General features: G+C 46.3%; 1 protein-coding gene and 1 long non-coding RNA gene across 4 annotated transcripts; both read right to left on the bottom strand.

The window, feature by feature from the left end:
* Window positions 1–17,268: 17,268 nt before the first annotated feature.
* LOC118726883 lies at window positions 17,269–20,016 on the bottom strand. 2 transcript variants are annotated; one of them, XR_006742511.1, is made up of 3 exons: window positions 18,962–20,016; window positions 17,599–17,825; window positions 17,269–17,426 (listed from the first exon to the last, which is right to left on the bottom strand). It is a non-coding gene; the product is annotated as an uncharacterized LOC118726883 (long non-coding RNA). The 2 variants fall into 2 exon arrangements; XR_004990428.2 differs by lacking the exon at window positions 18,962–20,016 and having other exon boundaries at window positions 17,599–18,314.
* A 19,135-nt stretch (window positions 20,017–39,151) lies between these two features.
* Window positions 39,152–64,849, bottom strand: PMP22 (peripheral myelin protein 22). 2 transcript variants are annotated; one of them, XM_036452175.2, is made up of 5 exons: window positions 64,682–64,849; window positions 62,948–63,059; window positions 61,635–61,734; window positions 48,183–48,323; window positions 39,152–40,456 (listed from the first exon to the last, which is right to left on the bottom strand). In XM_036452175.2, the coding sequence occupies exons 2-5, from the start codon at window positions 63,023–63,025 to the stop codon at window positions 40,290–40,292; spliced, it is 486 nt and encodes a 161-aa protein (XP_036308068.1). In that variant the 5' UTR covers window positions 63,026–63,059; window positions 64,682–64,849; the 3' UTR covers window positions 39,152–40,289. The 2 variants fall into 2 exon arrangements, with proteins under 2 accessions (XP_036308068.1, XP_045442474.1); XM_045586518.1 differs by having other exon boundaries at window positions 62,948–63,063; window positions 64,682–64,828.
* Between the last annotated feature and the right edge of the window lie 6,873 nt (window positions 64,850–71,722).

Here is a 71,722-nt window from a genome sequence, read left to right as displayed (position 1 = left end):
TCCCCCTCTTGAGATGACGCCTCATTTTTTGATGAATAAATTCTACCTTGTGTGCATAAATACAATACACATTAATATAGAGGGCTCCCATAGTTTTTAATGAATTCATTATGTAATATAATACAGTTCCATGTTATTTCATACTATATAGTTATGTGATATATACATTTAACACTTAACTATGTCTTCCCACAAGAATAAGAGCTACTTGAGGACAAAGGGTGTTTTCTCCAAATCTCTATGTATAACAGAGACTAAATAAATGCTAACTAAATGGATGGATCTATTATAAACTTGCTGTGGGTATAGAAACCTCTTATTATAATTTTTAACAATTAAATATATTCTAAAGTAATAAAGCCGTCAGCTTTCTATAATAAAGCAGCCGTAGGGACTTGGGCATTTTCCTCTAACCCCTCTAGTTCTTCTGGCTGGTTGAATAAGCCAAATGGCACACAGCAGAGTAGCAGGAGAAAATCAGCTTCAGTACATGCACATGAGGAGTACATGTAGGTGTGAAAACCCCAAAGGTAATGAAGCAACACATGTCAATGGGGACTAAGAAGGAGGATGTAAACAATTCACAGGGAAATGAAAGAGAGCCAACACTTGATAAGCTGAGTCTTGCAGAGCCGCCAGGAGCCATGGCTAGGGAACAGGTTTTTGCTTGGGTCCTTGCCTGCTACACTCAATTCATTGGTGCTAATCCTATGCTAAGGTTCCCTCCCTTTCTATCTGAGTATGCTTAGACAGTAAGAGGGAGGGGAAAACCCTCTTCCTGAGTTTATTGGGCTGTAGTTGTTCTCAGCTGGAAACAACCGGCATGCCAGGGTGGCTGGCATATTCCAAGAAGACTGGCTCCCAACCCCTACAAAGGAAGGAACTGATGGAAGTTCTTTCTAAATAGATCACAAATCCCAGACCCACAAAGAGCAAAACTGAGTAATTCAATCGCAAAAAGGTGTTCTTAATCTCTGTGTTATTAATGAAAAACAAGATCATAAACTCTAAGACCAACAAAAACATGACCAGAAAGATGAGCAATACAGGAGAGCCAGATAATTAATTCCCATTGATTTTGCAAAGTATTTACACAAATCAATAAAAAAGGTGAGCAAACTAATGGAATAACCATTCTAAAATATAGGGGGGGGTTGCTTGTTTTTTTTGGGTGGGGTTGTGTGTGTTTTTGTTTTTGCCTGGCTGGTGTAGCTTGAATCCCAACTCATGAACCAAGAGGTCACCAGTTTGACTCTTAGTCAGGGTACATGCCCAGGTGGCAGATTCAATCTCCAGTAGGCAGCATGCTGGAGGCAGCCAATAGATGTTTCTCTCTCATCAGTGTTTCTATCTCACTATCCCTCTCCCTTCCTCTTGCTCTAAAAATTAACAAAAATATATTTAAAAATAAAATAAAATACAGGCTTTTGAGCATATTAGTAAATGTTCAGATAACACCTTTTAAACTGGATGAAATTTTATAGAACTCTAAGGAATAACAAGATTCATAGAAATACTGGCAAATGATTAAGATAAATAAAAACTGATTATATGGAACTGAATAAACTGAGGATAATTAATATTTTATAACTTTTGTTTAGAATATTATTGCTCATATTAAAATCATTTGTTTTCCAGTGATTTCTAGTCAAGATGGTGACATAGGTAAATGCAGTACTCACCTCCTCCCACAACCACATCAAAATGACAACTAAACTACAGAACAACCATCATTCAGTACTGCCTGAAATCTGGCTGAATGGAAATCCTACAACTAGGGAATTAAAGAAGAAGCCACATTGAGATTAGAAGAAGGGGCAGCGGTATGGAATGGGATGGCCTCACACCCATGTGTGGCAAATAAAAATTGGGAGATATCTCAGCTGCAGACTCCCCTGAGGAGTAAGGGGTCCAAGCCCCATTACCAGCCCCCTCCCTCCCATCCCCCCAGGCCAAAGTTCTAATGCCAGGACAAGAAATCCCCATAACTTCTGTTTATCAAAAACAGCAGGAATTGAGGCTGAGGGAAACTAAGGGCTGCTGGAGGCCCAGAAAGTTCCTCTTTAAAGGCTGGCACATGGACTTAGACTCATTCCCTTTGAGCTGCAGCATGAGGACCGCAGCTTAAAAGGCACCATAAACATATGGGAAGAAACTAAATTGTCCTGCATCAGGACAAGAGCTGGGAACAGGGGTGGTGGTGGCAGCTTGCTTCCAGGCAAAAGGATTGGCAGGAGCCATCTTTTCTTTTCTCTCCACAGAGCCAGCAGCTGGGAACCATACCTGAGACTCCATCAACCTAACTCACACTGTTTGCCCTGCCATGGTGCTTCAGTGAGGTCCCACCAAAATCAACTTTTAGGCCCACCTAAAGCTATTCCCAGTGGCTTAGCTCATGTTTCACATTTTCCGAAAATCTCTCAAACACGCAGCATCTGGCCTCAGAGAGTCCTGTACCTCTCACTAATTGGCCCCAGGCCCAGCACTAGCAATAACTGGCCTTGGTTCACAGCTTGGCCTCACCTGGGTACCTTCCAGCCCAACACAAATGGCAGCCATCTGCTGATCGCTTTGTAGCTTATGCCAGGTGTCCTCAGGCAAAACACAGGCAGCACATGTTCTTGGCCTGCACCTTCTGGGAAGTGCTTGTATGAGTGCATGCAGGAGAAAGCTTCAGAGCATTTCAAAGCACCACCACTCAACCACCTCCACAAGTGACACACTCAAAGGAAAGACTCAGTGGGCACCAGAACCCTGTTGAAGTAATTTCTGTTCTGTGGGGTGGGCTCCTGCACAGCTGATCCTCCACTGTGGCCAGAGGTAGGTTGTTCGTGGTTACAGCCAGTCCTTGCAGTTGATTGCCCTGAGGGATAAGTCCCTCCCACTGATGTACCAATAGAAATCAAAGCTCAACTATAAGAGGAAGGTGCAAACACCCATTTGAGCAGCCTTGAGTGCTCAAGTTAGTTGATAGGGGAGGCTGTGCCACTGGACCCCATAGGACACTTACTATATTAGGCCACTCTACTAAGCATGGGAGACATAGAAGCTTTACCTAATATAGGGGTGTCGAACTCAATCAGAGAAGGGGCCAAAAATCTAAAATCCAGCCTAAATCGCGGGCCGAATGGTTTACTGAACAGTCATAAACTGTCATTGTGATGGAAACACAGCGGAGTGCAGTGATGACAGCGCGGTGCGGGCCACATTGCAAGGCCTGGCGGGACGGATTTGGCCCGCGGGCCTTGTGTTTGACACATGTGACCTAATACATAGGAACAAATAAAAGGCTGCCAAAATGAGACTAAGATACATGTTCCAAATGAAAGAAAAGAACAAAACTCCTGAAAAAGAACTAAGTAAAATGGAGATAAGAAGTCTACCAAACGCAGAGTTCAAAACACTGGTTATAAGAATGATCAAGGAACTTAGGGGAAGAGTAGATGAACTTAGTGAGGACTTCAACAAAGAGATAGGAAACATAAAAATGGAAATGGAAAACATAAAAAAAGAAACTGTCAGAAATAAAAAAAAATACATTAACTGAAATGAAGACTACATTTTAGGGAATCAAGAGTGGAATAGATGAAGCCAGTATCAAATCAGAGATTTGGAATATAAGGAAGCAAAAAACACCCAATCAGAACAGCAAAACAAAACAAAACAAAAATAATCTAAAAAGATGAGGATAGTATAAGGAGCCTTTGGGACAACTTCAAACATACCAACATGTACATCATGGGAGTGCTAGAAGAAGAAGAGAGCAAACAAGAAATTGTAAACCTATTTGAAAAAAATGACAGAAAACTTGCCCAACTTGGTGAAGAAGATAGATGTACAAATTCAGGAAGCACAGATTAACCTGAAGGGGCCCACACCAAGGCACATCATAATTAAAATGTAAAAGGTTAAAAACAAAGAGAACCTTAAAAGCAGTAAGATAAATTCAGTTAGTTACCTACAAGTGAGCTCCATTAAGACTGTCAGCAGAAACTGCAGGCCAGAATGGATTGGCAATAAATATTCGAAATGATGGAAAGCAAAAACCTACAACCAAGATTCTGATATTAATTTTAAGGTGTTTATTGAAAAACAAGACTCAGAAAGAACCAAGACATTCAGAGAAACTTGCTTCAGGAAGGAGAGAGTAGGATGTCATCTTGGCCTAATTTGAATTCAGTTTGGTAGTTGAAGGCTTTAGACAGTGGCCTACACGCTCTTGTTCCACTGCCTCTTTCTGAACTGCCTATAACTTGTGCATTCTCACTTCTGAAATTAAATACCCCTTCCCCAGTTTCTCCTTTGTTAAAAAGTGTATTATATACCCAAATATTGCCTCACCATCTTTGAAATTTTTATGGGGTTTTCATGCTTAAATGAATTCCTCATGTTTATGTATTACAACTTGATATTCTCCTGTTAATCTGTCTCTCTTAATTTGATGATTAGCTAAGCCATGTGAATTTAGCAGGTGGAAGAAAAAGCATTAGATTTTTTTTTTTAGCACCCCCTCCCCGTTAGCATACTCTCATACAGAGCTAAGAGGGTGCAAAAGTGTGCAACTTCTTGGAGGAAGATGGGGTCATATCAACCAGAGTTTAAAATGCATATGCCATAAAAGCCAGCATCCTGCTGCTAGAGCTGCTTCTATAACTGAACAGAAACTTCACTTCTTTAGTATGACCTTTTCTGTTTTCTTTTTCTTCGAACTGGCGTCATCCTGCTCCATGACTCCTCTGCCTCTCTCCTTCCTTGCATGACCACTCCCACTCAGAACAATCGGGTTCTGGTCAGATTTCAAGCAGTCCTAGGAGCAAAGCCTCAGGTCTGTTGACCACAGAGACAGTTTCAAATTAAAGATAACATCTAGAACTCCGTTGTGTTTCAGCCCCAGAACCAGAAAAGCAGAACAACCCCACTGACCACCTCCTTACAAAACAAGAGAACAATGCCGTGGCTGACATTAGTGTCACCTGAAAGGAACTAGGCCTGGAGCAGGTCTGCCTTGGGCTGCGGTAGTGTAGGTTCTTGACTTCATGTAGGAAAGAGTCACAGCACAACTCCAGGTGATTTTGAGAGTACCGTTATTAAAGCTTGGAACAGTGAAACAAAGAAAGCGATTAGGACAGAAGAAGCAACAGGAGAGAGCATGGGCAGTGCTACTTTAGCTCTAGACAAACATTACATGAAAGAAGTGAGCCATGTGGGGCTGTGTGGACTCCCTGGGACATACAAGTCATGGTGACAGAAGTGAGCCAAGGTGGGGCTGCTGTCAGCTCACTGGAAAGTCAGAGACAGGTCCAGCAGGTTCTCCTGGGATGAGCTGCTGTTGTCTGCTGCTCCCTTGATTTCCAGTCTCACGAGGACCCTTAGAGTTTAAAAGAAAGAGCAAAATTGCACACCCAAGCAAAGGAGGGCCCCCCAAGAAGCAGATGTAAAAGGGTTCCATGAAATTCATTGGTGATAGATTAAGGAGAAAGTAAAGTGGGGAAATTCATGGAAATGGATGAAAAGTAAAACAAAGAGGACTACATGTGCATGAAATTTGTGCACGGGTAGGGTCTCTAGGCCTGGCTAGTGATTAGGGCCAATGAGAGTCTTCCTTCATTTCACGTTGTCCCCTGGTGGTCACCACACATCATAGGGAGCAGTCTAACTCCAGTCAGTGAAGGGGCAATTTGCATATTAGCTTTTTATTATATAGGATAGGTGGGTATAAGATAGTTAACAAATAACACTATTAACAATAGCAATAAGAGAATTTGTGGTTTCTGTTCTAATGTATTGGTTGTGCCCTGAGGGGTTCAGAAAAAAAAAGAAAAAGTTACCCTGACATTCCAAAGGTATGTTATGGTAGAAGTAAAAAGACAGCAGGCTCAGTTAAGGTAATGGCTGACCCTTAGATGCCAGCCTAGGACATGACTACCTGACTTTACCTGGTTTTAGGTAGAAAGTTTTAATTTCAGATCATCCTATGTGATTAGTTTAGGTCTCTGAATTTGCAAGGCTCCTCATAGAGGCCTCCCTTGAGCTTGTCAGTTGAGTATGTGGCCCCTTTCACATTTACAGGAGAAGAGAGCAAATGTACATGCTCAAGGAAAGGAGGGGTGCAGGCGTGCTCCAAGAGCATGCCCTGGCTTCCTTGACCTTAGGGTTTCTATCTGTTTTCTAAAGTGGAGATTTCAGGGAAGGTCTCAGGGAGGATCTCAATAGAATGTTTATCAGCTTTCCAGGTGTGCCCTTTAATATGCTGAGTCATCAAAAAATGAGCGCATAGGGTCATTCTCTGGTCAATTTCACCTTCAAAGAATGTCACCAAAGAGGTGCTGGAACCAAGATGGTCTTCCTGCAAATGTGTAGCCCATTGGCTGCTAAGCGTCCTTGGTTAGGGAAGAAAACACCTTGCGATTTATTATCTGGTTCTACATTGCTTGACCAGTTTCTTCAGCTATCTGCCTCAGTTTCCCCATTCTGCTTGCCAAGGAATTTTTCTAGATTTTTACTCTCCTACCTTGTTAGGGCCAGATGCAATGACCAACTACATACTACATTGGCTCCAAGCAATCGGTAGAGGCAATGACCTTCACTCCCTTAGTGACCGTGATTCATGATTTTCCCCAATTAGCCCATTCCCTAGAGCCTAGAAGTCTGATCTTAGTCCACAGCTCCCCTGTGACTCCCAGCTTAGAGCCATTTTTTTTAAAAACATTTACCTTCTTTGCTGCAAATCCTCTTCCGGTTTGATTGGACTTTAATGCTCCCAGGCAAATGAACCCTTTAGTTCAGTAGCACTTCTTATACATATACTTTTTAAAAATACCATGAAATACAGAAAATTCAAGACTCTTCTTTCAAGGACTGTTTCTAAGAACAAGGAAAGACTAAATTTGTTCCTATCGAAAGGAAAAAAAATGTTTGGCCACTCAAAAGCTGCCTTTTGGGGTATTGATATGAAGCTGTTTATTAAGAAATAAGACTCAGAATGAACCTTTGACCCTCCTCTCTTTCCTGCTGTAAAAATTCAGACAAAAACCTGCTTCAGGAAAGCGGTCTTAGGGTGTTATCTTAGCCGACTTTGAATTAAGTGTGCCAAATAGAGAGCTTCAGAGTGGGCCTGTTAGCCAAATACCCCTGTGTTCCACTGTTTCTGGATGGTCTAAGAAGGCTTTTACTGTCACGTATATCCTGCTTTTCCTCAACTACCTATAGATGCCCATTCTCCATTCTAAAATCTAAGAAACATTTTTCCACTTTTCTCCTTTGTTTAAAAATATCTTATATATCAACTAGAGGCCCAGTGCATGAAATTCATGCACTTGAGGGGAGGGTGTCCCTCTGCCCAGCCTGCATCCTCTCTAATCTGGGACCCCTCAATGGATGTCCAACTGCCGGTTTAGTGCATCCTCTCACAATCCAGGACTGCTAGCTCCTAACAGCTCCCCTGCCTGCCTGTCTGAGTACCCCTAACTGCTTCTGACTGCTAGCCTGATTGCCCCCTAACCACTCCCCTGCTGGCATGATTGACACCTAACTGCTCCCCTGTGGGCCCAATTGCCGCCAACTGCACCCCTCACCACCCTGGTCACCCTTCACTGCCTGTCCCCACCAGCCTGATTGCCCCCAACTGCCCCCACTATGGGCCTGGTTGCCCAAAGCAGCCTGTTTGGTCATCTGTTCAGTTGTGATGATCACTTAGGCTTTTATATACATAGATGTTACTTCACTGACTTTGGAATTATCATGCTTATGTGAATTTCTTATGCAAATATATTAAAACTTTTATTTTTTTTTCTGTTAATCTGTCTCTGTTAATTGGACTATTAGCTCAGCCAGAAGAATTTAAAAGGTGGAGGAAAAGCCGAAACCGGTTTGGCTCAGTGGATAGAGCATCAGCCTGCAGACTGAAAGGTCCCAGGTTCGAATCCGGTCAAGGGCATGTACCTTGGTTGCGGGCACATCCCCAGTGGAGGGTGTGCAAGAGGCAGCTGATCAATGATTCTCTCTCATCAATGTTTCTAACTCTCTATCCCTCTCTCTTCCTCTCTGTAAAAAATCAATAAAATATATATATTTAAAAATAATAAAAAAATAAAAGGTGGAGGAACAGTATCATTATTTTTTAGCTCTAATTTCCTGGTGTGTTCCATTCTGCCTTAGACTGCCCAGCCATGGCTGGTACCCTCCACTGCACCCAGCACAGCTTTTCACCTGGTGGATGCGGAGTGAAGGAAAGGCACTCTATGCTGTTCTGCACTGAGGAAAGTGGGAAAAGCAAGAACAGGGCTTTTGGTGCAGGCAGTTTGGTGGCAGAAGCAGGGTCTGGCACAGCAGGAAGAGTGAGCTGAGCTCCTGATTTGCAGCACAGGCCAGTTTTCTCATTGTAAATACCCCTATCGTGGCTGATTTCACATTGCAAACATGAAGTCACAGAACTCGGAGCTGGGACGAGATGACACAGGCTCTTTTAAGCCAAGCAGACCCTGTGCTTCGGGGTTTGGGTGCCAAACCTTATTCATTTGTGTAGTGAAACACCCACCTACCAGTGAATTTTAACCTTTCAGAGCAAATCATAAAGTAACTTTATTTATATACACTTAACATCTTCCTACATAACTTAAACAATTCTATTTTTGTCAAATCTGTAACATAACCCATACATATATCCTAGCAGGTAGCCTATCATATATTAATCCTTATTTAGAGTTTATAAAACTGCCTTGATTGTTCTGGCTGATTTGGCTCAGTGGTTAGAATGTTGACCCAAGAACTGATGGAAGGGTTGAGGGTTTGATTCTGGTCAAGGGCACATACCTTAATTGTAGGTTCAATCCCCAAGGAGTGTGCAGGAGGCAACCAAGTGATGTTTCTCTATGTCTGTCTCTCCCCCTCCCTCCCACTCTCTTTTAAAAAATCAACGGAGCCCTAACAGGTTTGGCTTGGTGGATAGAGTGTCGGCCTGCGGACTGAAAGGTCCCAGGTTCAATTCCGGTCAAGGGCATGTACCTTGGTTGCGGGCACATCCCCAGTAAGCTGATCAATGTTTATCTCCCATAGATATTTCTAAATCCCTATCCCTCTACCTTCCTCTCTGTAAAAAATAAATATATATATATATTTAAAAAGACTGTCTTTTAAAAAAATTCAATGGAAAAAATATCCTCAGGTAAGGATTAACAAACAGCAACAACAACAAAAAACTTGATTAACCTGTAACCCACTTAAGTCACTCTAGAATTTATAAAGCTCGTGTAATGCATATCTCATCATTTGCTAAAAGTTTCATTGAAAGACCAAAACATAAATGTTCAGCCATCCCTAGGCTGTTCCTGATGTTGATGAATATCAAAGCTCTTTTCAGGACCAGGGGTGAGACTTGGGGACCCACTAGCAACTTCGTTGTGAACATTCTCATGCCCTCATTATAATTCCATGTTTGAAGATGTGATGTATGTATAGGTATGTTGTCTAACTGCACGTAAGATGGAATGTCTGCACCTATACATGCGATGACAAAGTCTACCTTGAAGCTTATGCATGCTTTCTCTCACTAAAGCTAGATGTGCTTTCTTTGTTCAGGACAACTGCTCTGGCAGCAATCCCCAGTGCATCCCTTGCTTACTGGCTTGCAATAAAATCCCTTCTCATAAAATTATCTTGGAGTTGTTCTTTGTCAGCTACTGAGCATTTGGATGTGGTTTGGCTGGTAACAGACCCTTTCCTGTACTCACCACACAATGTTCTTCTGTGCCCAGAATCGCTCTGCACCTATCCCGTTCACAGTGATGTGGCCAGGAAAACCAAGGCTCAGAAAGGAGGGGCAGAAACAAAAAAACTCAGTGTTTATTCACTTATGCATGTGTAGCTGTTGGTGTGAGTAGCTAGTTATTAACCAAGGGAATCAGACATTAAGAAGCCCAATCAACTAGGGAGTTGAGTGGGATAATAAGCCTGCTTTGCTGGAGGTTGTGGCATTTCCCACCAAGGGGATTAACAGTCAACCGCCACTCCTCACCCCTTGGAGGAAGAGAGGACCAGATTTCTAATCTCCCCACAGATTGCTGAGGGAGGAGCAAAATAATAAAGGGAAATTCCTCTGCTGGGTACATGCCCAGTAGAAGTCAAGATGGCACAGAGGGAGGCACTTCCACTCTGAGGCATGCACAAAAACTTAGGAAGCTGATTAATTAGTCTGAAAGAATTGCTGGTTCTTCCCAAGTCCAGATCATATAACCCAAACTTAACAAAGAGTGCTTTCCATGTCTCTCTCTCTCTCTCTCTCTCTCTCTCTCTCTCTCTCTCTCTCTCTCTCTCTCTCTCTCCCCCCCCTCTATTGTGGGAGCACACTTAGTAACACATATGCATCCCATTTGTTTCCATATTTTTTTTACAGAGCAGTCATGTGTCCCTGGCAGCCACCGGGCCCATGGCAGAGTGCAGGGCAGAGCCAGGAACATACCATGTTTCCCCGAAAATAAGACATCCTCCGAAAATAAGACCTAGTGCATGGAAAGATAAGACATCCCCTGAAAATAAAATCTAGCGCAACTTTGGGAGAAAAAATTAATATAAGACACTGTCTTATTTTCAAGGAAACAGGGTAGACTGGAAGGTGGACATGGTGGATGGTGCACAGGCAGGCTAAGTAGCTGTCTCAGACAGTGGGTTGGGTGAAGAAAAATTGAGGGATACACAAAGGGAAGGGTTGCACAGCACCAAGTCAAGGGGACATGGGGTGGAAGATGACAGCCCCCATGAGCTGCAGTTTCATCCTTATATGCATCACTGGTGGGAAACTCTTGTCCTCAGTGTGTCTGGGGACTGAGATGGTGGGCTTGGAATCGGTTGGAATCCATGTGTGTAATCAGGTGTCTTCACGACAGTTCCAGTTCCTTGTATCCAGCAAGCTTTTCCTGGTCTTTTGTCCTGCTGTGGCAGAAAGCTTACAAGTGGTCTTTAAGAATTGTATTGCCCTGCAGTCCCAACATAGACTAAGCTAGCTGGATGCAGGCAAAGACATGGACTGAACCAATGGCATAAAACATCTGGACCCTGGCCCTATTTCTGGGCCTGATAATGACAAGGATGAACTTTTCACTGTGGGATGGATGGAGCTAAGACACCTGAGCTAAACCTGGGACTGTTGTTTGTGTTTGTTCCAGCTCCAATAAACCTCCCCACTGCACCACAGCCTCTCATACGTAGGTACTGTGAAAGGACCTCATTTCCACCGGCAGCATAGCTATATGCTAACCCTACTCTACCATTTCTTTCCTCTGCTGTGTTTGGGTGGCTGGGAACAAAGTGGAGAAGAGGGTAGTGGAAGATACATGTAGAACAGTTGTTCCCAATTTTTTCTGGCCCACCTAAGCAGCTCTAAAATCTCATACCCCTCCCCCCCAAGTGACACATATTTTTTATTATTAAAAAAGTGAACTCCTATACCCTAGCTGGTTTGGCTCAGTGTAAACGGTGTTAGCCTGCGGACTGAAGGGTCCCAGGTTCAATTCTGGCCAAGGTCACATGCCTAGGCTTGATCCCCAGTAGGGGATGTTCTCATCATTGATGTTTCTCTCTCTCTTTCCCTCTCCCTTTCTGAAATCAATAAAGAAATATATATTTTTTTATTTTTTTATTTTTTAAATCAATCTTTATTGTTCATATTATTACAAAGGTTCCTCATTTCTTCCCCCCTCCACCAAGTTCCCACCCCACCCTCCGCCCCCTCCCCATCCCCCATTGTCCTCGTCCATAGGTGCACAGTTTATGTTCAGTCTCTTCCTCCCTCCCTTTCCCCGATAGTAAATCCCTTTTCAGATAGTAAATCAGTTACTTAGCATTTTCTCATATCAATAATACCTCCACATGCCCAATGATACACTTCACACAAAAGACATTTCCAAATAGGTCAACCAGCCTCATCCAGGCCCCACCCAAGGCACTCACAGATCAACACCCCAGCCCTATACTAACTCAACACATCCAGATCTAAGCCTTCATCACTTGAGTCAGCCCTCAAGTTCCCACAAAAGTTTCCAGCCATGTCTGAGAGGCAGCCGTGGGGCAGGGGCAGGCGAGGAGTGAGCTGTTCCGGGCCTGGCTGCTTCGAGCCTGGCCTCTGTCGCTCTGGTTCGTTCCACAACCAGCTGCCCCGGGTCTGGTCACTGCTGCTCCTGATCTAGTTGCTTTGGACTTGGCTGCTGCTCCGGGCCTGGCCGCACCCAACCCGGCTGCTCTGGGCCCGGCTGCTCCCAGCCTGGCAGCTGCTGCTCTGGGCCTGGCCGCACCAGACCCGGTTGCTCTGGGCCCCGCTGTCCCAGGCCCGGCCGCTCCGAGCCTGGCCGCTCCCGGCCTGGATGCTCCGGGCTTGGCTACTGCTGTTCTGGGCCTGGCTGCTCCCAACCCAGCTACTCTGGGCCCGGCTTCTCCAGGCCCGGCCACTCCGGGTCTGGGTGTTCCTGGACTGGCCACCCTGGGCTTGGCTGCCCCCACCTCAGGTCTGGCTGCCACTGCCCCAGGTCTGGCTGCTCCAGTGCTGGCTGTTGATGCTCTGGTTCTGGCTTCTGCTGCTCTGGGGCCTGGCTGTTGCTGCTCCAGGCCCTGCTGCCACTGCCTTGTGCCTAGCCACTCTAGGCCTGGCCGCTGCTGTTCCAACATTCTGTCCTTTTTTTTTTTAAACGCATTTATGTTGCAATGTTGGCTGGTGAGTTGAGTTCTGACTTAGTCTTTGATTTAAGAAATATATTTTTTAAAAATGAACTCTTATTCACATGGAGGAAGCCTAAAAGGCCATTAACAATTTTCCAAAGAACATGGCATTCATGAAAGAGAAAAATAAAAGAACAGAAGTATAAGGTTCTCCCTCCTCCCAACTGGTGGGCAGAGTTATGACATTACTGGCATCTGTCACAGAGACATCTCCAAGACATTGAGCCATCAATCAGTGCCTGCCAAAGTGTCCTGGAGCCCATCCCTTCCTGTTCTGCCCTGGGTCCAACCCTCTCCTGCTCCTCCCCTTAAAAAGACCCCCAGACCAGCCACATACTGCTGATCCTCCATGTCCAGGTGGCAGCCCAGCTGGGTCCATCCCCCGTCCCAACTCCTTCAATTCTGATTTCTCTACCTCCGTAATGAGTCCCGTTCATTACTGGGGAATAAACTTTACTTTAAAACTCCTTGGTGGTCAGTTTCCTGTGCCTCAAACCTTACAAAAAGGACAGTTGAAGTACTGAGGAAGAAATTGTTAAAAAATAATAATAATAATAATAATATGAAATGAGATGAAAAATAGCAAGTAAAGTTTTGGAACATATAACAAAGAACTGAAATGCATTAATATGTCACAATATATATTTATATACTGTATATGAGGCCCCTAGAATGATAAGAAATGCAAAAAAATTCAGTCAGGAACTCATGCTCTAATTGCCCCCCTTAAACATCTAATTGTTCCTCTGAGGGGCATGTGCCCCCCGTTGGGAACCACTGATCTAGAGGAAACAGACCAAGCGTGATCTCGGAAGGTGATTATTTCTCTGTCATTTTCTGGCTGATGCTGAATTGAGCACCTAATGTTAATAGAAATGAAGCAGGAAGGAGAATGCACTGGAACCATCTTCTTATTTTTAAAAAAATATATATTTTATTGATTTTTCACAGAGAGGAAGAGAGAGGGATAGAGAGTTAGAAATGTCCATGAAAGAGAATCATTTATCAGCTGCTTCTTGCACACCCCCTACTGGGGATGTGCCAGCAACCAAGGTACATGCCCTTGACCGGAATCAAACCCGGGACCTTTCAGTCCGCAGGCCGATTCTCTATCCACTGAGCCAAACTGGTGCCGGCTATTTTTTTTTAATTACAAAAATGCTTTATACTACCCTCCCAATAAAGAGGTGTTCTTAATCCCCCTCAGACTCCCTCCAATGGCCTTTCTCTTAAAAATGTTTTCATGTTTCTAGCATATTACTGCTCACAAATTCTCCAGAGAGTGAAATAGGAGGCTGTCTAGCTCATTCTAGTTGAGCATTATGTACTCAGAATCAGCACTTGAATTTTTAAAATCTGCTGTCTTGGGGCTCCATGTTCAAAGTAGCAGATACTGTTAACATAAGAAAATTTCAAACCTATAAAGAATTTTTGGGAGTTTATTTGAGTCAAACTGTCGACAATTGCCAGGAAGCAGACTCTCAATGTATTGAGACAATGCTCTGGAGTATGGTAGTTTTTTTTTGTTTTTTGGTGTGTTTTTTTTTTTTTTACCTATTTTTATAAAATTACCATCAAAGGAGGAGATGTGAGTTACAAGAAATCCATTGGTGACAGATTAGGGAGGAGGAAGAAAGCAAAGTGAGGAAACCTCTGAGATTGGATAAAAATTAAAATGATAGAACACATGCTTCTCTTACATTGGCGAATATAGGACAGTTAACAGTCAGCAATTACCAGATAACAATAACAATGAGGGAATCTGTGGTCTGAGATCTGGTGCCTTTAGTTGTATCCTGAGGGGTCTGGAAAAAATGAAGTTACTAGTTACCTGGACATTCCACAGGTATGTTATCTTAGATGCAAAAAGTCAATAGGCTCAGTAAAGATTGAAGTTGATCTTCGTTAGGGAAGATACTGGCCTAGGACCTGACTATCCATTATTAGCTGCTTTTTTAATTAAAATGTTTAAATTTCTGACCAACCATCCTTTGTAGTTCCTTTAGGTCTCTGAGTTTGCAAGACCACCACACAGGCCTTCCCTGAGTTAGTCAGGTTAGGATATGTCTCCTTTTCGTCCACAATACAAATGAGTGTAAAATACACCATTTTACTCAAGTCTGATCTTGGTATCCAGACATAATGCTTGTGACAGATCAATGCCATTTGGGAAACAGATTGAAACCAGGAGCTTACTGGGAACACTCATTAATCTAGCAGCAGCTCCATCAATTGTGAGGATATCCACCTCTGGGTCTTTCCGGGGAAATGTACAGAAAGAAATGAGGTCAAGCTGGGATTTTCAAACTCCGTTAGCAGCTCTAAATAAAGGCATATGGATTTTGCCTTTCAGTTGTGTAAAATATTTGCCAGGGGCTGAACTTCCTTATTAGATTAGCATCAAGGAGGATGACTAGTCTAGCTGGGGTAAGAAAGGGGTAAGGGGAGAGAAAAGGAAGAAAAGTGTGGCTTCCTGTGGTTTTATGAGGGTCACATCAGTCTTAGGAAGTAGGGACACTGGGAGCAACTAAATGTATGCAAATGCAATGCGACTTTTCAGAGAGGATTTGTTAAGTTACTTCATTAGCACCAAGGCCAAGGGCAGTCCAGAGCTCATGCAAGGCAGATCTGAGGGTTCCCTTTTGTTTGCGCCCAGGTCTTGGGGCAGTGGGAGCAAAGGGGTGAAAAAGCTGACAGTGTTGTCCTTGAAAGATCAGAACCTGTGAGCTCTCTCAAGCCCTCTTGACGTGAAAGCCAGCTTTTGTCTCCTGAAGGCTCCCTGAGAGTCCAAGTAATGAAGCCCTTGATTAGACCTCATTAAAAGTTCATTGACATTCACCAGGGCTGGAGCCCTGCCTGCAGCCCAGAGAGGTGGAGGGAGGATGCACCCAGCAGGGAAGCATAACATCTGTGTGTGAATGAATGCCCTTTCTGCCTCTTCACAGCATTGTTTGCCTGGGTGAATTTTGTAATCTCTTGTGACACCACTTTTCTCACCTCCAAAAAACTCCAATTTAATGCTGCAATGAGTGAGTATTTTGAAAGATTTAGTAAGTTAGTGTGTCCTCATTCTTACCACTCTCCCCTTTCCTTTCTTCTTCTGGTACAGCAGGCCCTTTAGGACTGCCAGGGACACTTCTGTCTTGCTTTGCAACACTGTGGAGCTTCCCGGTCAGGAAAGACCTGAGAAATAGAGTCAGGCTATTGGAGAACACAAGACCTTCTGGCCTCTGGCAAATATGATTGCAATTCACCTGGCCCCCAGCTTACAGCATCTGTGGGCTGTAGATCAGATACTATCCAAATGGTATTTACTTGTATAGATGACTAGAAGTCCAGTGCATGAAATTCGTGCAAGAGGCTTGGCCCTCACAGCCCCAGCTTCGTCCAGAAGGTCATCCGGATGGTCATTCTGAAATTCAATCTAATTAGCATATTAGCTCTTTATTATATAAGATAATGGTAATCAAGTCCCCCTTTTGCACCCCCTTTTGCCTCAGATCCAGGAACTAAGAACAGCAGCAAACCCCAGGGTGTGTTCCATAGAATACTCACTCTTCAGGATATTTGGTATTCTTGTAAGGGGGTGGAGGCAGGGAATTCTGGGCTCCTTTCCCTCAAGGAAGCTGCAAGGCCACCCTCATATCCATCAACCTCAGCCAATGTTTTGTTTTCTTTTGTTGTCTGGACTTAGGCCTGTTAAAAAGAGCAAAATTTAACTGAACAAGTTTTAAAGACCTTACTGATTTTATTCAATACTTTATGAATCAGATAGCATCCCATCTATAATAATAAAAAGGTAATATGGTAATTTCACCAGGTGTCATTCCAGATGTCCTTCCTCACAAAGCTGGGACCAGAGAGAAGCCAGCCCTGGTCCCAGGTCCAGGTGCCTGCAGGCAGCCTGAGGGAAGTCAGGCTAGTCCCAAGTACCATCCAGTGGTTGGAGGAGGGAAGCCCAGGTTTCAGGTGCCAGAGGAAAGCCAGTGCCAGCAGCCGGGGGGAAGGAAGGCCTACTCTTGCATGAATTTTCATGCATCGGGTCTCTAGTCTAAAGATAAGAGCTCTGAGGAGCTGTCCTATGTGAAAGACAGTTATGGGCAGAAGGGAACAGGACATGAAGTTATACTGGCAAAAAAATGTGGGTCTCTCAGGCAAGTGACCTCACTAGTCCTGGCCATGCTATTTCTGATCGACTTTCGGTTCCATTTCTGAGAGACCCCAAACTGTAATTTGGTCTTCATTTGTTGATAAGGGACTTAATACAAGTGACTCCATTTAGGGCTTGAAAGTGCCTCTTCTGCCCTGGCATCCCCCTTCAGCTCCGAGAATCTCCTCCTCTAAGATTCATCAAGAATTACCATTTTTCAATATCACCTCCAACCTCAAATAGCTTCTCATTCTTCCTTTCCTACGTATGTTTGATGGCTTTTCTATTGTAAGCAGAGAAAAGACTCATATTTCATTGCCAATCCTTCCACACTCCAGTATATAGTATACATTTCATGTCTGATTCCTCTACTCAGCCACGGTTCTAAGAAGTCAAAGCTTTGTTCTTTTTTACTGAAGAGCCATGGCTTTTAAATCTGCATTTGAGATATCTTTATAAAGGTTTTTCAGAGCTCAAAACCCAGTGCATTCTTTGTTCTCCCAGAATCCATATTTATAGAGTCCCATGGCTGTATGGCTGTTGGATGGTGATAGCAGTGGCAGTGTCTGCACTAAGAGGGATTGCAAAGTAAGTGGTATTGGCATTCTTAAAGGCCAATAAATTAACATGTTTATTTTTTTCTTTCCAAGTACAGAATAAATAAAAGACATAGGAATCAGATGAACATATGTATTAGCTTCATTACTGATTAAAAACAAACAAACAAAAAAAACACCAAAAACCTGAATTGGATGATGTGGACTAGATAACCAAATGAGCTTAATCACCTGAATTTAACAATTTTGCCCCCTGGTCATTGGCCTGGATGAAGCCTGGAGGTGGTCTCTGTGATATTATTCTGTGGAGAAGCTGAGGAGGCTTATATCTGAGCACAGCCTGGTTCCCAAGAGATCCGGCAGGCCCAGCATCCTCTTCAGCACTCACCATTCAAGTAAGTCATTTCTCCTTCCTCAATAAGAAGAGACTGAGAAGGGGATGAAGTTGTGGAAATGTTCCTTAAAACATAAAAAAATTGAAAAAACAGCCCATTAAATACCCAAGTATTATTTGTTATTTACCAAAACATTATTTAGTATCCTAATAAACTTCTGAATTTAATTTGCTAATATTCTATTTCAATATTTTTGCATCTGTATTCAGAGGTTAGATTGCTGTCTGCTTATATTCTTTGTGCAATCCTTTTCACGTTGTACCCAGACATTGTGGCACCATGGTGTACCTTATGCCCTCCATTTGCCCCTCCAGAGACACCTCCATCTTTCACCTTTTCTCTGCCCTCGAAGGCTGGCTACACAGACCGTACGACTTCTAGTTGGGTTTGGCCAACGAGGGACCCAGGAAGAAAATTGAAGGGTGGAAGGAAAATGAGGTGAGGGCATCCTTTCTCCCAGCTCTTTCCTGAACAGTTGAGGGAAGCTGTCTGGGACCCTCTAGAAAATATACCACTAGGTTCTGACAACTAGGCTTTCCCCTGCCCCTTCAAACCATGAGTTGGTAACAGGAGTGCAGCAACACCCTTCTCACACCTGTATTAAACACTTCAAGTTGCCTTACGTGAGAGTGACATCACTTATCTGCTGAGGAACTGGCTGATGTCTGTGGTTAATTTAATGTTGTAAAATGAACTGGAGAGTCTTCTGTTTTGATCTGTGCTCTGAAACACATTAGATGTAGCAAGAATTTTCTAGTCTTTGAAGGTCAGGGAACTAATTTTTAGTGCCCTCTTGGCCTAGTATTTGAGGGATGGCATATATTTTTTAACAAATGTTGAATTTTTTTCTCAAATTTATTACTTTATTTAGGATTTCTTCTTTTTTTGTCAAGTTTGATAATTAATATTTCCTAAAAAAAACATCTACTTCTTTCAGCTTAAATATATGAGCATGAAATTTTTACACCCGTCTTTACCTGTCTTAATATGCTCAGAACCTGTGGTCACCTTCCCTGTCTCACTCCTAATGTTTTTTCTTATTGTTTTGATTGTGTGTGTGTGGGGGGGGGGGTGTATGTTTTCTTATTTAAAAGTTAATTAATTTATTTTTAAAAATATTCTTTGCAGCTCACAAAATCGATGTAATCACTTACCAACAAGTTGGACTCTAGAGTTCGAAAGGCACCACCACAGAGAACTTGTGTACATGAGCCAGTTGACATGTGTGAGGATACTCAAAGCAGATCTGGTGAAAACTGGAAAAAACATAGGCCCAACAACTGCAATAAAACTGGCCAGAAGAATGGCTAATAAACTATGACACATTCACAACAGACTATTATTCAAATGCCAATGAATAAGATGCAGCTATTAAAATTTACCTCAAAGAATCTCAAAAACACAATGAAGAGCAAATTGCAGAAGACTTCTTACCATAGGGGTCTATGTTCACAATTGTGAAGGATATATACATATTTGATAAAACTGTTCAGATAAGCAAGAGAATAATAAGCAGAATTCAGGAAAAACAATTATTTGGAATAAATAATGGGGAAAATAATAGGAGAAAACGGAGCTTCTGGGTAATGTTCTATTTCTTAGCAAAGGATTTACAAGTGTGGTGTGTTTTTTTTCATAATTTTCATGATAACAAATATGCAATTCATGTACTTTTTATATTCACATAGTTCACTTAAAAATATAGTGATAAACTTTTATAACTGTTCCATGGCTATTTGTTGAATAGTCTCTGTTTGAAGTAGAGAAAGTTCTACATCTTATAATGTATCTCTGAAATTTTGGCTATCTGACTTATTTGCGGTTTTTAAACACTTACTCTAGGATTGTAAATTTCCCATTGTGCTTTTAACTATTCTTGCTTTATATATTTCATTGTGATGCCATTTGGCACATAACATTTTATCATGTCATTATCGTTATTGCTCAGTGATTCTTTTATAAACAACAAAAAGAAACACAACACTTCTTTTTCCTTTATTGCCCTTTGACCTGATTTTAACTCCATCTGATAGGAACATTCTTGCTCTGCTTTATTCTATTTACACGACCTCATCTCTTACTTTAATCTTTATGTGTCATTGTTTACTTTGCAGTTGTTTTCTTTTCCTTTAGTACGTAATGTTGTTTTTACAGATTATTTGGATGTTACACAAACTTTTATTATTCTGCTGGTAGTATTATAACTTCTAAGTAATTTTCTACGTATTACTTAATGTTATTCAAAATTTTAAAAGAATTTATTTTTTTGCTGTTTACTAACATTGAAATGGTTCATTCTTGAATAAGGTAAGAAATGCAATTTGTGTTTACTTTTCCCCTTCCCTCCAGATCCACATATCTCAGTATGTGATGATCCTAATGTTTTAGGTGATATTTTTTCTAGTAAATTTAATTTCTAAATTATGTAGCTTCTCATTGAAAACTTACTTTTCACACTTTTGCAGTTTTATAATAATTGGTTTACCTATTTTCCTGTTCTCATTTCATTTTTATTACTTCTCCCCCATTATAAAATTCCTTATTATTATTCACTATCCCACTGAGTTGTAAAAATAGTACTTGACAATCTTTTTAGAAAATGTATAGGAACAGTATTGTTGGTATGTATGTGACATTACATTGATGGGAATTATTTGGTTCATAAGCATTGTCCTTTAAAACTTTCTAAAACTTTTAATGTTGCTGAGAAGGTTGATGACACACATACTTTTTCCTTCAGAATTAATGAGAACTTTTTTTTTAGAAAAATTCATATAGGCTATTTTCTAAACTTCAAAATTAAAAATTTCAACAGGATATATCTATATATTGGTCCTTTTTTTGACAATTCTGTCTGCTACATTGGAGGTTGTATCCCAGGCCCATCTGTAAAAACAAGTTGATGTCTCTACGCTCAACAGGAGGAGTGATGCTGTGCTCATGGACATGCTCACACGTGGTTTGAATTGGTAGCTGTTGCTGACTCCACAGATTCATTCTGGTGAGGTAGCTGATTATTAAGGGTTGAATTGTGTTACACCCCAAAATTCACTCATTGAAGCCCTAACTCTCAGTCCTTCAGAATGAGACTACATTTAAAAATAAGGCCTTTAAAAGAATGATTAAGTTAAAATGAGGGAATTAGGCTGAGTCCTAATCCAATATCACTGATGTTTTTATAAGTACACACAAAAGACCATGAAGACAGCCACCTACAAGCCAAGGAGAGAAGCCTCAGAAGAAACAAACCCTGCTAATACCTTGATCTTGTACATCCAGACCCAAAAATGCAAGAAATAAATTTCTGTTGTTTAGTCCACCCAGTTTGAAATATTTTATTATAGTAGCCCTAGGAAACTAATGTATTGATATTGTCCAATATTTTTGTGGCCTGCTAGAACTTGCTAAAATGGTTGTAGTTGTTTGAAACCAAGAACACTGATTCCACACATATTATGTAACTAGAGGCCCAGTGCACAAATGTGTGCACTGGTGGGATCCCTCAGCCTAGCCTGCCTCTTGCAATCTGAGATCCTTCAGGAGATGTCAGACTGCTGGTTTCAGCCCTAGGGCTGGCCTGCATGGATCGGGCTGAAACCAGCAGTTCAATATCCCTTGAGGGATGTAGTAGTAGGGCTGGGCATTGCGCCACTCCCACTTGATAGAGGTGGGAGAGGTTTGCACCACTTCAGCTGCCCTTGACAGCCCTGAGCCCAGCTTCTGGTGCCCATCTGGTGCTGAGTGGCACTCCCACTGTGAGAGCATACTGACCACCATGGGGCAGCTCTTGTGTTGAGCGTCTGTCCCCTGGTGGTCAGTGCATATCATAGCAATCAGTCAACTGGTCATTTGGTTGTTCAGTGTTTGGTTGCGGGGCTTTTATATATATAGGTTGTAAAAATGGTATCCCTTTCTGATATGGCTGAGTGATTTTTTAAAATATATATTTTGTATTGATTTTAAATAGAAAGGGAGGGGGAGATATAGAAACATCAATGATGAGAGAGAATCATTGGTTGGCTGCCTCTTATACATCCCCTACTGGGATCCAGCCCACAACCCAGGCATGTGCTCTGACCAGGAATTGAACAATGACCTGGTTCATAGGTCAACTGGGCCATGACAGCTGGATGCTGAATAATTTTTTTATTAGACCAATCCTCCTGTTGATTACATACATAAATTCTGGACAAAATTTTAAAAATAAATATTTTAAAACATATTTTAAGGCACTGGAGAGAGACTAAAAGTAGGCCTCTTCTGGATTTGACAAATCGGAATAACACTGGCTGTTTCCCATTTTTAAAATGTTTAGTCTGAAAACAGGCCCCAACTTCACCATGTGGAGATGGCCAAAGCTTTAATGAAAAACCTGCCTCAAAAGTGAAAAGAGTTTGGTGGAAAGAGCTGGAAGAGTTTGAGGAAACCACAACCACTAGAAAGTTAGGAAGGAACTTTAGGAAGGGCAGAGTCAGAGGAGAGAGAGCCACAAATTCTGTGTATATACTTGGATTAAATTTCAGGCTAATTTCTGAACCACACATGAATGGACAGACCCCAACTAGCTTACCAAGAATAAAATAACCAAACTGAAATTTGAGCTATTGTCCAAGGGACACGATTTGTACTTTTAGTTCTACCAAATAAGTTGCTCACTAAAATGAGCAAACAGAAATCAATCCTCTTCAGAGAAATATAAAAAAATCCAGAGTTTTTACAATATAATACCTGTAATGTCCAGAATACATTTCAAAATATTTGACATAAATAAAGGAGTTATTCTTGAGACAAAACAATCAATAGATATTACTCCAAGATGACCTAGGTATATGAATTAGAATTTTAAAACCCCAGTATAACTATGCCCTTGGGAGTAAATGAAAATACACTTACAATGCATTTAGAGATAGTATTTTTTTTTAGCAGAAATATATTAACAGTAATAACAGAACCTAGTGGAAATTCTACAACTAAAAATATATTTAAGATAATTATATGGGCACATACATAAGGATACATGGAAGTCTGAAGTAAGAAAAGAAAATGAGCAATTGCTTCCATAAGAAAGTATTCTCTTTCAGTCTAGGTGGTGTGTAGCCCAGAACATGGGAGAGAACACCATGGCCCACGACCCCAAGAAGGATACCAGAGACTTCATGAGGAGATAAACAAAAGAGGTGGGATAGATCTACTGAATCCACAGGTGATAATTGCCACCAAAGTTAATTATTTTGCCAAATAAAGGTGTTTAAAGTTTGCTTTCTACCATCACCATCTTTTTACTTAAAAAAAGAAACATACAAGTGAGAAGCATATAATTTCAATTCTTCCCCCCAAAAGGTATAGTTGGAAGTCTTATATTAATATGTCAAAAGGGGGAGTGGTAGAGAGAAGAATATATCTAAAAAATACCAATGCAATAAAACTACAACTCCAAATGTCATTTGATGGTACTGTATCATATGCAAATTGTTTCCTGACACAAGCCTTTCCATTTGAAATCTGTATTTTACATTATGATGTGTTTTGTTACTTTATTTTTATTTTAATACAGTTAAAATGCAAAAATCACTTCATGCATTATTGGAGAGAGGATCCAAGATGGCTGCTCGGTTAGACACCTAACCGCAGCAGCACACAACAATTTCAATGGAATACAACTAAAATGTAGAGTGGACATCGCCCCAGAGCTACAGGTAGTAGACTGATTGAAAATTCTACAACAAGAAGGAAAGAGAAAACCAGAAGGAAAATCAGAGGAGCTGAAAAAAAGCCTAAGGTACAGAGACATCCTGCGCGCTCGCACGCGCGGAGAGGTCGCAGCTGGAGAGGAGGAGAGGGCTGGGTGCTGCCTGGCATTCCCTAGCAGAAGGAAATGGGACCCCCAGCCTGGGCTGGACCCCCAAACTGGCAGCGCTGAGCCCCAGTTATGAGCCGGACCCTGGGGACCCAGGCTCCGGTGGGGGAGACGGGGCTGTGAGGCGGAATCCCAAGCGAGCAGCGAAAAGCAGGGCCCCCGGAGTCGCGTGCACATTGCATGCAGAGGACTGAATGTTGACTCTGATACTGGATTACCCTAGTGGGAAGAAACAGGGCCTCTGGCTGCGCTGAGCCTCAGTCTGGACTGCTCTGAACCCCAGTCCTGGACCAGACCCTGGGGACCCAGGCTGGGGCGGGCGGGGGGGGGGGGGGGTGTTAGACGGGCTGTGAGGCAGAATCCCAGGGGAGTGGCGAGGGGCGGAGCCTCCAGAGTCCCGTGCACTGCACACAGAGGACAGTCTGTTGACTCTGATCCTAGACTCCCCTAGCGGGAAGGAGAAAAAAAAAAGCTCCAGACTGGAGGAATGCAACAGAGAGCAGGAGCCCCTGCCTGACACCAGCCAGCCAGGCGCCGGCAGGGAGCCTGTCAACGGGGCCCTCAGGGGGGGGGGTGCCCCTGAGCCATCGACCTCTGAGCGCGGGCAATGGAGCCAAGGACGGGGGCTGCTTCCTGGGCGGCGTCGACCCCGGCAACAGGCTGGAGCAGCGCGGGAGCCCGCGGAGAACAAAGGGGTGCCACAGGTCAACCTGCTGAGCTCCCAGGACAAGGAGGAAGAAACCAAAGTTCTCAATGCGAAGAAATCAAGTGAGAGCAAAAGATAGTAAAATTACTTAAGAAAGAATACAAAGAAGATCTTGAAAAATCAAAGACTAAGTCAGAACTCAACTCACCAGCCAACATTGCAACATAAATGCATTTTAAAAAAAAGGACAGAATGTTGGAACAGCGGCGGCCAGGCCTAGAGTGCCCAGGTACAAAGCAGTGGCAACCGGGCCCGGAGCAGCAACGGCCAGGCCTCAGAGCAGCAGCAGCCAGAACCAGAGCAACAACAGCCAGCAATGGAGCAGCCAGACCTGGGGCAGTGGCAGCCAGGCCTGAGGCGGAGGCAGCCAAGGCCAGGGTGGCCAGTCCAGGAACACTCAGACCCGGAGTGGCCGGGCCCAGAGAAGCCGGGCCCAGAACAGCAGTAGCCAAGCCCGGAGCATCTGGGCTGGGAGCGGCCAGACTTGGAGCTGCCGGGCCCGGGGCAGCCGGGCCCAGAGCAGCCGGGTCTGGTGTGGCCAGGCCTGGAGCAGCAGCTGCCAGGCCCGGAGCAGCGGCTGCCAGGCTGGGAGCGGCCAGTCCAGGAGCAGCCGGGTCGGGTGCGGCCAGGCCCGGAGCAGCAGCTGCCAGTCTGGGACCAGCCAGGCCCAGAGCAGCCGGGTCTGGTGCGGCCAGGCCCAGAGCAGCAGCTGCCAGGCTGGGAGCAGCCAGGCCCAGACCATCGGCTGCCAGGCTGGGAGCGGCCAGGCGCGGAGCAGCCGGGTCTGGTGAGGCCAGGTCTGGAGCAGCAGCTGCCAGGCTGGGAGCGGCCAGGCCCGGAGCAGCCGGGTCTGGTGTGGCCAGGCCCAGAGAAGCAGCTGCCAGGCTGGGAGTGGCCAGGCCCGGAGCAGCCAGGTCTGGTGCGGCCAGTCCCAAAGCAGCAGTTGCCAGGCTGGGAGCAGCCAGGCCCAGAGCATCGACTGCCAGGCTGGGAGCGGCCAGGCCCGGAGCAGCCGGGTCTTGTGAGACCAGGCCCAGAGCAGCGGCTGCCAGGCTGGGAGCGGCCAGGCCCGGAGCGGCCGGGTCTGGTGCGACCAGGCCCAGAGCAGCGGCTGCCAGGCTGGGAGCGGCCAGGCCCAGAGCGGCCGGGTCTGGTGTGGCCAGGCCAGGAGCTGCAGCTGCCAGGCTGGGAGCGGCCAGGCCCGGAGCTGCTGGGCCCTGAGCAGCCGGGCCCAGAGTAGCCAGGTCAGGTGCGGCCAGGCCCGGAGCAGCAGCAGCCAGGTCCAGAGCAACTAGGTCAGGAGCGGCAGTGACCAGACCTGGAGCAGCTGGTTGTGGAACGAACCAGATTGACAGAGGCCAGGCCCGGAACAGCTCGCTCCTCGCCTGCCCCTGCCCCACGGCTGCCTCTCAGACATGGCTGGAAACTTTTGTGGGAACTTGAGGGTCTGCTGACTCAAGTGATGAAGGCTTAGATCTGGATGTGTTGAGTTAGTATAGGGCTGGGGTGTTGATCTGTGAGTGCTTTGGGTGGGGCCTGGATGAGGCTAGTTGACCTATTTGGAAATATCTTTTGTGTGAAATGTATCATTGGGCATGTGGTGGTATTATTGATATGAGAAAATGCTAAGTAACTGATTTACTATCTGAAAAGGGATTTACTATCGGGGAAAGGAAGGGAGGAAGAGACTGAACATAAACTGTACCTATGGATGAGGACAATGGGGGATGGGGAGGGGGCGGAGGGTGGGGTGGGAACCTGGTGGAGGGGGGAAGAAATTAGGAACCTTTGTAACAATATGAACAATAAAGATTGATTAAAAAAAATCACTTCATGCCATTTTTTTTAATGAAACAATGTCTTTCATGTTATTTCACTTAATTTATTATATTCTGAATTAATAAAGAATTCTCAAGGAGGAAAACTCAACCTCTTCTTGAACCATTTTACCTCTCAGCAGGAAAGAAAGCAGGTGACAGCAGGAATGATTCAGATGGGAAGGGCTGCAGGAAGGGGGCTGAAGATGCTCCCCAGTCAGTGGCTTTTCACCTATGGTCCAGTGTGGCTCCGAGCCAAAGGAGTTTATTGCCCTGTTGACAACTTTGATATAAGTTACCATGGTAAAATATTTAGTACCCACTGACCTGGCATCCTGAGGAAATAGGATGCACAGCTGGCTACTGACTTGATCAGTAAGATATCTACCTGGCACCCAAGTTTGCATCCTGGATTTCAGCTGGGCCAACTCTAACACTGGTGAGTTAGAGTTCAAAGACTTTTGGTTCAGTACTTCACAGTTTTCTCAGGATCCTCCATGGGCTCCTTCAATCTTTCCTGCCTCCTAGGCCTAAAACTGAGGTCCTAATTTTCTAGCATCAGCCAGGCCCACTTGTCTGCTCAAGAAACCGATAGTGTAAAATTTATATTGCAAGAAATCTTCTGAAACAGATGGCTGTTTAATAGGGAAAAAATATATGTAAACTCTCCTAGACCAGAACCCTGTAGCACTAATCTATTTTTTCTTTATTTTCATGTCTTCAAATTCATGCCTTCTAAATTTGATGATTTTCAGCACAAATCAAAATGTTTACTGCCTTCAAGTTTTAAATTTGACAATGGTTTCATCCTCAGGCAATCTTGAATTGTTTTCATAACTCACATTTTATAGATGCAATGTCATCATGAATCTTATTAAAATACCAGTTGGAAGAGGTTTTTTCCCCTAAGTTCTCTTCATTTTATAGAGTAATTTTGTTTCAAAGGAGAGATTTGCTTTATATCATATTGCTTCTTTTCTTGAACAACTATGTCCTTTCAATGATTGTGATTTATGTGGGCTTTTTTTCTTCCAACCTGTCAAAGCATATTGATCTAGTATTTAGAACAGAGATGATTTTTCCAGGAATTTCCTTTTTAATCTTTAGCCCTTTAGGGAAAAAGAAACTGCTTAACTTTATTCTATTGGGTCGGCAACTAGGTAATTGCGGATTTTTTAAAGAAAATCAAAGACAATTTTTTCATGGAACTAAATAACTTTATTCTGTAATGTATTGCCCATTTTGATCAATGACCTTTTGCCATCTTTCAGGCAGCATCATAATCCCACGTTCAAAAAACTTCTGGTTTTTATTAGCAAAAAACTGAATCAGGTACGATTTGACATCATCATCATTATTGAAATTTTTACCATTCAAGGAGTTTTGTAAAGATCGAAACAAAAAGTAATCAGATGGTGAAAGGTCAGGACTATATGGTGGATGTGGCAAAACATCCCAACCAAGCTCCATTAATTTTTGCCGAGTGACCAAAGATGTGTGTGGCCTTGCATTGTCATGATGGAATACAACACCCTTTTGATTTGTCAATTCGGGCCGCTTTTCTTCAACTGCATTGTTTAATTTCGTTAGTTGTTCAATGTAGACATCAGAATTGATCGTTCGGTTGGGTGGTAAGAGTTCAAAGTAGACAATTCTTTTGTAATCCCACCAAACTGATAACAAAACCTTCTTTTGATGAATATCAGCTTTTGATGTTGTTTGAGTTGGTTCACCTGGCCTGCTCCACGATCTTTTCCGCTTGATATTGTTGTAAACAACCCATTTTTCATCGCCAGTTATCAGTCGTTTTAAAAATGGATCATTTTCATTACGTTTCTTTAGCAAATCGCAGCTGCTAATGCGTTGCGTGAACTGTGATTCTTTCAGTTCGTGAGGAACCCATGTATCGAGTTTTTGAACATAGCCAAGTTGTTTTAAGTGATTTTCAATGCATGTATGTGATACATGAAGCTTCTCTGCAATCTCACGTGTTGTACTGTGACAGTCCGAATTGATTATTGCTTTGATTAGGGCGTCATCAACTTCAACTGGACGACCAGAGCGTTTTTCATCTTTGAGTGAAAAATCACCAGAACGAAACTTGGCAAACCAATTTTGACACTGCCGTTCTTTTAAGGCTTCGTCACCATAAACAGCACATAACTTTTTATGAGCTTGCGATGCGTTTTTCCCTTTGCGGAAATAAAAAAGCAAAATATGACGAAAATGTTCCTTTTGATTTTCCATTTTTCAACGAACGCCAAACGAAAACTACAAAACAGATCAAAAAACTTTTTTTACTGATTAACAGCTGAATAGCCAACTATCAAATAACAAAATGTGTTTTACATTTGTACTACGTCTGCAAACCTAAAAATTCAACTGAAGCCATATATGTGTGAAACCCGCAATTACATAGTTGCCGACCCAATACTATCACTTTTTCAGATCAGAGACCCAAGAGTGTGAAAAAATAAGGGAGTTTTCTCCCCTATAGGATTCCTCTTTCAGTTTATTGTGAGTAGCTGGAAGTTTTGTGACCAACAATCCCAAGCCCTCAAAAACACCACTCTTGCCGAAACCAGTTTGGCTCAGTGGATAGAGCATCAACCTGCAGACTGAAAGGTCCCAGGTTCGATTCCAGACAGGGGCATGTACCTGGGTTGCAGGCATATCCCCAGTAGGAGGTGTGCAGGAGGCAGCTGATCAATGATTCTCTCTCATTGATGTTTCTAACTCTCTATCCCTCTCCTTTTCATTCTGTAAAAAATCAATAAAATATATTAAAAACAAAACAACAACAACAACAACAACAACAAAACACCACTCTTTTGTCAGGACCCAAGTGGTAGCTCTGCTGCATCCTGTTGGCCAGGACTGCGCCAGGGACGTGGCTGGAGAGAGCACCATGGGTCTCTTTCTACAGTGTGATCCTCCAAGCCAGGTGCCTCTCCCTGAATGTGTAGCTGAAGTTTGCATCCAAGCCCATCCACTGTGACCACCAAACCCGGTGTCCATCCTCTTTACCAGCCATCTCTCATCTAAGTTAGAAGGTATCAAAGAGGTTTGCACTTACTTCTTTTTTTATTTTTATTACTTTATTGATTAAGGATGACATATTTGTCCTCATCCCCCCCCCCCCATTCCCATCCCAAATCCCTCCTCATGCATGCCCCCACTCCCCTGTTGTCCATGACCACTGGTTAGGCTAGTATGAGTGCACACAAGTCCTTTGGTTGATCTCTATCCCTTATCCCCTCCTCTTCTCCTACCTTCCCTCTGAGGTCCGACAGTCTGATAGATGCTTCCCTGTCTCTAGGTCTGTTCTTGTTCATCAGTCTATGTTGTTCATCATTTCCCCTAGATGAGTGAGCTCATGTGATACCAGAGATATACTTATAAGAACTGAAAATGAGACAAGCAATAATGGTTATGCTGAGAGGTAAATGAATCAGTCTATAATGAGTTTCTTTCTGGGCCAACAGTTCTTTTGAGCCCCATTTTTAAAAAAAATATATTTTATTGATTTTTTACAGAGAGGAAGGCAGAGAGATAGAGAGCTAGAAACATCAATGAGAGAGCAACATCAACCAGCTGCCTCCTGCACAACCTCTACTGGGGATGTGCCCGCAACCAATGTACATGCCCCTGACCGGAATCCAACCCGGGACCTTCCAGTCCACAGACCAACGCTCTACCACTGAGCCAAACCGGTTTCGGCTGAGCCCCATTTTCTATGTCAAACAGTGATATTTCAGTTCTGGATGATGGACAAATGGTGGTGATGCAGGTCCGACCCGCTCTGGTTTGGTCCTGGGCATCCTTCAGTGACACACAGCTGCTGTCTGCTTGTATGGTTAGGCATCATAAGCGTCTTCCATCTCTGGACTGTTTCTCTTCTTTCTTCATGTTTGGAGCACGCCTGTCAATTCTTCTCTGTTGCAGGAATCCACATGGTCTCAGAGTTGTCTTCTGAAAAGATACAAACATATTCTCCACCAAAAGTTAATAAAGGGATATTTTTTTATAAATTTGACTTGCGATCACAAGTCAAGGATGGCAAAAAGGATTGCACTTACTTCTTAAATGAGCTTTCTTCACAAGTAAACCAGATTGGAGGAATATTCTCTTAAAACAATTGGATATTGAGCAAATGTACTTTGAGGTTTCCAGTATATGGTTTCATGCTATGTAGGTACAATTTTTTCCTTATTTTTAAGTGAATTTGATAATTAAAATATTGAGGCTTAAGGATGCACATAATTAAATATATGTGATCAAACCATCATCTTTACTCAATTATAATCTTTTTAAAGTGCACATGTGAATTTGTCTGACCCTTTCCTTAGGAAACCACATCTTCATCCTTTGTCCATGTGGCTTAGTGCAGCTAACCCCTTTCCCACTACTACAGAAGTGGACCTGTGATGCAGGCCTGGCCAATTAGATTTTTAGTCCCACCCACATTGGTCCAGAGACTGACACATGATCCATGCTTGTCCATTCAGAGTCCTCCCCAGACCTTTGTCTTTCAGGAGTTTTCAACAGGATGCTCCTCTTCTTCTTGCATCTGGGGGGCTTCAGAACCAAATGGGCTGAGAGCGCTGGAGGCAGTCCTGTAGCCATATGAAGAAAGCCCATCTGAGAAATGTCCAACCACAGGCAAGAACTTCCAGGGATAAGGAGAGAGGCGGCATCCTGATGATGATAACACTGTTACCATGTGTGTCTGTGTTGAGAAACTGCAATCTTCCTCCATTGTCTCCTTGGCTCTCACTGACCACCATTGTTACACTTCTGACACCGTGTGTGAGGGTTTTCCCCACCAAGCAATTCTCTGTGATTGCGGCTGGTGTCCTACAATTTAACTCCATTCTGACTCTGTCCACCTGGAGATATCCTCAGACACCAGACACCCCCGCTTCAGATGCCATTTGTAAGTTGTAGGTTCCCAGGTTATCCCCAGCACAAATCTGAGTTGGCTACAAATCAGAGGTTCCCATGACTCCCTCTTCAGGCTCAATTAATTTGATAGAGCAGCTCATAGAACTCAGAGAAATGCTTACAGTTACCAGTTTATTAAGGGATATGATAAAGAATAAAGATGGACAGATAGAGGAAAAGGGACAAATGATCTTGGAGGGTCCCATGCACAGGAGTTTCTCTCTGTCCATGAAGTTGGGATGGGTCACCTCCTGGACTGGATGTGCTCACCAACCTGGAAGTTCACTGAACCCTCTACAGTTGGGATTTTATGGAACACCACATATAGACATGACCAATTATTAACTTCATTCCCAGCCCCTCTCCCTTCCCTGGAAAATAGAAGGTGAAACTAAAACTTCCAAGCTTCTAATCTAATAGGGTGTGGTCTTTCCTGTGAGCAGCACCCATCCTGGAGCCATTCAGGAGCCCATCCAGAGTTGCCTCAGTGGAACAAAGGTCCTTCTTATCTCCTGGGAAATTACCAGGGTTTTAGGAGCCCTGTGCCCTGGGGGCAGGGGACAATATACACCAAGTGGCCAGATTATGATGATCGCTGAACCCATAATAATCTGGCCATTCAGTGTATACACTATATAATAAAAGGCTAATATGCAAATTGTCCCCTCGACCAGGAGTTTGACCAGCAGGCACAGACAGGCTGGTCAACTGCCCATGTCCCCTCTCCTCTGGCCAGGCTGCCCGGACCCCAGCCATGCACGAATTCAGGCACCAGCCACTAATATATATATTCATGCACCTGCCACTAATAAATACATATATTAGTGGCCAGTGCATGAATAGATATGTATGTATACACACACACACACACACACACACACACGCACACACACTGAGTGCCCAGATTATTATGTGTTCAGAGATCATAATAATCTGGCCTCTCAGTGTATATTTTTCATTATCTCACAGTTCCTGATGCTAGATCTGTGTCCTTGGACTTTCCAGTAACAAATGCTAATAGATCCCCTGTCTTATTTAAGCTGCCCTCCTTCTAAGATTCTGACAGTTACAGTCAAAGTAGTCTGACCATTATATAAGTTGATTTCTGTTACCATCACTAAGCATTTTCATAAAATAACCTTTCTTTAAATTCTATCTGATTTATTTGAATTATATGCCCTATTCTATACGTCCTACTCTAGCTATCAATCACTCACTATGAATAAACAAGATAATGAGAATAGAGGGCTGAATGAAATTAATATTTACTGAGCGTATATTAGGTGTCAGGGACCTAATTTAATTTTGCAATAATCTTTTGCTATTATATTTAATTCTCACAATTTCTCACAGTGACTCTGGAGGATGATGTATATTCACTGTTTTACAGATAAACCCCCCCCCCCACATACACACAGTTTCTAAAATGAATTCTAAAGCCCTTTTGCCACAATTACTTGTCATCCTTCTCTCCCTCTTCCACCACTTAATTTGCATCACAAGAATGAAAATATAGTGAAGTCATATTAACACAATAGAATTAAAATAATGCACAGCCACATTTGGGTTTCATGAAAATCCAACTTTTATAGCATTTTCTTCTTAATTTTGACACACTTTTTTAAATCTTAAAACCTTTATATTGGGATATCTGAAATTGATGTCATATCTAATGGATGCTCTTCTTTTTCTTGAGAAGTTTTTATTAAAGCAATGGCATATCCTTCATTAGAGGCATGTGGGAATTAGGGGAAAAAAAGTAATGAACCTTCCTATACTGTTCTGTTGTAGGATAAAGAAGGCAAATTTGATTACTTCCCTTGCTCAGCTGACTTGCCTAGAGTAGATCCTTAATAACAATTTACTTCACTGAATAGATAAAAATGAAGAAACCATGATTCAAGATTGTGTGTGTGTGTGTGTGTGTGTGTGTGTGTGAGAGAGAGAGAGAGAGAGAGAGAGAGAGAGAGAGAGAGAGAGAGAGACTTGCCCTTGATCATCAGAAGCAGAATTTAAGTTTTCTAGTGTCTAGCCAAAATAGTGTGAGTCTTTCCTGAGCCTCTGCCTGCCAGTCTTCCTGGCAAAGAATCAACATGAACCCCAGATCTGAACAGGGTCAATTCCAAGGTGAGAGTTTAGAAATCAGATGGAGGAGCTAGTAAGTTTGCTCACAGCTCTGGGTCCTTGAGGCAAAGTCATAATCATGGGTCAGGCCTGTGACATAGATGATGACTCTCAAGCAGATGACCAGGCAGATAGGAGGGAGGGCAGAAGGCTCCACTCTGGAGAGCCAGATCTCTTGATCTTCTGGGAGATAATACTTTTAATTTTCATGAGCACAAGACTACACCCCAAACCAGAAGGGGTTTGCCTAATCCATCATGCTCTCCGGCCACACAATGGGACCCCTGACAAGCAGAACATCAGGAGTAAGAGAAATGGACATCATGAATGCTCATGAATTGCAAATGCTTCTTCATTAAGGGATGCTATCTTGCTTGGGACCATCTGCTTGATATAACTGGGCCCAGGTCCTCAGGCCAGAAACATCTGCCACTTTAATAATTTCACCTCTTAATTAAAGTACAACCAAAAGGAGGCCAAACATAGCTATGACCCTGGACACATTAGATATAGCCACGCAGAGCAGAGAACACATCTGCCTTGGTCCGGCATCAATAGGAACACATAGGTATGCAGTTCATTCAATACATGTGATAAAACACATTTGAGCGAGTGAACCTGCTTCCCCCATTGTCTTTATGCATCACATCAAAGACATTTTGTCTTCAAATTTAATTGATCTTCCACTGGTAGGGCCTCCTGACCAGTTGTCTTTTAGTTGCTCTGCCCTGAGGCATCTTGGTCAAGCAGTTAATGACCTATAAATAAACACTTTAATGCACTAGTAGAGATGCTATTTAAAGAAACCCTGAACTAATTCTTTTGTACCACAAAGAATTCTTTTGTAATGCAAATAGTCCCCCTTAATTGACCTGTTTTGTAAGTTCAGATTTTCATATCAATTTCACATGCAGCATCAAAGAAACAATGTGTGACAACACTCCAGCACTGCACAGGAAGGCACCAAATAAATGGCGGGTGACACTATTATTTCTCACTTTGGGATGCAACTGCTCATTTTGAACTTTGATCAAATTGTAAATATGCCACAGAGATTCTGGGTGTGCATCTCTCTACCCCATTCTATTTGTCTGTAACCTTTCTAAGAGCCTAGATGCTTAAATGTCTTCTGTTTTTTTGTTTGTTTGTTTGTTTTTCATATAGCTATCCTACACTGAGTTCTGTACCCTGGCAGTGGATGCTGGCAATGTGGTTAAGTGAGAAATAGGACCCACTCAACAAGTATTTATTAAGCATTGTTTTATGCCCTTAGAATCAGCCATAAACACACCAAGGTAATGACTTTAGAGAGCTTTGTTCAAATGAAATAGAGAACCAAATACACACATATCTATACTAATAAAAGGGTAATATGCTAATTAGACCAGGAGACCTTCCTAGGGAGACCTTCCAGACAAAGCCATGGTAGTGGGGCTGAGGTAGAGGAGTTAGGAGTGATCAGGCTGGCAGGGGAGGGCAGTTGGGGGCAAGCAGGCTGGCAGGGGGAGCAATTGGGGGTGAGCAGGCCAGAAGGGGGGGCAGTTGCGGTGAGCAGGCTGGTGGGGAGTCCTGGTGAGGGAAAGCAGGCTGATAGGGGGGCAGGTGGGGGCAAGCAGGCTGACAAGGGGGGCAGTTGGGGTTGATCAGGCCAGCAGGCAGAGTGGTTAGGGGCAATCAGGCTGGCAGGCAGATGAGCAACTAGGAGCCTGAGATCCTAGATTGTAAGAGGGATGTCCGACTGCCAGTTTAGGACCACAGGGATTGGGCCCAAACTGGCAGTTGGGCATTTCCTAAGGGGTACCAGATTGGAGAGGGTTCAGGCCAGGCTGAGGAACATCCCTCCTGTGGATGAATTTTGTGCACCCAGTCACTAGTATGAATAAATAAAATGTCAGTAGTAAATGTTAACTATGAAGAATGAAGCAGGTGGAGAACTATTTTAAACTGTCTTTCTCAAGGAATATCTCTCTTCAGAAGTGACAGCACAAAGCTGGGAGATGCTGGAGAATGCCATGAAGTAGGCAGAATAACCGCAAGTGGAGAGGGCCTGAGGGAGAAGGGTGTTTGGTATTTTGGGGAACAGTAAGATCCATGGAACAGAATGATTAAAAGCAATGGTGGTAGAAAGCAAAGTTCAAGAGGCATGTAAGGCCCAGGTCACATACAGCTTGATAAATGGTAAAGACTGAGTCCTAAGAGGTGTTTGTATAATGTAAAAGGATGATGCCAAGCTCCACTGACTATAAAAGGCAGGACTTGTCATATTTTGTCCAGCCCTTTATTTTCTGGAGGGAAAAGATAAAGCAGAGATTCTTAAAAGCATCGCAGCCTCACAAGCCTCTAAACACCCACTAAGTTCCTAAAGCCACAAATGTGTCAGTGAGAACCCTAAGGCCTAAGGTCCTCATTTGAGAGTTGTAACTTGAATAAATTCTGGTATTCTCTATGATCCAGGTTCAAGAAAGTATCTACCAACCAACAGTATATAAAAAGTTATTCAAAAAACCCTGGCCAGTGTGGCTCAATTTATTGGACATTGTTCTATTGTCTGTGTCCATGGGTTATGCATATATGCATACAAGTCCTTTGATTGATCTCTTCCATCCCATCCACCCAGCCCCACTCTTCCTCTGAGATTTTGCAGTCTGTTCTATGCTGCTATGTCTCTGGATCTGTTTTGTTCATCAATTTATTTTGTCCATTAGATGCCACATATGAGAGTGATCATGTGATAGTTGTCTTTTCCTGACCAGCTTATTTCACTTAGCATGATGCTCTCCAGATCACTCTATCCTGTCTTACAGGGTAAGAGATCCTCCTCTTTTACTGCTGCTTAATATTTCCTGGTGCAAATGTACCACAGCTTTTTACCCACTCACTGTGATGGTGTTTGATGTGTCAACTTGGCTACAATAAACTACAAGGACAGAAGGAAGAACAGTAGTCTTTTTGTAACATATATATACCTTCTTCCAGTTATTCAATCAAACACTAATAAGGTGCTACAGTAAAAAGATTTTGCAGATGTGAAGAATGTTCTTAATCAGGTGGCTCAAGAAAGATTACTGCAGTGATCCTGATTCAATCAGTGAAAGCCCTTTAAGGGAGGGCTTAGGCAGTCCCCGAGCCAGACTTCAAACAGCAATTGAGTCTAGAACTGTTTTCTCTCTCTTTTTAATATACTTCATTGATTTTTTTACAGAGAAGAAGAGAGAGGGATAGAGAGTTAGAAACATTGATGAGAAACATTGATCAGCTGCCTCTTGCACACCCCCTACTGAGGATGTGCCCACAACCAATGTACATGCCCTTGACTGGAATCAAACCTGGGGCCTTTTAGTCCGCAAGCCAATGCTCTATCCACTGAGCCAAACCGGTTTCGGCAAGAACTGTTTTCTCTTCATAAAAAATCTTTATTTTTGAAAGTATTGCATATGTCCCTCTTTCCCCCTCCCATTGGCCCCTTCTAGCCCACTCCCATTTACCCCCACCCCCTGCCTTTACCATACTATTGCCTGTGTCTATGGATTATGCATATATCCACTCAACTTCTTTGGTTGATCATCTTTCACCCAGCCACTCTGGATTCTCTTCACACAGCTCTAGTCCACCCTGTCCTCCCTCTGTGGAAGCCCAAGGTGAATGACTGCACATGAAATTTTGTGCATTGGCCCTTTAAGAGGATGCCTGCATTTCCAGTCTTCTCTCCCTGGCAGACAGCAACCCCACTGCTTTTCACAGCCAGATGTTATGTGGATACCTTTCTCAGTTCTGGTGCTCTGAGCTAGAAAGCCCAGCTTTAAGATTAGACACCAGAGTTCTCAGTGGCAACCTCCCACAGCTGATCTCTCTCTGGAACTTCAGCTGATGCTTGTGGGAGTCCTGCCAGCCCTCTCAAGCCTCTGCACTTTCTTCCAATCTCTGAGTCTATAGGGTCTCACTTTCCGTTAGCAGAGATTTGTTCTATGGCCTTGCAGGTAACATATCTTGGAGGACGAATCTGTGTACATGTGAGCAGAATATATCTTCTGCGGTTATTAGATAGAATGTTCTACAGATTTCTGTTAAATCCAATCGTTTCAGAGGGCTTTTCAAGTATTTTATTTCTTTGTTGATTTTCTGTTCAGTTGTTTACCACATGAATGGAGTATTTAGGTCAACACTTATTTGTCTATTTCCCCTTCATTTCTGTCAGTTTTTGCTTTATATATTTTGGTATACTAGTAGTAGGTGCATATATGTTGACAACTATTACACCTTCCTAATGTATTTTGAGTTTTTTTATCATTATGAAATGTCCTTCTTTATGGTCCATAAAAGAAAGTCTATGAAGTACAAGTTCAGGCAGTCCTCATGTTATTGCACTTCACAGATGTTGTCTTTGCTTACAAATTAAAGGCAAAAGCCTCACCAGCAGTGGTGGACTTGATGTACTGCAGTGGTCCGGCACTGACCCACAGTCCCTGAGGTATGCCTGAACACATTTGCAAAGCATGAGCTTGGAAGTAAGATTCCCAGCTTCTCAGTCACCTGTGTCTCACGTGCAGTTAGTGGCCGTCTGTGCCACTGACCAAATCAGTCGGAGTCAGAGGCAGAGTGTGCCGGTCACCATGGAGACCCTCAGAAGGAAGAAGCCCCACATCATACATGTCCAAGGGCAGGGGAGCATGAGGAGACTGCCAGGGCTTCCTTCTAGGTTCTTGCTGCTCAGGTGTGACCAGCAGCACCACAGACTCTACCTGGAAATACAGAACCCCAACCCCCACCCCAGACCTACAGAGCCAGGCTCTGTACTTCACAGGTGCTACCTTAGCTCATAAAAATCTCATAATCAGTAGGAGTCATAGAGGCTGTCACCCTGCCTGTACACTGCATCACCAGCAGGGAGGGTGCCCCCCAGGCACAGGGATCAGAATCTGGAGTGGGCCCAGCATGGGGATTCTAATGTGTAGCCCAATCCTGAGATTACCCAGAACAATCATCTTTGCCCATGCCACTATGGTAACATTTGTAATAAACACTAATTTATAGGGTACTTTCTATCCATCATCATGCCAGGTATCTCACACTCACTATCTCCTTTTAGCCTCTACAATATCATCAACATGACTTGGCATCTGCATTTAAGAAACATGTCCAACCTCAGACAGCTGGTAAGGGGCAAAGGGCAGACTGAAACCCAGGCTGCCTAATGTCTATGTTCTTCATTATAATGCTTGTGCCTCTCACTAAAATGTGACCTTTTGAGATTGAGAATTATATTATTTTTCTCTTGACCTCTGACTCAACATAGGTGCTCAATAAATATTGAAGAGAATCAAATGCATCATTAACCTGGTATATCGCAGATGCACAATAAAAGGTCAATGGGCAAAAGTAGGAGTGAGACACAGTCCAGAACCCGGAGGATGACATGGTCACCCTTTCTCTCCCTCAGGACAGTGTTAGGAGCTCAGCTGATGCCAACCAATGTTTTATCTGAGTCTGACCTCAACTCACCATCATGCAGACTTTCCTCCATATCACACCGCCCTTCTTTCTCAAGGGTAGGGATCTGAGCTGCTCATGCTAACATTCCTCACAAGATGAGCGCATGAGTAGCGCTTTGGTCCCCATGTCGGCCATCAGAGAGCAGAGTACAAGAGAGGGCTGACTAAGGGCACTCCAGCCCATTCACCATTACCATTTCTGCTGAAGTTCTGGGCTCTGTGCAATCAGCAGACACTGCTCAGGCTCTGGAAGGCCTGAACAAAGCTATGCTTTGGGGACCAAACTGCGGCGTTGATCATCTGCTCAACTTCCTTTCCACTGCAGTGCTCCCCTCTACCCTGACTTACACCTCACACTCACACTCACATTCACACCCAGGTCCCCACAAAACCCCAAGAGAGACCAGTGAGTTACTCTGATGTTTATTTTAATGCATCTTAGTCCACACAATTGATATAAAATCAGAAAAAGCGAAGCAAAAACAAAGAGGTCTGGAGTCTTAGCATCAGAAGGGCACCATATATACATCTACAGTTGGTGGCCAATACAAGTCATTGCCAGACAGTCCTTGGAGACAGAGAACAGCCTAGACCCAGTGGAGGCAAGTGTCTAGAGACTGGTCCTGACCCTCTGACCGCAGGAACATGTGGGCGTGATAAAGCTGTGTTTATGACTTATTATCAGAGTAATGATAGCAGCCCAGCCAGGTACAAAGGCAGTTATAAACCATTTATATTACACAGAATTATTCAGTCTCCATTCTACTTTATGGTGTAAAATTGTTAATTGAATTTCCAGTGAGTAGTTTAGAAGATTAGTGATAATAAGGAATGGTAAATACATAGCACCATTTCATAGTTGTTGTTTTTTTGTCACTGATTTCTCATCTAGACATGTGACCAGGACACCCACCTCAGGGGCAAGCATTCCAAAGCCACGGCCGTGATTTTGCCAAGGGCTCCAGTTTGAGGGTTTCGTCCACATGCGTAAGGCCGGGTGTGGGCATGGGCAGTGTGTGCCTCTGTGAGAACACAGGTCACCACTGTGAGAGGGCTTCTGGCCATTGGGGCTTTCTACCCACACTTTGGTTTTCTAAAAGAGGTGGAGTGGGAGGGAGGTATCGTCTTTCAAATGAAAGGGAAGGGGCGAGATGGAGTTATTTTATTTCTGGGTAAAACAAAACAACAAAACAAAAAAACAAAACAATAATACTGAGCTTGATTATACGGTTAGGATGTAAAGTCCCTTAGCTATTTCTTTAAGGTTTCAACACAAGGCTGATGGTCAACATATAAAGCAAACAATACTATGTACATATATGTAAAAAGTGTTATAAATAGGTTTTATAAACCGTAGATATTATATACATCTTCAATCAACACTAACCCCACCCCCCAACTGCACTCTATTTGGTTTGGTTTGAGTTTGGGTTTTTGGCTAGCTTTTTGGGTTTTTCTGTTCGTTTTCTTTTTTTTTTCTTTTCTTTTTTTAGGTTTCTTTCCTCCCTCCCCTGTGTCTGCCCAGAGCCTGATGAACTGGGCACCTCAGTCGCGTTTCCGTAAGATCACATAGATGAACCCGCTGAGCAGAGCCAGGGGGAAGGCCACCCAGGCCAAGATGTAGGTGAATCCGTAGGTATAACCAGTGTTGTTGTCGTGCCATTCTGTGTGTCTCACTGTGTAGATGGACGCTGCGCTCATCACACACAGACCTGGGGAAAGAAAGGGACAATCTGAGTGAGTGAGGGAGACATCACAGGGGGACCCCTCTCCACCCCCGACTACAGGGTCCACAGAACCTGGGCACCTTGCCCACACTACTCGCTGCCCTGATCACTCACACACACACACACACACACACACACGCACACGCACACACACACACCAGGCCCCCACGTGGGCTGCAGGGAGGCAGAGACCGCTACATGCGGAGAGCATGTAGGACTCTGGAAGAACCTGCTACCGGGTCCAGGAGTGACAGCAGGAGGCTTGAAGATACAGGGACACGAGAAACAGTCAGCACTCCACTTCCAAGCTATGTGACCCAGGCCATCCATCATCTTTGCCATCTTTTTTGCCCCATTTCTCTTGCTTTAACTGTCAACCAATCCCCAGTTTCCACAGAGTGGTCAGCGAGAATTCAAGTTGCAGATAAACCTGCCTATCTTTTTACAAGGGTGGTTTGGCAGGGGAGCTGCTGGAAACCTGTGACACTCTGGAAATGAGGGGGTGTTTCCTGGAGCCAATGAAAGTGCAGTGACACTTCATTGTTATCAGACTTGTGTCATGGCAACAGTGTTGGGCTCCAGGCAGAGCACAGGGGCAGGGCTCCAGGCTAATCCCCTCAGCAGGACTGTCATTAAGCATTAAGTAGACAGAACATACAGAGATGAAAAGTGAGGAGACCAGGAGGAAGGACAGGACATGAAGAGGACACAAGCTGCAGGGGGAGGAGACTATCAAGGGCAAGCTCATTGAACCGGGCTCCTTTCAACAGTTCTTGGATCCTCCAAGTGTGGATTTGAAGCCAAAAGAGGGTACAACGATGTCACATACACAGGTAGGCCAGGCCACCCTCTCTGGCCACCACTGAGGTCCTTGGGTGTGGGAAGGAGAAGAAAATGTCCACCTTGGTCCTCGTGAAGCAGGTAAGTTCAAATGCTATCGCCCATGCTCACCATGGCAGTCAGAAACCCCTGTGGGGAGGGATCCAGTGACATCAGCACCCCAGCCTGGAGCTGCACAAAGCCTGCTCTGTTTGCCCCTGAAAGCAGGGTCTTTGAAAGGTTCTGAGTGACTCTATTATGAATGCAGCAGGCCGTGTGGGATTCCTGTGGTTCCAAAACTCCCGATGGTCAGGACCACCTACATCTAACCTCACTGCTATTTAATGGGACACTGCAACTTTGTTTGAACGCAGTGCAAAATTGGAATTTGTCACATTCACTACCCTGATAATATTGTCCTTCTGTAAGTCAGAGCAGAACACTCCTACTCTACTGGCCCCCATAGAGAAAGCCAAACAATAGTCTTAGAACTACAGTGGGATCAGATCCAGGATCCCGCTACCTACGGAAAGTCTGAGAGGCAGCGAGGACATCTGTGTCAGAAGGGGGAACTGAAGCTGGCAAGTCTGTGTTAGAGATACAGTTTCGATCTGCTGGGGACACACTATAGCCTTGAGGTCCATGAACCTCAGTGATCTCCCATCATGCTCCATGACTCACTTCTCTAAAGTGCTAATTCTTATCTTTAAAAAATATTGAAGTTGCCTCTTGTGCTCTAACCTAGCTACCCAATGAGGGCAGGGCTATAAAAAGAAGCATGGCCAAAGGAGAGAGGGAGGTTAAAGAGAATGCTGAGAGGCCACAACAATGCATATTGTGTTGGTAGAGCTTCCAAATGGGGTGTGTCTAACCAGCACCGGTGTGGAAAATGCAATCATAACAATGTGGACCAGCTGTGCATAGACTTCACTGGCAAAGAAAACATCAAAGAGAAAACATTCCATCAGTGACCAAGAGGGATAGAAAGAGGCAGGATTCACAAGTGTGTTGCCTAACTAGATGGTTTACTTTATGACATTTACCCAAGTGGAATCTCAGAAGTAAATGAATTTAAAAAGCAACAAGTTTAGATACTTACAAAGTCAAAGAGAGGATATACACTTCATAATTATTGTTGTCAGTAGACTGGAATTTTAGGGAATACATTATTACAAGGCTTTCTGTTCATAAAGCTAATAGTTGAGCCCTGGAATCGAGAGCAGTTAATGCCATAAAATAGTTCCTAAAAGTCACACACTGCTCCCCATAAGCGAACTACTCAATTTCTCAGTAGCCAGTACATGGAAATTAATTTCTGAAAGTCCCCCAGGTGAAGGTCAGTGAAAGTCCTCCATGGGGAAGGTCAGTGAGGTCCCCATGGTGAAGGTCAGTGAGGTCCCCGTGGTGAAGATAAGGGAGATCCCATGGTGAAGGTAAGTGAAGCTCCAGCTCTGCTTTCCCCACAGGTGATAGTCTGTGCTTTGGCAGTGACATGCCCTGCAAGGGTCCTGAATCTGAGGGCATAGGCCGTTTTTAAGTGGAAGGACACAAAACCTGTCCAAACAACACAAAAAATGCTGCCCATTCACAAGTTCACAGGAGTTTCTACCTGTCTCAGGATGGCTGGCTCTGAACAACTCCCAGAAACTTCTTCCCTGAGAATCCCCCTGAGGAGGAGATCTCAAGCCTCCTTTAGTGATGAGAGTAGCTGCAGCAATTAGAGCCCAAAACTTTGGGAGGGAGCAACCAAGGGGCCGAATGCAAAGGGATAAAGAAACGGTGTGAATTCTCTAAACTTCCTTATCTTTATTCTGATTGGTTCAAGAAACATACAGTGAGTACCTATTGTGTGCATGCACTGTTCTAGAGCATCTAGATAAAGAGACCCAGCCTCCACCTTCATAGGGTGAGCATTCAAAAACAGACTTATCAGTAGAAACTTCCAATATTGTCTGATGTGACTTCAAGGGAGGGTGAGAGAAATGTACTGGAGGCTCTGAGAGCATGGATGGGCGCTGAGCCCAAAATAGGGACTGGAGAAGCCTGACAGGGAGACGGTGCTCGACCTGGGACTATGGGATGTGTAAGAGTTAGCCAGGTGAAGAAAGGTGGAAGGGAATTCAGGAAGATCATGAGCAACACAAGGAAAACAGAGAGCTTGGTGGAAACCACCAGCAGGTGATGATAAGAGTATCCCATGATACAGGAGGAGTAATGCAAGATGAAGCCAGAGAGCTCATAAAGCCAGGACAGAGGGGGCTTGTTGAAGTTGTGCAGGGAAGTACTTCTTCAGCAGAGGAGAAAGGATGCTCAGATGTGTGTTTTAAAAAGATCATCCCAACAGCCATGTGGAAAGTAGATGTAGGGGTGGGGACAGAAAGTTGCATGAATTGGCTCTTGCACAGCTGCAATGCTGTTAGTGAGTAAAAGATAAGAAGTGGACACAATATCTATGAATGCTATCTGCTGACAGGATGGACTGGGTATGGAGCAAGGAGAGGGGGCTCTGGGATTAACTTAAGTAATTGGGAAAACAGTAATGGCATGAAAGCCGAGGGAATAAACAGTTTCAAATAGTGAATAGAAAACAGCACAGAAAGGATTGGAGGAATTCAGCCAATGACTTAAAAGTGGACCTTGGTAACCTGTGCAGAGCAGCTCGTTTGAGAGCCTGCAGCAGAAGCCAGAGTGAGACCGACTGGAGAGTGAACTCCAGGTGAGACCCGGAGCCAGTGGGAAGGTGCCTCGTGGTGTTGGTATAAGTGAGTGAGGGCCTTTGTCTCACCAGCCCCATCCTCAAAGTGATAAGGTGGGGCAGGAAGAGGCTGGGTGGTCTGTCCTACTGAAAGCTTTGACTCTATGTCTGATCTACACTAGATTTCTCTGTGCAGCTGGCCCAGTTGCCATTTCAGCAGTCACTTGAGCCCTGCAACCTAGGACGTTGCCCCCCGCATCCTAGGTTTGGGGCATAGCCAGTGCAGCATCTGGAATGATTGTCTCATAAGAAGGGTGCTGAATGTGATACCAAACTGAAGCTGCCTTTGATCCACACTCTTATTCATCTTTCAAATTATTTCATCCTAAAGCCCTATATCTGTACCTATATAAGCCTGACAGGAAACAAAACAAGGAGCAAGTAAAACCCACTCAGGAGTCTCCTTCTCCCATGTTTTCTGTTCCCTTTAATGACAATGAACAGTAACTACACATTTGACCTGAGTTTGATTCTGCCTACGGAACACAGTCATGAGTCATCCAGCGAGTAGGCTATTCTGGGCCTTCCTTTATGTGGTGTGCACAGAGCCCATGGCTGGTGTAAGGAGTGAAATCAATAAAAACATGCATAGCTCCTTGACAGGTCTGTATCTACAGGATGTTCTTGATGTTTCCCCATCTAGCGCAACTCAACACAACCCAGCTAGGGCAAGGGTAACTTCTATCTGGGACCAGGTGACTACAGGCTCTGCAAATGAGAATGACACCAAAACCCAGACACAGGATCAGCACGGCTTTTCTCTAAGAAGGAGGGAGAGAAGAATCAGTGGCTTGTGAACAGGAGGAGCTGTCTGTGAAAAAAATGTCCCTGAAGAACTGGCAGTGGGATTAGAGGCTGTTGAAAGGCTACACCCTGTGGTTCCAACCCTGGAGGAACCTCAGAGTCACCCAGGGAACGGCCCCACCCAAGAGCTCTTAAGTAGGACTCTCCAGGGATGAAATCTGAGCACGGGAATTTTTTAAAAAAAGCACCCCCTCTTTTAAAAGGTAAATCTGTTGTGCAGCTAAGCTCGAAAAGCACTTAACTAGGTAAAGATGCCTCTTGATGTGTCTTTAGGAAGCAGCCAACCTAAGCAGTATGTAATCAAGGAAAGACAGCTCTTAAATGTGAGACGTGTGGCTTATTATGGAATGGAGAAAGGATGACGCAGCAAAGCAGGTAGACCTATAAACACCCTCGGAGCTGTAATCTGGGGCAAGGCAGACACAGCTCCCAAATCTTGAGTCAGCCCAAGAGCTCCTCACACCTTTCACTACCTTCCCAGCACCCTTAGGTGCCCGATCTATAAAGATCACAGCTAACCCTGCCCCCATCCCCCAAGAGAAGCTATGCAGAGACAATCCAGCCTACACCTGTCACCTGGGAGTCTGCTGGCTTCTGCTTAAGATGCTTTCAGCTTTGAAGATGCTTCTACCTTGTGTGGACCCCGCCTACTGTGGCAGGAACACTTCGATTCACATTCCATGATTGTGGGCTACTTGCTTCCCCCTCCCGCCCTCCTTTCCCCTTTCTGTTTTTTGTCTGTTTCAGCTTTTCTGATCTGTTCCTCGACATCAAGCTGTAACTTCTCAGGCTGTCCCCAGTTCTCAACTCCAACCACCTTCCCTACTTTCCTCTCTATTGCTGGTTTCTTAGCTGTGAATTGGGAAAGGCATGTGACAACGTTGATTTAAAGTTGTCACGCATTAAGAGTCAGGAAGTCAAATCCCTAACCAGTTTAATTCTCAATTTTAATGGAAAGACCCTACAGCAGGTTCAAGTGCAACATTTCAGAGACCTGAGGTTCCAGGAAGACAAACTTCCAGGTCCTGTTGGCTGGAGTTAGGACTTGCAACTTGCAACTGCTATTTTGGCTCAACATTTCTAATTCAAGATATGGATAGCTAAACTGACAAACTCATAACTGAAAACCTGGTCTTGTGAGAGATAAACAGCCAGATTTGAAGGGGAAAAAGGAAGAACAACTTAGTGCTTTTAAATTCAGGGGTTTTTATAGACTTCCAACAAGGCTTGCATTGGGTTCAGAGGTGAATCAAAGCAGTGAAGCAAGTACGGACAATAAATACACTTAGGAAAATGAGAAAACCTCAACTCTTAAGAGCTTTTTTGCGGAACAAAATACTTTAAAACAATGCAGGGCCAGCATTTGCAACTTCATGGTCATTAACTCTGACCTTATCAGGACTGTCTGCAGAGGCATTGTCACAGGATTTAAAGTCGAGCCAGCTCAGTGGGAAAGGACAGGCTGCCAGCTCAGAGGGGCCCCTGCAACAGTGGTGGGGCCCTTCTCAGCCAGTGCTTTCAGCCTAAGCAGTTCTGAAGGTGTAGGCTCTTACTCATCACAGATGCTTGGGGCCTTAAGAATAATAAATGATGCAAATTTGCATGGATTCTCCATTGTAAATCGGTCAGGAGAAAATAATGCAGAAAGCAGAGTTTCTAGCTTGGACTTTGTGCTCCTTGGCAATGTTGGTGTATTGTGCGTCTCTAAATGTAAGGAAGTGCCTACCTGTAGTCAGTCCCTGTGGTCTGAAGGAGTGGAAGCATTCAGCTGATTCTCCCCCAAGGCCAGCTTATTCATCAGCAGAGCACAAGCTTACAGATCAAATATAAATATTTTTGAAACTTCTGCTTCCTAGGTCTATATTACTTTATCTTGAGGACACATCCATTGGTACAGTGGGTATAATCATCGTTTGAATACCCATCAAACTTAAATGGTGAATCAAAGGAATCCCAGACCATGAAGTTGAAAATCGCCTCTGGAAACAGAGTGAGTAATGATAACTCTGCTGCTAGCATGCCTACAGACGATCTTACTGCAAGTTAGTAATTTCACCAAGCTGCGCCAATCCAGGAGCTTGGTTTGGTATAATAAAACTGTGCAAGTGCAAAGCACGATTTGGTTTTGAAACCCTAATATTGTGCATATTGAAGCATTATATTTAAGTATTTAATGGGAAGTGGATCTCCAGGTTACTTGATTTTTCCAGTAACTCTCTGGCTTTTAGAAAAGGTCATCAACATTCAACCTCAGGCTGTGTCTGCCCATACAGCCCCATGCAAGCTGTTATATCCACCCATCCATTCATCCACCCAGAATGCATGGGCTGTTTTCAACCCTCCACATGACTGCTCCTGAGCACAAGCTGGTGACTCAGCACTGGGGACATTCTCACAAACAACCAGAACAAGATGTCATTTGCCTACTCGGATGGCTAGAATCTAGAACATCTCACAGCAGCCAAATGTCCTCTGGTTTACTAACTTGGGCTACAGATCCCACCGCATTTGTCTCTTCTTCCTCTCCGTGTCCCACTGACTCAGTCAATCGGCAGTCACTGAACAAAAGGATGAATTGGTAGAGTAAGACGCTGTTCAGAAAAGAGAGACAAAATTGGAGGATTCGCCCTCCACACTAGAAGCTTCCAGGACTCTCGCATCGGACAAGCAGTCCAGTGGGGGAACTTGAAGGCAGTTTAGGGTGGAGATAAAGATCCTGTGTGTTGTCAGGGACCCCTGTTTGGGAAATGATGGCAGGTTATACAATGGTGACAAAATGAAGACACCTGAAATGACAACAGGAAATCAAGCCCAGGGGAACCAAGAAGCTGGAGTGAAGGAGGGCAGGAGTTTGGTAGCGTGGCTTCATTGCTGCGCAGAGTAAGAGATACACCCAAGAATGCCTTGGCTGTTCTCAACAGCATGTCAGGGCCATTCTCTAGGCTGAGGCAGGATAGCTCCCTGGGGCATAAGCTAATCTCTAGGAACCCATCCTCAGGACTGGCCTCGGCTGTACTGATACGCTCAGCATGGAACTCTGATCGTGGGTCCATACCGCAGCTTTCTTCCTGGTGATAGGGTTGGGTCAAAAAACTTCATTCCAGAACCCTAACTCCTATTTTCTATGGACACCATTCTATGGAAAAGTGGGCAATTCCCTATTCTAAGGTATATGCACAGGTGTACACACTCATAAACACAAGCACACACATCTGTACCTTATGAAAACCATTCCATGAGCAGACTCAGAAAACATCAATCACTCCTGGGCCACGCCTTCCTACTAACTGATCAGGCCCAGCTCCTGCATGCATGTCACACGTCACCACTTACCAGCAAGAATCTGGAAGATCCCAGTGAGGTAAAACCGGCCCCCTTTGGTGATGGTGAAGAGCTGGTAGAAGAACAGGAAGAGGGACAGCACACTGAAGATGATGGACAGGATCATGGTGGCCTGGACAGACTGCAGCCATTCTGGAGGGAAGAGACACGGGGTTAGCACCACCAGAATGGCCAAGGGAGAGCCTTGTCATGAGGAGCATGGAGCCTGGTGCACCATGACTCTTGAGAGGCACAGTCCTCCCAGGCTGCACAAGCCCTCTTTTATGAGCAAAATTGGACAATTCACTTTTGTCCTCTTAAAAGTCAATTGTGGACATTTTAGGAAAGGGCGGTAAGACAATATCTACAGTCCTACCATTAGCAGTTAAACTCAAATTAAAATGTGTTAAGTTGCCTTCCAGTCTTTCTGCCAAATGTATTACTTACATATATGTATGTATGTATGTATGTATGTATTAAAGAGGATCTGAGCCTCACCCACTGCCTTCTCTCTTCTCGACTTCAGAGGTTTTTGAAGGGCTTACTGGAATCCCTACATTACAAGAATAGCTATATTTTCTATTTGAACAGTAAACCACTGTTCAAAATGTTAGCAGTCCCCAAAGAATATAGGTATCTGGGGGATAGAAGGGAATAAGGAAATGGTAGAAAATTGGAAGAAAACGCTGATGGAGAATAGCTATGACGATCCATTTGCTCAGCCAAGCTGTATCTGTTCTTGGCCAATCTTGACCCTCATCAGTAACCTCAGCGCAGAACTGCTTGTGCTCAAATCACATGTACAGGGGACATGGATTACACTTCCGCATCTTTATAGAACACCCTCGCCTTAGATCAAATCTCCAGGCTTCTATCTGAAATTCAGGCAAGAAAGAGTTCTGGAGTCCACCCTCTACTGCAAATAATGTCATCTCAGCAACTGAGAATTGGACACATCTGGATCTGCACTCCAGAGGGAAGCCCAGGGTGTCTACGTAGCAGAGCTGCGCTGGCCTCACCCACCTGCACCTGTGTCCTTCCTTCCAAGTGCCAAAGACGCGCTGGGCAGCACGGCTCTAACCAAGCAAATGCAACTGGAGGAGTCCTGGGTTTATCCTCTCTGCTCAATAACTGGCTACTATGCAGTGGCTCAGAAAAAAAATACTGATGCGGAACACAGCATCACAGCTATGAGATGTGGAGGGTTTATAACCCTAACTGGATATAAACCCGGTTTAGGTTACAAGTCGTAGCTCATGGTGAATTTTAAAGGTGCTGGATAGATTAACTGTTACTGCAGCTTCCCATGAGATTTTCCAGACACAGGTGAAGCTTTAGATTGGAAGGAACAGGAGAGGTCGACTCCTTCAGCTCCTTTGTCCTGAAAGACAGGGATGTCCGGGCACGTCTGGACGAGCCCATCGGCACAGCTAAACCCTGACGGCCTGACTGCAACTTGGCGTTCTTTTCACTGTGACAGAATATGTGCTTTTTCATTTTTTCAATTTCTTTGTCAAGTAAGGTAAGAAGCTGATGTGGAATGGATTCTGAGCCATCCTGGCTTCATTTTTCCATATCCCTAACGAAATGCTTGTCTGGATCCAGCACAGTGGTTCTCCTGACAAACCGCTGGCAATAAAGCTAATGTTGCCTTCACATTATTATTTTTAAGTAAACTAATTACGCAGCACTCCAGTAGGTGAAGCTAGAAACCTAAAAAAATCTGAGACGAGATGAAGATTCACAACTAAAACAGACCGAGACTCAGCTTTGCTGGGGGTTCCTCACAGGCACCTGCAGAAGGAGCGTGGCTGGTGAAGACCACATCCTGGGTTTCCTCTCCAGGTCTGAGATCTCACCTTAGTCTTTACCTCCACTGCCAGGACAATGGGAACTTCTACCAGACCTCATATTGAGAGAAAACTCAAAATCTCCTATATGGTTTTGTTAAATCTACATGATTAGGGAAGATCCCTTAGACTAAATAATGTAACTAAATCCTTTTTGAAACTTCGTTTACCAATAATTTGAACTTTAGTCCCATCTCCATTACAACAGAGATATTTTGTCAACAGTTGTTTCTCAAATCAGATCAGAATGAGTAGACCAGGAAGTTTTTATTCAATAAGCTTTTGTTGAACACCTACTGTTTTGAGTCAGGCCCTTTGGTTGGTTAACCCACTGGGGACAAAAGTTTTTAAGAGGAAGATTTTAAATCAGAATCAAAATAAGTAAAACACATAAAGATAGTATTTCCAATTACATCATCAATTACAATATATGTGAACGGATTCAAGTAATTCATTATACAATGTAGAATTTCATTTTGAATTACACCATTCTTATGTATAGTCTTATGAGGTACACCTAAATCAAACAAGTCAAAAATCAAATATTTTCAAAAGAAGCACCAGGAAAGTATTAACAAAAAAAATCTAGGTAGCCCTAGCTGGTTTGACTCAGCGGATAGAGCATCAATCTGAGGCTAAAGAGTCTGCGGTTTGATTCCGGCCAAGGGCACATGCCTGGGTTGTGGGCTTGATCCCCAGTGCGGGGTGTGCAGGAGGCAGCTGATCAATGATCCCATCTCATCATTGATGTTTCTATCTCTCTCCCTCTCCTTTCCTCTCCGAAATCAATAAAAATATGTTAACAAAAAAGAATAAGGTGTATACCCAATATTATGTCATTATGTAAATACACATCAAATAACTACATTTGTATACATAGGTACACATTCATAAATGTGTGTGTTCATTGGAAAAGGAAGGAATGACGTGCTAAACTCCTATCAATGGTTACCCCCATGAACTGGAGCTAGAACAAAGGACAATTTGGTTTAGAAAGCCTTTCATTTGACCTATATCTTTTGATTTATTTTTAATAAGGAGATTATTTTCATGTAATATGTAAACAATTAAAGCCAATTTAAAAGATGACACAGTAGAGAAGACATGGCAGTCAATAAGAAGTTAGAATTACAAAACTCGAAGTGCTAGTGGAGCCCTGGGCAGGACTGGGTCCACCTGCGAGGAGTGAAGGGGTTTTCCTTTCTTAGCCCGTTGGCCATTCAAAGCTGCTGATGGGCAGAAGGGTAAACAGAGCGTCAGGAGGAAGCGCGGCCAATCCGCCCAGGAGGCTGGCTAAAGATTCCAAAGCCCCGTTGGTACTGTCCCAATGAGAAGCCCATGATGCCCCGAGGTGATCCTGAGGTCTACAGGACTTCACTCCACAGCCTGAACCACGCAGGGGAACTGGCCCGGACCAGCACGACAGTGATGAAGAGCTGAAGCCACATGCTCCACGCACACAGGTGCCTAGGCCCAGGTGAGGATATGGGAGGCCCGACTCTTCTGGGCCGTCACGCGCTCTGGTTAGAACAGGGGTGGGTCTGTTGTTTAGCTCTGCTGACCACGTTTTTAATTTGTAGGCTACCATGTGCCAACTTCTGCAATAGCCCAACAGATCAGATGAACAGAAGATAATTATTGGTTGGATGCAATGGAACATTGTGAGGCCACTACTGTGAGGCCAATTCCAAGGGGCAGACACCTCCCTAAGGCCCAGGACAAGTTCACAGTCACTACCAGAGACACAGTCAGTGCCCACTGCCAACACCCCCCCCCCCCCCCCGGCCTCCAGGGCCTCTAACATGGTGAGATTCCCAGTGGCAGCCTTTTCTCTCCATCCTTGGTGCTGGACACAGGAACGAAAAGCCCTTAAACTCTTTGCAGACCTACTGTTCTCATGCGAGGACCAGGTGAAAGAGTACTTATGGCTCTGGACATGGGCCGCAGCGGCAGGCAGAGCCAGCTCCCCAGGAGACATAGGGAAGGTTGAGTGGCTCCATGATCAAAGCTCACTTCAAGGTCAGATTCCTGCCGCGGGCAGCTAAGCAATGAAGGAAGTGCATCTGCCCCCTCAGCTGTATTCTTAGCCCAGGCCCTCCAGTCCAGTAAGTCATGGGCTCAGAAAGGATGAAGCCCTTTCATTTTATTTATTTATTTTTTTATCCTTACCCGAGGATATGTTTATTGACTTGAGAGAGAGAAAGAGAGAGAGAGAGAAAGAAAGAGAGAGAGAGAGAGAGAGAGAGAGAGAGAGAGAGAGAGAGAGAATCATCGATGTGAGACGGAAACATTGATAGATTGATTGTTCCTCATACGCGCCCTGACCTGGGATTGAACTCACAACCTGGATATGTGCCCTGACCAGGAATGGAACCCATAGCCTTTTGGTACATGGGATGGCACACCAACCACCTGAGCCACCAGCCAGGGTGGATGAAGCAGCACCTGTAAATGTGCATTCACCTGGGTCCTCTGCACTCCCATTGCCAGCACAGAGCCACACCGTCTTGTCCCGACCCCCCTCGAGTCCCTTCCTGTCACTTCAGAAAAGCTCTGTGACCCAGTTGGGAGACCAGTTGGAACATAAATTGAAGAGGCCACGGGAGAAACCAGCTGCAAGGAAAGATGCCATCGGAGGGGGCAAACCCAACTGCAAGAGGCAGCACCACACAGCAGCATGCTGCTCAGCTGATCTCAAAGGCTCGGAACTCACAAGCTTGGCCACCACCCTCACACCTCCCAGCCCACAGCTTCTTGGAGAGAATGTCATTCCAGAAATAGTCAAGAGGCCTCCATCCTCAACAATGTGGCCTTTGCGCTTGGCTTCGCCCACCCTCTGGAACATGCGGGGCCCAGCAGGTCCTCCCCCAGGACCCCAGCAACCCCCTCCTCCCTACCCCCAATCCAGACCAGCTGCTGGATAGAAATAGGGATCAGACCTACAGTCAGCTGTGCTTTGGCCCCTGCAGATGGCGAGCCCCAGACATGGATCTGGAGCTCAGAGCGAGGAGGAAGCCACATGAGCACAGGCCTCTTAACTAGGGCAAAACCTATGGCTGGCAGCTAGTGGGCACAAACTGCTCGCACAGGGGTTTCGGCTACACCTGACGCAACCATTCAATAAACTGCACTCCCAGGCAAGAGGCTCCTTGGAACTACATAGGCACACTATTTTCTAGCATCTAATTTATAGGAAGCACAATACAGCCAAGTACCTGAAGTACCTGAAGGACCTAAAAGTCAAGGCCCCTTTTACTCCCTGGTTAAAAAACCCCAGCTGCAGAAGGCTCTGCTTAGGCTGTATTTCCCAAAGAATTGTGGTGGGAAGACTTAGCCACCAGTTGATTAAAAAAATTTTTTTAAAAATGAGGGAGTGGGTTCCATGGTCAAGTATTTAGCCTCCCTCCGTGGACATGACAATGAACAATGAAATGTAAAGCAGCACTGGGGGAGGGACTGCTTAACTTTCAAATTTTAGTTATCAGAGCCTTGTTTTTAAGAACAGCTCAATTGGAAATGCTGGGTTTGGCCCTCGAAAATGATGGCGAAGAGAAGAAAGACACTTTTAATGGCCTGACCGTGAGAGGTTTTAATGGAGAATGTACTTAGAGAATGACTGGGTTCTTTTCAACGTCTTTGGGTTTAAAAAGCATTCTCCATGTAAAAGTAATCTAAGCCCGCTGTCCTTTTTAGTCCTAACGTATAAACAAGGGCCAAGCACCGTGCACACTAAGAGCTAGACCAATATGGCCTCTGCCCACGTCACAGTGTCCCACTGACATGCCAGTCCCCAGCTCACTCCCTGCTCTCCTCTGCACGCCTCCTCCGGTCCTACTCCAAATCCAAGGCCCACTCAAAGGCTGCCCACTCAGGATCCCCCTGTCACCACTGCACCCTGCATGTGAAGAGGTGCTAGGCTGCATGTGAGGTGGCACCCACCGCAGGTCCTCCTCCTCCAGGCCCACTCCATCAGGCAGCCAGGGTCCTGCCCCAGCATCCACTCCGGCAGAATAGTCCCAATGCCCAAGCTACTGGGTTTCCCAGGACAACACACTGGAGGTGCTGAGAAGTTCGACGCTCTATCTGAAAACAAGTGCATAAACGATGCTACTGCCTTTCCTTACATTTAGAATCCACAAAAGATAGGGAGGGTGGGGGGATAGGGAGGATGGGTGCGGCAAAGGGAAAGAGATTCCTTGGATCCTCTAGGCATCCACAAGCCAACCCCCACCTAGCCTCAGAACAGTAGCGACCTGAGATCAGAGGATCTGGGATCAGAGGTGATCCTCACACAGCGGGACTCCATCTCCCCGGCACCAGAGAGCCCCTGACAGAGTGAGGCATCGTCCAGAGAAAGGAAGGCCCAGGAGATAAAACCATGGTCTCCAAATAACTGAAGGAACAGTCCAGGGATCCTAAAGGAATTTAGACTCATTAAGGACAAGCCCTGCAACTGAGGAAAACCCAAGCTAGGACATCACCATGAACAGAGACCACCAGAAGCAGCTGGACAACCAAGTAATTTCTTAACTGACACATCGCATGGCATTCCTCCCACATCACCGCCACATCTTCCCAATCTCGCCTGCCAGCCCCTTCCTGGACCCCGCTCTCTCTGCCCCTCCTCTCCTGTTCTCCCCTGTAATTTTATTCCCCACCATGACGGGGAACACCCGTGTGGACTAAGAGCCCCACCTCTGAATGTCCAGCCCAGACCTCTGCCATGAGCTAAGGACGTCTAAATCCAAGTGCTTTGATCACATTCCACACAGTCTGCGTAATAGTCAGAATGAGCTTTCGAAACTCGCTCACATCCAGCAACTGCTCTGTTTCAAGCCCTTCAGCGGTGTCCAGCTATGCTCAGTAAAACGGTCTTGAAGCCCAGCGACCAGCCCTCTCGCCCCTTCCTCCACCAGCACACGCAGCCCCCGGCCAGCCCATTGCAGGACGACACATTGCCTTTCCTGCTCAGGCCCTAGGCCCTTCCCACAACCTCCTGCAGTTTCCCTCTGTGCCCTTCAGGGGACTGTCCCCTCTGGCTTTTAAGTCTCAATCCACAGGCCCAGGAGAGGAGGAGGCTTTCTCCCAAGGGGCGACTTTCTGTTTCACACCCGCTTTGACTCCTGCAAAGCACTCTCCCCATCACAGTATTTACTTCTCTGTCTTCCCCAACGAGCGGTGAGCTCCCCAAGAATAGGGTCTTCAGGCTCTGTGTGCCTGGTTCAAAGAATACGTGGGTAAGCCACATTGTCAGCTCTTCAAATGCAAGGGGCTCCCTTGACAGGGAGTGAGCTCCCCACCACCGGTAGGATGACCACCACAGGCACACAGCAGAGGGGTCAGAGCTAGACTGGACAGGGTGAAGGGATGGGTCCCGAGACCTCCCGGGGCCCTGCCAACGCTGGGCTTCTGTGTATGCCAACGACTGCCCACGAGGGAGGCTTCCTCCCAGGCATCTTCTCTCACCAAAAACCAACGCCCGCCACCTCAGGCCGCGCCCCGGCCTGTCCCTGCTCCTGAAATAGTACAAGGGATGCTTTCTGGACTCGGCTGAAACCCTAGGCATGCGATCTGCATTTTTTAAAAAGCAAACTGTGAGAACATTCCAAATTAGCTCCTGGCTGCTGGCACCTGGGGAGCAGCGGGGGCGGGGGGGAGGAGGGGACGTCAGCATGATGACGCTGCACCCCACCCCGGGCCACTGCTGCCGGCTTCGGCAGCCCACAAGGGCCTGTAAAATTACGCGGACAGAGGCTGTGGGCTGGCCCAGGGAGCCACAAAGATGCTAAATTGTCAAACATGGACCCATAAATGCAGAGGGCCTCCGTGTTTTCTAAACTCTGACCGAAAAGCCACAGACAAGGAAATGGTCTAATGCCCTTGACAGAATGACAAGGCCACTGGCGGGGTAAATGAGAGGACCCGGGGCTGTGGGCATGGACCACAGGAGACCACTGCACCCTGGAGGGGGAGTGCTGACACTGGAGAGACTTCTCTTTTCCTAATTCCAAATCACTGGACTACTGCTGCCCACAACTGCCGAGGGCCAGGAGCTGGTCACTGTCACTCAGAAAGGAAGGAGAGGCCCGGGGCCCACTCTCCTGGCTTCTGATCCTGGCCCAGCACACACTCTGGGCAGAGCAGAGCTGCCTGGGGGGGAGGGGGTGTCACTGGGAAAAGGGGTGCATGTGTGCAGCTGCCTTTGTATGCAAGAGGTGGCCAGGGGCAGGTCAACCTGGAGAAAGGCCCAATAATGTCCTCCATGCTTTTGTGATGAGCACAGGCCTCCTCTTTAGTAAAAATGAAAATGCTTCAAGAATTAATACGTTTTATGTGCCTAATAACGCAGTATGAGAAAGTCTGCTAACTCTCTTCTGAGGCAAGAAGGTCCTTGGAAAGTGGGGACAGGGGATGGAAGGTGGGAAGACAAGCTCTGCCTGCATCCTGCCTCCATGTGACCCTCTGACGCTGACGAAGGCAGGCCAGGGGCAGGCACAGCCAGGGGCAGGCCAGGCCAGGGCTGTGCCTTGTACTCGCAGAGCCGGGAGCCAGACTCCAGCCTCCCAGCCCTTGTTGCCACAACCAGGTCCATTCAGCCAAAGACAGAGCGGGAGAACACTCGTGCATGCCTGGGACTTAAAATCTGGATAATCCTGAGATTTCCAAACAAAAAGCATTAGTTCACTCAATGCTAGACAAATGCTTCGCTAACCTCTGGCCAGTAAATTTTAAACTCACCTGTGGTCTGAGGACCCTAGAAGATGGGCACCTTCGGGACTTGGGGAAGAGGCTTGGTGCATCCCCATCCCAGGCGCCAGCCACAGCTGCTCAGGTCTTATCAGTTTGAAAACCTGGGACTGGCCTCCTCTGTCTCCAGATGGTGGCCCACAGGCCCGCCCGCCTTGGCCTGCGCACTACTTCCTCACCAAGGCAGAGCGAACCTGTTTGGTATTCAATCACATTTCCTAACGTAAAATAATGTCCTCAGTTATTTATGAAATGAAAGGTCTTAAAGTGAGTAAGGCAGCAGAGGAAAGGAAAACCACAAAACTGACAAGAATCTGTGACCTCGAATAATCACAGAACTGGACCAGACAGCACAAGGAGTTTAACACTTGCTGGCCTTGCCCTGAATGAGGGAACTAATGCTTTTATCTCATGATTCTACTTTGTAAGATTTCTGACACATTCCGCCTTATAAATGTTCTGGACTGTTATTCTAAGCTGGAATGAAACAGACATCGGTAGAATACATTTAAATGTTCTGGACTGTTATTCTAAGTTGGAATGAAACAGACATCGGTAGAATACATATAAGACAGAGCAGGTCACATGAAATCGCAGAAACTAGAAATGGATCCATATGCACCAGACTCCTGACTTGGGTCTAAAGACTGAGGGGCTGGCCCGCTATCCTTCTCCTCGCTCTGTTCCTGCCATTCTGCCTCTGTTCCTCAACCCTGCCAGGCTCCTTCCCTCCCAGTGACCTTGCCCTTGATGGTCCCTTCACCTGGAACTTCTCTGAGATGTCCATAGGCCGACTCCCGGTCATTCTCAAGGGGTCACTCCTCCAGGAGTTCCCCTCTCCACCCACTCCGCCTGACCACATTGCCCTCTCTCGTTCTCTTTTTGTAGTTCCTACAATTACCCATGTTTGTTTACTGTTTCACTCAGGAAAACATGAGTTCTTACTTGTATCCACAATGTTTACAATGGTACCTGAGCACAGTAGGTATTCAATGAGAGCAAGAAAGGTTAGGAGTTCAGAGGCTGTGACAACAACTCTGACAAGTGAGGGGGCCACTCACATGGGAGGATGAGTGGCCATGGCTCCTGTGATGACTGAGAACAGAGTCAAGGCGGACTCAATGCTCAGCTTGTGGGCAGAGGGGCAGCATCCACCAAAATACTAGACGTGTCAAAGGGTAGACGGGGTGGAGGGCAGTGAACACTGCCTGGCTGGGCTGCCTCTGAGGCCTCCCATGGAGCTGCTATGAGGGTCGGGGATTCAGGAAACATTTCCGGACTGGAAGGAGACAAAGATTCAAAGACACAATGAATAAGACTGCATTAGTGACCACGGAGGGGAGAGAGATGAATACGGAGGGATTCTGCATTCCTGATAGGGGTCCTGTGGAAGGGGGCTGCTCCTGAGGAAGCCACAGATATAGCCGAGATAGACATTTGAAGAATCCCATATCTGCTCTGAAATTGCCTGGGCCCAGCAGGCAAAGCCTAGGAGAGAAGTGTTTCCAGCTGACTTACTGGGAAGTGCTGGCTATAAAATGGGTTTGAATAGAGAAGTCAGTGTCTTCCAAGGCCAAATGACTGCATTCTCAGCCTCCCTTATCACTAGGCGTGGCTGCGTGACTAAGTTCCAATAAAGATAGAAACAAGTATGTGGTCTACCTGGGATGTTTCAGCCCAAGGGAAGGGGACACATTCTCCTTCTCTTCCTTTCTCCACCTTATTGCATGAAGCCTGGACGAAATGGCTGGAGCTCTAGCAGCCTGTAGGTCCATGAGGATGAGGGCCAAAGCCAAAAGGTGGCCAAGAAATAAAGCAAGAAAGTGCCTGACAACTTCAAGAAACTGCCAAACCTCTTCTTGGGATTGCCTACTTTCAGACTTTTTTTTTTTTTTAAGAGAGAGAAATACACTATCTCACTTAAACCACTGTCATTTGAACCCATTATGTTGTATGGGTGGATCCTAATCCTAATGGAACATTGCGTCTCCTGCATTGCTTTCCCCTGGCTGTAGGTCACGTCCTTGCCTCGATAGGGAATATCCTCCCCTTTGCCTGTATTTATTTAAATCCTGCCCATGCTTTGGAGGATGGATCAAATTCCACCTCCCACAGGAGACTTCCCTCCCACTTCCTCCCTGAACCCTGGCACTGCCTGCCAACCCCTACTCCTTGGGCATCTGGCCTAAGCTGCCTTCACAGTGGTTCATCCCTCCAGGCTGACCTGACTCCTCGAAGAAGCTCCGGACCATTAGGGGCATAGGCCTTGGATTCCATACAAGGTTACCATGAATATGCCCCCAATAAGCCTCTCTCACCTCTACCTGCAGCCAGGGGCAGGGTGGGGTCAGAAAGTATGAAAATAAATTCTAAAAGTGGAAAGACAGGCAGGAGTGAGGGCAGTTTGTAAGATATCTACAAGTACTTCTAATATGAAAAGGCAACTTGGGGGAAAGATCTGATACGCCTCCTTCAAACTACATAACAGATGTTTGACCGCCATACAGTTAACCCGCCAAGAGGCATGATTCATATAAAAAAACAAAATGAATGGCAACCCGGAGAGGTGTAGTGCTGTAGCCCCCCCACACACATAAACCTGAGCCCCTTCCAAAAAAAAATAGACCACACCCTCAACATATCCTGCATAAATTGTTATCAGTAACAAATTACTTTTGATTTGAGTAAAATAAAAATTATGTTCCAAACATTCTAAGTGCAAGTTCAGACCCAACTGGTATAGTTCATTTGTGAAAACGGTCTAATTTTTAAAAATTATATACCTTTTGGGCCTTACTGACTACCACTGAAATTGTTAAAATCAATTGAAAAACGCAGCAAAGGCCCAGAGAATTCAGAGAATTCAGCCCCGTCAGAGCTGGATCTGTCACACAAGCTGACCAGTCAGGAAGGTGTCAGCAGAGACAATGACTGGGGAAGCTGAAAGGGAAACTCCCAATGCAGTGGGTCAGCTCAGATCCAAATAACAGGGTCTGTTTAAGGGCGTGTCCAGATTTCCTCCAAATGCCCGAGTGAGAGGTAAGAAAGCAGAAAAGCCACACTCCGGACTACACGGGACCCCAAAATCAGCGTAAACACACGCAAACCCCAGTTATCATACATAACCCCCACAGGGTGAGCTTGGCACCGAAGGGCCAGTTCAGAGAGAAGTTTTCTGGTTGCGACGGCAGTGCCTCTCGGAGACCTGCATCTGGCATGGAACAGCAGCCATCCAAACTGCAGAAGATTCCGAGCACAGGGCAATAGCAGGCCCTGAGGCTAATACTGCTCTTTCCTGCAGCCATGCTTCCACCGCCTGCCTCACTTCTTTTGAAACCCAGCTCGTTTCCCCATGCCTGCCCAAACTGCCTCCTTCCGGGCCTCGGAGTCCAGAATTCCATGCCAACCCCGCATGGGCATGGCCAGATGCCACTTGGGACGGGTGCTTGGGGACATGGCCAGGCCCCAGGGAAAGGTGCTTCTAGGCTGAGTCACCACAGTGACCACCAGGTGTCAGTGGCGAGCGAGGAGACGCCCATCCTGAGTTTTCAGGGCACTTCAGCTGGCCTGGGCGCAGAGACAAGCAGCACTAGCTCAGATTCTTAGGTAGCACGCAGGAGCATTTCATTCACGTGCAATTCACCATGCAGTCTCAATGCGCAACTTCTAGGATGGTTTTAACTCAATATCCTTCAGACGCTTAGACAAAAGGGGAAGGGCTGCCCGCTTCTGCAAGCACTGGGGCCTTGCTCTTCTTCCCCCAGGAAAGTGAAGGCACAAAGCAGGGTTTCTGCTCCTTGCCAGCTCTCCCCATAGAAGCCATCAAGTGACTACTCTAGCAGTTTCTCTGTACACTGAGGCTCCAGATGTTTTGTTTGTAAGGCGTCAGCCGCAGCTTAGGTGCCATTGGGTGTGGAGCATAGGAGGCAAAACCCAGCAAAGAAACTGGCCACTTCACTGCCTGCTCTGATGAGCTGGAACTGAACTGGTTTCTTCCATCGGGTATAATGTCTTTAACAAAAATATTGAATATATGGGTCACGGCAGTCACTAGAAAGCCTGTATATTATTGGTCAGCAAAACCCTGTCATACCTACATCTACTTCCCTCTGTAAGTGAGGACACTTCCTTTGGAACACACGCGTATGCTGAGCCGAGCTCATTGTATTCTCAACAGCAAGCTCCTTCCAGGGTCCACGTAGCCACTAAACATCACCCAGACCCCAAAAAGAATGAATCTCTTCCCCTCGGCCTTTCCACACCCAGACACAGCCCTGGTGAGCACTGCCCCCTCCGAGGACTTGAGCTATCTGGCAGGTGCTTCCACGGCCATTATCCCCTTAACTTGAATCTAAGTGAGCCTGACTCCCAGTATCTCACACGCCAGGATGCTGAGAACAGAGGAGAAACACAAACTCCCTGATGAAGGACCCTTCAGAGTGCAACTGAGATTTTTCAAATAACTTCAAGACCCCATCTTGCCCAAAGAAACTCTCAAAGGTTTTTATACTGCATGGCGTCACTGGGGCCCCAAACTTGGAAAGACAGTTTGTCACTGAGGGACCAATGCTGGTCCAACTGTCCTTGGAACGATCTTTATTCACAAGGAGCACTACTCTTAGTGATGAGGGGGAGTTCAAGGGCATTCTGTGGGTACAGAGAATGTACGATGACAGTCAGGACAGTAGCTTAGCCAGGGAAGCGACCGTCCCCTTCCTTTTGTCTTCACTCACAGCCCCCCGTCACATTCCACCCAACCCCAGCCACAACTTCCTATCCTGTGTCTTCCAAAAACAAGGGCTTCCAGGTCTGGACAAGGAAACAACGTGCTACAGACAAGCTTGTGGGAATAAATTGCCAGTCTCACCATTTGTTGATGATGACAAACAGTGGCGGACGCTGCCCAGGGAGGACGTGCTGCAGTTCTGCCAGAGGTCCATCGTGTGTCCGTTGCCATCGATCCATTGCTAGAAAGAAGCGGACATCCTAAATCAGGTGAGGCAGCAAGGGGTGACAGAAAGGGGAGGGAGAAGACCCTGAGAAAGCAAAGGGGTGCCTCTTCAACCTGCCCCCTCGGCCTGCCCTTACCCTGCCCGGTGCTGCCCAGCCAGAGGCCATTGCTGTGCTGGAGAGGAGAGAGGTGCTGGCCTGGCTCAGACACTGTCAGGGGAAGGCCAGGGTTCGGCAGTAAAAAGCACTTTGCAAATGGAAAAGTGGCACGTGCGTGAGTTAGGATGTGTAGAGCTGTGTGCTATGGTAGAGGGAGCCTGTGCTCGACCCGGGCCCACCTGCTTCAAGCCTCCTCTCCACTGGACCTTCTGCTGTTTCCTTATTTATTTATAACTCCTGCCAACCTGACAAGACTACCGGGCACAATGAAATTGTGATTAACCCAGATGCTTATAAAATTCACAAATCAGGAATTTTTTAAAATTATTTCTCAACCTTTGTGACAGACAAGAAGATCCTTGACTGGGACCTGCCTTATATGAAGCAGTGAGAGCCACAGCCCCTCGATGCCCAGGTCTGTGCCCACCTTCTCAGCCAGGAAAGAAGCTTTTCTATTTGAGCTCAGTGGTTTGATAACCCTCGTTGCCCTATATCCTCTTCAGACAGGGGCTCTTTTACTAAGAAGGTGATATATATTCACATCACAAAGCAGACCTGGGGCTGTAAACTCTTTTTTAAAAAAAGCCAATTTTAACCTCCCAATTTTAAGTCCTCATGGGTAAGTTTTTTGAACTAAGCTGCCTATCTGATCTAATACATGTGGGGGAAAAGCAAACCTTCATAATTATTCCACATCCTCAACAAACCTGCATCAGAGAAAAAAAGCTGAACAACTTTACCAAGTAAAGGTCTGAGGCCCTGGATCTGCCCTGAAATTACTGGGCTTACACAGAGGCCCGACAGCTAACCTAGTCCAGTGATGGCTTCCTTCATACCCCTTCATCTGCTCTGGTTTTCTCAAAGCAATTCAAGAGGCACTGATTGCCCAAAACTGCAAAAACACTAGGGAATTTCTGGGACTTCTCCTTGCAAATAATCAAGCAGTCCTGCACTAGGGAGGCCGAGTGGGGGAAGCACAGGCGAAATCTTGGCCTCAGGAGGCCCTAGCTTTGGGTGAGGACTGGATGCCCCCAGCCCCTGCCCCGCCAGCCCGCCCTGCCAGGCACTCACACTGACGATTGTGGAGACGAACAGCAGCACAAGCACTGCGACGTGCAGGACAATGATACCCAGCAGCAGGAGGAGCATTTTGGCGGCAAGTTGTGATCAGCGGAGTTTCTGCCTGCCTGCGGGAGAGAGCACAAGCTGGTGGTGAGGCCCAGCTGACTGACCCCAGAGAACTCAGGCGAGGGCGGGAGGGGTGCGAGGGAGGTTCCCGGCCGCGGAATGCCTGGCCTGGCGCTGCGCCCGCACCGCCTCCCGGATGGGGCCCTGCACGCCCGGCGGCCGCCGAGAGGGGGCAGCAGCGTACCGTAGGAAGTCTGCCCAACCTCAGCAGGGAGGGGGTCCCCCTCCACAGAACCACCTCTGCTTTTGGAAAAAACATGTTCTAAGTCAGTCCAAGAGGAGAGGTTTTTCCAAAATGACAAGCAGAGGCCAGAGCCCGCCTCCACCCACCCCGGCGCCTCCTGGGGCAGCCCGACTTGGGGAAGGGGTCAGAAGGTGGAGAGCATCGCTCCCTTAAGGAGTGAAAGTAGGGGCGGGGGGCTGGGCGCCCGGATTTCTGAGAGAGGCCTGGGGGCCGCAGGGGCAGGCTGGGCGCCCAGGGAGAGCGCCTGGCAGGGAGTCGGTTTCCCAGATCCAGGCGCGCTCTGCATTCCGTTGGTCTCCAAGTTTCCACTCAGTTCTGCCAGCGCCCGGAGCCGTCCTGGCCCTGGCTCAGCAGCCAGAGACACTGGCGGGTCGAGGAGAGGCGTGAGGCGGCGTGGGGAGGGAAGAAAGGCGGAGCGAGCTCCGGTCCCGCTTCCCGCCAGCCCCGCGCCCCGCGCCCCCTGCCCCCCTCCCGCAGCCCCGGGGCGGGGCCTCCAGCCGCGGCGCCCAGCAGGCCCTAAGCACGGGGGATCTGGGAGACGCAGGCCTGGGACTGTGAAATCTTTTCTGAAAAAGCCAGTTTTAACTTTCCGCTTTTAAATCCTGAAGTTTTAAATCTTAGTTTTGTGAACGAAGCCACCCATCTAATGGGGCGGAGCGAATGTCGGTGGGAAGGAGAGGCGGAGGAGGGAAAGGGTCCCAGGAGAACTGCGCCCCTCATTTCAGGGAACCCCCGGGAAACTGGAGAGCGGGGTGACCTGTCAGAGGATAAAGTTGGGAGACCAGTTGAGTCTTTGGGGACTATTTCGGGACGGAGTTAGGGGCCAGGGAGTTGTTTCCTAACTCCGTTTTAAAGTACCCAACCCCAGGCCCCTTCCTTACCCTCCCTAAGCAACACCCTGAAAGAAACCCGGGATTGCATAGGGAGAAATAAGCGGTTTTCTGACGTCTCCCGGAATTTAAATAAATCCCGTGGCTCCTAGTGCCGGGGAGGGGCAGGAGGAGGCTCGGGCATGCAGCTGGAAAGTGGGGTGCGGTATGTCCGCCGCAGGCACAGCCTTGCCAATGAGCCCCGCGTAGGCTCCTTTCCAGCGAGGCGAAGACTGCTCCGCCCCTGTCCCACATCCAGACCCCAACACCCGCGCCCCTTAGGGTTACAGGTCAGCAGCACCCAACTCCGTATCCTTAAAACCTCCCTTAGGAACCGTAAGGGCAGGCCCTGGTCGGTCTGCCCGCGCCCCGTAAGGAAAGCTCCGGGACCTGGCCCGCGGGAGCCGGCGCGGGCTCCGCGCTCTCCGGCCCCATCGACGGGAGATGCCCGGGTTTCTCCTCCGCCTCCTCCGCCTCCTCTGCTTTCCCCACCGAAGCACTCACGGCCCAGAGGGAGAGCGGTCCCGGTCCTCGGAGCGGCCTCGGCGCGGACTCGCTGAGCTGGGTTCTCTGGCTGGCGGCCGGCTCCCCAAAGACAGCTGCCTGCGGGGCTTCGCGCGCCGAGCAGGGGCGGGCGGGAGGCGGCCGGCCTCCCCTTTAACGGGAGCTACGCCCTGTCTGCGCCGCCGCAGCGGGTGTGGCCCTGGCCCGCGTGTGCGGGGGGGCGGGACTGGGGAGGAGAAAGGGCAGAGAGTGGCGGGTGGGGGCCTGAGACAGTTATCCGTCTTCAGTGCGTCTCGGGAGAAAGTCAATCACTGCAAAACCGCTGCGACTTTTACAGGAAACCGGGAGACAGCGGAGCCTTCTCACCTCCGCTTCCCCTCGCTCCGCCGCCGAGTTCATGGAAACCCAGCCCCTCCACCCCTCAGCCCACGGGGGGAAAGCCAGCCAGAGTTCCCCCCGCGGGTGCCCAGCGCTGGGTTTGGGGGCTCACTTACGCAGGCTGAGTTCACTTAGGGACTCAGGCTGGATTACTCCCGGGGGGCGTGGGGGGTGGGGGTGGGGAAAGGGGGGGAAGATGCCCAATCTACTCTCTGGGGTGTGGGGCGGCAATAGGGAGGGGAAGATGCCTAATTCGCTCAGTTCCTGGCACACCTGGCCTGCTCTGTGGTCTTAACAGGGCACATCTGCACCGCGCGCTCTGCGCTATCCGTGTCTGCACGCAGGCCGCGCTAGGATCGGAGTGGACCCATCTAACGGGCCCGTTTGGATGAGAGGGGCTGAGGGAGAGTCCTGGCAACTATGAGGCAGCCTGTCCTAGGGTCCAGCCCCGCGCCCCCCCCCCCCCCCAGCCTGAACCGAATATGCTCCAAGCAAAGTTTGCCTGGCTTAGCTCCAAGGCTGGAGAGGTGGGGAGTTGGCCATTTGAGGTGGGGGAAGAGCAGCCAGGGAAATCAGCTGATTCATAGCTGCCTGAACTTGGTCCGCCTAGCGTCATGGAGAGGGACTAGCCCTTCCGGGCGGGCGTGGCAAAGATGCGCTCAAATAGCCACTCCTGCAGGCCAGCCTTGGTGTATGAACAGAGAGCCCCAGTGTGGGTGTTAAGTGTCTTTGCCTAATAATGCAGCGCACACACACACACACACACACACACGCACGCACACACACGCACGCACGCACACACATCTACCTACTATAAAATCTCATCACTTTAAATGATTCAAATCATTACACATTATTTTACTATTTGAAAGGAGCTGCTTATTGTAGCTTATCATATATGCATTCTTATATTTAAGTGAAAATAAGTTATTTGAAAAATTCTTCAAACAATGATCTTTTTAAAAATGTTATATTTTCAGATTTTAAAAAAAAGAATCATAGTAAAAATTGTATCCAATGTCCATTATATGACAGGCACTTTAGCAGGACTTTACACTTGTGAGAGGCGGTATGGCTCAATGGTTAGGCATTGTGGCGCTGGGCTCAGCCACACCTGATTCCCCTGCTTTCTCAGGGTTCATGAATTTGGGGAATTAGCTGACATCCACTGAGCATCTGTTTTCTCTCTGCAAAGAGGACTAATAGTAAAATGTGAAGCAGCAAGCATAGTATCTGAGACATAATAAGGCCCAATGCCCAGCACATTGTCACCATTCTTATTATGACATCACATGTGACGCTCACAACAAGTTCAGGGGCAAGCCCGACTGCCCTGAACTAAAATAGCTCTTAACTCCCATCCACTGAAAACGCATATGCAAGGAAAATGACTAATGAAAACTAAGTGGGGTTTTTTTTCGTGTTTTTTTTTTCTCCCCGGGTCATTTTACAGTCAGGCTTGCCCTAGGAGTTATTGCTTTGCTTTATGCCACTTAGACTTTTATTTAACTTACTATTTTAATATATTTTATTGATTTTTTTAACAGACAGGAAGGGAGAGGGACAGAGTTAAAAATATTGATGAAAGAGAAAGTAACTTATTATTTAACCAACATTTATGCAATTACTATGTACCCAGTACAATGTTAAGCACTTTACAAATATTAGTATATTTAACTCAGGATTATTTTTTTCTCTTCCCTTTTCCCCACAAGTAAACTGTCAAATGAAATAAACATCTAGAAAATGTACACATTGTAAGGCACAGCTCAGACCTTCCTTTCTTTTGAACCCAATATTTTAATCAGCACCAGGTCGCAGCTGCACTGTGGGCTGTGGACATGAACACAGCCGTCCTCACCGCCTCTCCTGTCTTCTGCCTGCTGGGCTCCCAGTGGTGGAGGAGGCTGGGTGCAGGGTGAGCGAGCTCTGCCACACCCAGGGCGGGCCAGGGCACAGCTACAGGTGGGAGCTTCTCTCCGACCTGCTTACCAATGCCACATCACCTGCCAGTGTCTAGGCAGTACTGGTTCCCATCAGGAAAAGACCACCTGGATCCCCCTGATTCCTTCAAACCGATGTACCGGGCTTTCTAGATGCCCTAGGAGGGTCGTTCTCACCACCCCAGCCATAGTGTACGTCCAGCTCTTAACCCAGGATTAAAAATTTCTCTGACTCCGCAGTCAATTCCAACACAAACGCAGTTCCCACTGTAATCCTTTCCTTTTGCGTTCTGCTAAAGGGACTGGGGGATTGGGCAACAAATACTCTATAAAGCATAGTAAGTATACGCCTCCCAGAGGCACAGTTTGCAATAAAACTCACCGGCCAAACAGTGTAACCCCTTCCTCCAAGCGGCTTCCTTTGCAGTCAAACGCAAAGGGTGCAGAGGCAAGGCCCTCCCACAGGGCAACAGAGAGGCCTGCAGCTGGCAGACCAAGCCCGCTGCTTCTGACCAGGCTCCCAAGATGCTGCCTGGTGGTGTTCCCTGTCACTGAGAGCCGAACCAGGCGTCCTTCCAGTTATTCAGGGGCTGGTCCAATGCTGGGATATGTCATGGTGGCCTGAGAGCATCTCAGCCTCCACTATTTAAAGAGACAGAGCCCAGTTTTGTGCGCTTTACAGAACATGGTGATCCTAACTGCCCTGCAGGGCATGCAGAACCTGAAATCAACAAGATGAGCTCTCTGTGTGCCCCAAACCTGGGTTGCCAAGGCTATTCTCACACGAAGTGCCAGCTTGTGTAACAGCAAAAAGGTCTCCTGAGTTTTCAGTGTCCAGTGAATCCTGTGAAGATGAAATACAATGTGTGGAGGTCCATGTCCATAGTAGTATATGTGTGCAGACAGATTTCATTTTTAATCAACAATATCGTTTCAAGGAGCTGAGGCATTGCACAGATCACCTCTCATGGCGTCACCCCAGGGGACCAAATGTCTCAATGTCATTCATTACAAAGTGTTGACCTTCATGAGCTAATTCAAGGAAAAAAGCCACTGCCCTCTATTGAAAACATTCTAACCTGCCAGGCAGGATAGGACAGAGGAGCAATCAGAAAGCTGGGAAGAGGTGCACGACGAAGGCACGGTGTTCGCAGGCGCTCTGTGGCTTTTACGCCCAAAGAGCCTGCCATCTCTTCAAGGTCTCCTGGTTGAAAATTCCAGGACAAGGGGATTTGGGGTTACTGAATGAGTTTCCTGAAATTCTGGCAATTTCCTCACCCTTTTTAAGGATATATTTTATTGATTTTTGTTTAGAAAGAGAGAGGGGAAGAGAGAGACAGAGACAGAGACAGAGACAGAGACAGAGACAGAGAATATGACCCAACTGGGGATTAAACTGCTGCCTAGTAATGTACCCTGACTGGGAGTCAAACACACCACCTTTGGTGTATAGGATGACGTGTCAACCAAGTGAACCACCCAACCAGGGCTCCCTGCCTCTTAGCTTAGGGACTCGGAGTCTGGAGCACCCCACAGAGCCCGGGGAAGTGTTCTCAGCACAGACACTTTGTGTACTGGGCTGTGCAGGTGGTCGGAGGACCAAACTGCTCTCTCCCTGTTCTGCTCCCAGCCTGCCTTTCCAGGCCCCAGGAAATAAGGTAGCCTTTTCCTTTGGGCAACTCATTTTTGTTTTTCCCAGCAGTGGGCCCCAGTCCTGAATTGCTCCTGGTTCCCCTCCAGCTGCCTTCTACAGTGGAGCCCCATTGGGGGCAAGGCCCAGTGTGGGCTGCAGTGTTCTGCCAGTTACAATTCACAGTTCACAGTCCTGTCAGACAGATCAGGGTGTGTGTGTGTGTGTGTGTGTGTGTGTGTGTGAGAGAGAGAGAGAGAGAGAGAGAGAGAGAGAGAGAGAGGAAAAGGGAAAGAGAGAGAGGCAAGGGGAGACCTCACTCAATCCCTCCTGGGGGGACATGTGAGCATGGTTTTCAGGCCTCCCAGACAGCCCCCTTCCTAGGGTGCCTTCCACAGCGAGACTCTGAAGGCTGCTGCCCTTCAGGCTGGGATTAAGCCTGGACACCTCTGAAAGGATCGCTCTGCTCCGGGGAAGAAGCATCTTTATTTTGCTTTTGAGGAGGCAGAGCCAGTCTGCTCAGCTCCTCATGCTTCCAGGCCTCTGGGTTTCAGGACCTGCTCTCCTGGCCTGCTTTGCTGCCCCATCTCCTGCACTGAAGCCCTGGAGGGCCTGCTGACATAGGCTGTGACCTGTGAGACATGCCCTTGAGCCTGCAAGGACCAGAGCTGGTCACTGCACGCCATCCACCTGGTCCGGCGCCCTTGTCTTCACCCACGCAGGCCAGACTGCCTTCCCATAATCAACCAAGGAAGCACTGTCCTGGTCCTCCAGGGGACCCGCACCCAAGGCATCTGTGCTGAGCAATGTGTCTATTCTCAGGATCATGAAGAATATCCCATTAGGCCACTTGCCATAATAATAAATAGGCTATTTACCAAATCATACTTGTCATTATTTCCCCATCTTCTAGATGGAGAAAGTGAGAATTAGGCAAACGCCTTGAGGAAAGCCATACTGGCGAATTCCCACACCTCAGCTTTTCCGCTGTATATGCTACATGTTAGTGACAAGTCATCCCAAAGTCTGAGTTGAAGGTGATGACAACCACAGTGGCTCACAGCTACCTGGGGCTCACCACGGGCCAGGAGCCATGCTGAGCCTCTTGCATGAATCCAATAATTTGATCCTTACAACAACCCTATGAAATACCCTACCACCCTGCTTTATATAAGGGGAAACTGAGGCATAGCATGACATCCAGTGAGTTTCTCAAAACAAAGGAATGACAGATTCGAACCAGGCATCTGTGAAGTTTTGCAGCCATAGCACATCCATGCCCTTTTCGTGCTGCTGTCACAGACACCGTACCATCTAATTTCCCTTTTACCGAAGATCCAGACACATTACACCTACTTATACATTCACGTTGGAGTGTCCCAACCCACCCCGGACCAACTGCATCAGTCCTGTGAGTCCCCATGTACGCATCCTGCCTCATCCTGCCCCACGAGGCCTCTGTGTCACTCAGTGCCCATGGATCCTGCACAGGGGTGACAGTTTCATTTCCCAAGGCTGCCTCTGTCCTTGGGGAGTGGAACCAAGCAGTCTGGGGAAGTGGGGGCGGCCCTTTCTGAATGCATTTGCAGCTACTCAATCCCATTTCATGGAATGTCTCACTCAGCGGGGACTCCTGGGGACCATTTTCTCTGTGGAGAAACTGAGCTCTGCGACCTGCAGCCAGTTCTCTGGTTCCAGAAGCAGAGGCCCCACCCAGCACGCTGAGGGCGGCTCCGCTGGGCATCTGGCCAGGGGATGCAGTTGTCTGTGGAGCGTCTGCGCACCGCATGCGATCAGCATCTGGGAGTGTTTATACTAGCAAAGCCTTTCCTGTTTCCTGGCAGCCACAGCGGGCATGGGTGTGCTTGGTGAAGCTGGGGCACCGCTGGCCTGAAGGGTCCTCAAAAGTCAGGTTACTGCCTCATCTGGTCTCCTCTGGACTCTTCTGACCTCAGGTTAGAGTAGCTGGTTATTAAAAGAGCAAGCAAACTGGGAAAGATGGCAGAGAGGAAGGAAGGAAGGGAGAGAAGAGAGAGAGAAAAAGAAAGAGAGGGAAGTGGGGGGGAGGGAGGGGAGAGAAGAGAGGAAGGAAGAACCTGGAGGAGCCAGTTTACCTTCCAAGAGCAGGTCCCTCTATAAAGTCATGTTTGAAGTTATGTGACCTCCAAGTCCCTAGAAGGTGTCCTCAAGGAGCCACACAGAAACAGGTGGAGAGCAGCTAAGACACCCAAACACACGTGGCACAGGCCATCCCTAAATTACGTGGATGAATAAATTCTCTTGTGGACACGCTGCATCTTTGCTCCTTCACCTGCTGGGGAGAAGCAGCACAGAATGGTTATGTTGTGCCATTGGAACGATGCGAAGTACAAAGAATCCTTTGTTCCCAAATGTAATGTTACTTGGGAAAGCCAGATTCCACAGATGCAAGTGGAGGGGGAGAGTGGCCCTTTCTCTCACATGCCATGAGCTAGCAGAGAAAGGATTCAAGAACCATTTAAGCGAGAGAGCTTCTGAAACTCATTTGTACTTGGAATTGAAAATTCTGAAGCTCTTCTAAGACTCTTCCTCCTGAGGGACATTTTTCTTTTTGCTTTTTCTTTTTTTTTTAAATGTATTTTATTGATTTTTTTACAGAGAGGAAGAGAGATGGATAGAGAGTTAAAAACATTTATGAGAGAGAATCATCGACCAGCTGCCTCTTGCACACCCCCTACTGGGGATGTGCCCGCAACCATGCCCTGACTGGAATCAAACCCGGGACCTTTCAGTCCCTAGGCCTACGCTCTGCCAAACCGGTTTCGGCCTGAGGGACATTTTTCTACTCCAGCCAGGAATAAGCTCACTGAGGCAGGGAATCTGAGCCATCTGGCCACACAACAAGGGATGGATTTTTGGGGGCTTCTCAGAGCAGGCACAACAATGCTGTGGAAGGGAGCCTGGGCTCAATGTCAATGGTTGGACTCATTGTGGGAGGAGGACAGGAAAGGCCAAGGAAATGCTTGATTCAGGCAGACAAGGCCACACCAAACTGTGAGATATTTGATCTCCTCTTATAGAGGAGACCCACATGAATATTCTGAAAGGGAA

This window comes from Pipistrellus kuhlii, unplaced genomic scaffold, assembly GCF_014108245.1.
Source record: "Pipistrellus kuhlii isolate mPipKuh1 unplaced genomic scaffold, mPipKuh1.p scaffold_m20_p_23, whole genome shotgun sequence".
NCBI classification, from domain to species: domain Eukaryota; kingdom Metazoa; phylum Chordata; class Mammalia; order Chiroptera; family Vespertilionidae; genus Pipistrellus; species Pipistrellus kuhlii.
Note: the sequence above shows the minus strand (reverse complement) of the source record. Positions and strands in the feature narration are given on the sequence as shown.

Coding starts and splice junctions, on each gene's coding strand:
- PMP22 (XM_036452175.2), bottom strand. CDS start 63,025: ATGCTCCTCCTGCTGCTGGGTATCATTGTCCTGCACGTCGCAGTGCTT. Junction 61,735..62,947: donor TCGTCTCCACAATCGTCAGT/GTGAGTGCCTGG, acceptor GCTTCTTTCTAG/CAATGGATCGATGGCAACGG. Junction 48,324..61,634: donor TTTGTCATCATCAACAAATG/GTGAGACTGGCA, acceptor TCTTCCCTCCAG/AATGGCTGCAGTCTGTCCAG.